The sequence below is a fragment of the Lolium rigidum genome, unplaced genomic scaffold (assembly GCF_022539505.1).
Source record: "Lolium rigidum isolate FL_2022 unplaced genomic scaffold, APGP_CSIRO_Lrig_0.1 contig_33095_1, whole genome shotgun sequence".
Lineage (NCBI taxonomy): Eukaryota > Viridiplantae > Streptophyta > Magnoliopsida > Poales > Poaceae > Lolium > Lolium rigidum.
In genome coordinates this window covers 30,927-94,138 of record NW_025900221.1, presented here as the reverse complement: position 1 = coordinate 94,138, position 63,212 = coordinate 30,927, and the positions used below count along the sequence as shown (strand labels likewise).

At 45.8% G+C, this 63,212-nt stretch overlaps 1 protein-coding gene and 1 long non-coding RNA gene across 2 annotated transcripts; both read right to left on the bottom strand.

Annotated features, from left to right (window-relative positions):
• Positions 1 to 24,926: 24,926 nt before the first annotated feature.
• Positions 24,927 to 26,763, bottom strand: LOC124681058 (pectinesterase-like). Its single transcript, XM_047216027.1, has 2 exons — positions 25,689 to 26,763; positions 24,927 to 25,600 (listed from the first exon to the last, which is right to left on the bottom strand). The coding sequence occupies exons 1-2, from the start codon at positions 26,761 to 26,763 to the stop codon at positions 24,927 to 24,929; spliced, it is 1,749 nt and encodes a 582-aa protein (XP_047071983.1).
• Positions 26,764 to 27,288: 525 nt separating this feature from the next.
• LOC124681059 lies at positions 27,289 to 28,491 on the bottom strand. Its single transcript, XR_006995688.1, has 3 exons — positions 28,431 to 28,491; positions 28,036 to 28,208; positions 27,289 to 27,499 (listed from the first exon to the last, which is right to left on the bottom strand). It is a non-coding gene; the product is annotated as an uncharacterized LOC124681059 (long non-coding RNA).
• Positions 28,492 to 63,212: the final 34,721 nt, after the last annotated feature.

The window sequence follows — 63,212 nt, the reverse complement described above, 5'->3', positions numbered from 1 at the left end:
TTTGCAAGAACAAAGGTTTCATCCAATCACAAAATTTATTATAGTGTTCTTCCTCCTTTGATTTTAGTTTCTTAACAGGAAAAGGCATTTGCTTTTGAACCCAAGGTTCTCTTTCATTACCATGTTTCTTAGCAATGAAATCTTCTTTAGTATACTTTTTATTTTTAGCATGCTTTTCGAGTTCATCTTCAACCTCTTCTTTATCGAAACATCATTCGTATCATCATCTTTATCATGTTCATTACCACTTTCGGTTTCAGCATCAGAAATAGAAATACTATTAGGATCATTAACAGGTTCGGAAGATTCTACAACAGTTTTATGTTTCTTCTTCTTTTTCTTAGAAGGAGTACTAGTTTCTTTAGTTCGTTGAGAATCTTGTTCAACTCTTTTGGGATGCCCCTCAGGATATAGAGGGTCCTGAGTAGAAACACCGCCTCTAGTTGTTACTTCATAAGCATGTTTTTCTTTAGAAGTATTTTTTAGCAAGTCATTTTGCACTTTAGTGAGTTGATCAATTTGAGTTTGAACCATATGAAAATGTTTAACAAGCATCTTAACATCATTGGAGGTTCTCTCCACAATATCATGCAATTTACTAATATCTTGAGAATTTTCCATCAAATGATTCTCTACTCTCATATTAAAGTTATCTTGCTTAACAACATAATTATCAAATTCATCTAAACATTGATCAGGAGGTTTTGAGTAAGGAATGTCTTCTTTATCAAAGCGTTGAAGAGAATATACCTCAATTGTGGATGAAGGGGGAGTTATCTTACATAAATCTTCTATGGGAGGTAAATTCTTCACATCTTCAGATTTAATACCTTTCTCTTTAAGAGATTTCTTGGCTTCCCTCATATCTTCATCATTTAATTCAATCATACCCCTTTTTTCAATATTGGTGTTGAGGTTGGTTCAGGTGTAGTCCAATCATCATGATTTTGGCTTATTCCTGCCATTAATTCTTCAGCTTCGTCCGGAGTTCTTTTCCTGAAAACACAACCAGCACAACTATCCAGGTATGCCCTAGACTCAATGGTTAGTCCACTATAAAATATATCAAGTAAGTCATGCTTTTCCAAATCATGTCCAGGCCGAGCTCTAAGAAGAGAGCAAAACCTTGCCCAAGCTTCGGGCAATTTCTCTCCATCTTCCTGGTCAAAACTATAAATTTTTCTGCAAAGCAATATGTTGAGCACTAGCAGGAAAATATTTTTGAAAGAAAACATCAAGCAAACCATTTGGACTATCAATAGAATCAGGAGGCAAACTATTATACCAAGTTTTAGCATCATCCTTTAATGAGAAAGGAAAAAATTTAGCAACAAAATAAGTACGCTTCTTGGTATCATCAGAAAACAAGCTACTCAAAGTAGAAAGCTCAATCATGTGCTCTACAGCACTTTCTTTTTCAGTACCACAAAAAGGTGTTTTCTCAACAATAGATATATGAGATAAATCAAGAGAAAAATCATAATCCTTATCCTTAATGTTTATAGGAGATGTGGCAAATTTAGGATCAGGAGACAGTTTATATCTAACAGGACATTGTGCAAGAAGCTTTTTAATGTTACTTGCACCAATAGTAGCATTACATTTATCAATAAAACATCATCAAGTTCCACATAATCTTCATCAAGATCATCACTAGAGTGTTCAACAGACTCAGGTGAATTAACGAGGTGTAACGATATTTTCATTAGGAATTTCGAGTACTTTCAATTTGTCTAGACCTAGCAATTGTAGCATCTAGAAAAGAACCTAATGAACCATTATCATCAAGAACAATAGAAGCATCATCAAGATTATAAGAGGAATTTTCGGATTCGAGAGAAGTACCGCAGCATGTGAAGCTTGTGGTGGTGAAACAAGTTGACTTATCACAGATGGTGAATCAAGAGCAGCAGAGGTACTCAGAGTTGTACCTTTTCTTGTAGTGGATGGTAATATGGCGACTTTAGCATCGCGAGGTTTACCCATGATGGAGGATTTGCAGCGAACAATACCAATTCGGGTGAACTTGCAAATAAAGCTATGCTCCCCGGCAACGGCGCTAGAAAATAGTCTTGATGACCCACAAGTGTAGGGGATCGCAACAGTCTTCGAGGGAAGTAAAACCCAATTTATTGATTCGACACAAGGGGAGCCAAAGAATATTTGTAAGCCTTAACAGCGGAGTTGTCAATTCAGCTACACCTGGAAACAGACTTGCTCGCAAGAGTTTATCGGTAGCAACAGTTTTATAGCGATAGCAGTAGTGAAATATAAGTAGCGAGTGTAATAAAGACAGCGAGTAGTGATTATAGTAAACATCATGATTAAAATACGTAGGCATAGGGATGGATGAACGGGCGCTGCATGGATAAGATAACTCATGTAATAATCAAGACTAGGCATTTGCAGATAATAATAAAATAGTATCCAAGTACTAAATAACCATAGGCATGTGTTCCGTATATAGTCGTACGTGCTCGCAATGAGAAACTTGCACAACATCTTTTGTCCTACCAGCCGGTGGCAGCCGGGCCTCTAGGGAAACTACTGGTAATTAAGGTACTCCTTTTAATAGAGTACCGGAGCAAAGCATTAACACTCCGTGAACACATGTGATCCTCATATCACAGCCTTCCCCTCCGGTTGTCCCAATTTCTGTCACTTTGGGGCCTCGGGTTCCGGACAGCAATATGTGTATACAACTTGCAGGTAAGATCATAAAACAATGAATATCATCGTGAATCAATAGCATGTTCAGATCTGAAATCATGGCACTCGGGCCCTAGTGACAAGCATTAAGCATAACAAGTTGCAACAATATCATAAAAGTACCAACAACGGATACTAGGCACCATGCCCTAACAATCTTATGGCTATTACATGAACAATCTCATCCAATCCCTACCATCCCCTTCAGCCTACAGCGGGGATTTACTCACACATGGATGGGGGAAGCAAGGATGGTTGATGGAGAGGCATCGGTGGCGATGATGGCGATGATCTCCTCCAATTCCTCGTCCCGGCAGGGTGCCAGAACGGAGTTTCTGGTCCCGAAACAGAGCTTTCGATGGCGGCGGAGTTCTGGATGTCTTCTGGCAAATTCGTCGAACCCCCGTGCATTTTTAGGTCAAGGGCTTTAAGTAGTCCAGAGGGGAGCATCGGGGGCTGGCCGAGGCGGCGTCACCATATGGCGGCGCGGCCCAGGGGCCCACCGCGCCGCCATGTGGTGTGCGCACCTCGTGGCCCCCCTCCGTCTTGTCTTCTGGCTCCGTAAGTCTTCGGTGAAAATAAGCCCATTGCAATTATTTCCGAGGATTTTCCTGAAAGTTGATTTTCTGCACAAAAATAAGACACCAGGGCAATTCTGCTGAAAACAACGTTAGTCTGTGTAAGTTGTATCCAAAATACACAAATTAGAGGCAAAACAATAGCAAAAGTGTTCGGGAAAGTGGATACGTTTTGGACGTATCACAAATCAATTCAGTGATGATGCAAATGATGCACAATCAACCCTAATTAGGTTTTATTAAAAAAGGGATGTTACAGATCTATCCCCCTTAAAAGAATCTCGTCCCAAGATTCTATGGTAGGAATAGAGTAATTAACAAGAACTACACCGGTCTTAAACGATCTTGTCGATACCACAACAATCTTCCTTCTTGAAGAGGTTGATCCACGACATCATGAAGAAGTTGATCCACAACACCATGAATGGAGTTGATCCACCATACCACGAATGAAGCGCTTCATTTTCTTCCTTTGAGGTTATTGCTCAACTGCACCTAAAGGAAAGAGGGAATGACACTGTACGGTGGATCTTTATAATATTGAGCATCTCATGGTAAACTCATGGAAGGAGTGTTGAAAAACAACTCTTGAGTTAACAAGCATGAAACATATCAAGGTAAAGGAGGAGACGAAAGAAGTTTCAAATTTTGGTAGACAATTGATCCACGCTTGAACAGAATATGAAGGGCAAGGTAGCAAGGAGTTAAACTGCCTTTGATAATATGATGAGGCACTCTTAGAGAGGGTGAATCGTAGAAGCACGAATCATTATAAAATGAGAGAAACTTTAGATTTTGAAATCATAGTTACTATTTTGGTATGGGTACATGAAACGATTGTTGTCTACTCAAAAGGCTGGGACCCTATATGCTTGACAAATTCACACAACATGTGAATTTAAGATATCTTCAAGTAAAATCCAAAGGAAGGGTAAAAGCATTGTCGAAGGACGTAGTAGGATCACCGGGGAGTGAAATTTCTCCTGACGGAGTTGTTATCACCGAAGAAATGGTTTCGAGGGACTGATCGAGAGACATTTAGCAACTCTGCTTCTAATGTTCTCATTGATGTTGTAGACACCAATAGAAGGCTTTTGAATAGCCTTCAATAGATCATCAAGTGAAGGTCAAGACTTCAGGATTAAAAAGACAACATAAGGGCAACTCCTAGAATAAGTCGCATAAGATCCTTATAGAGAGTGCTTATTCTTGTTGTTTCAAGTGATTATGACATTAGACCTTTCGACTAATTGTGCTAGCCACAACATCAATCTTGCCGGATTTACAAAGAGACCTGCATAAAAAATCCTTGAGAAACACTAACCATCATTGCCGCTTGAGATTCAACTTAGGTTATGTGTAAAGATATTTCAGACTCAGAATGTACGAATAGAAAATTTGCAATAGTTACCACCAAGGTAAAGTTGCTAGATTCTCAAGATGTAGACTATAATGTCAAGCTTCCAAAAGATCGAGTTGGATTGCATAATACATATGGCTGCGACCGTCAAATACAATTGCGTGCACATGAACTTGCAATGTAACACAATTGAGTCCTGATGGGGACATCAAAGAAGACATTGAAGTTCTTAAACTTCTTCTCTTTCTCAAACAAACCAGACAGTGGCTTAGTCTGCATATATGAACTTTTCAAGAAAATAGAGGTAACAACCTTCCATCTCAAGAATATTCCGCACATGCAGACCGACTTGCGATGAATCCCGAGGAAAGAAGAGGGAATTCTACTCATATCCACGGTGACATCTTTCAGCAAATGCACGTGAACCAGAGAAGGTTACGTACAACATCCAGAACACATACTTCATGATAACACAAAGATGGTTCTTAAAATTTCCAACACTAGTGCCAATTGTTCAATATGAACTTCTTTAGACATGGAGAGAATAATAATGTCATCGATGGGCTCAACAACAAACTTATCAAGATAATCCAATAAGAGATTCACATGTTGCACGAACGAGGCAAAAGTATTGGTCAGACCAAAGAACATGAAGATATACTCAGACGAACACCATGAGTATAATTAAACATCATCACGATAGTCCTTGGAACTAAGTTTGATTTGACGATAGCCCAAACTCAAATCAAATATGGGGAATATAGCATATCCATAAAGGAGATACTTCCTGACTTCAACAGAAACAAAAGTAGACATCCCTTTAAGAAGGATCAAGTCGGATAGAGCTCTTGCCTTTCAACTCTCCAAGTTGTTGTTTAAGCTCAACCAACTAGTCCAGGATATCCAATATGGTTTCTTCGAGAAGGAGCGATTCAGAGGACCAACTTACTCACGAACTTGACAACACGGTCATGTGGAAACATGGCGATACTTCTAGAAAGACATCCAGAATATCACATACTACCGATATATCATCAAGTTCGGGAGCGGAATTTGCTTTACAAGGAAAACGATGTGGTCTTGGGAGCTTCGGCACGAACCTAACTCTATGACCAAAGAAGGTGCACATGAACAACGAACTTGGGAGCACAGTCAAACTTTGCTTAGTGATTGGTTAACAATCATGCTAAGAATGACACAAACGTCCTTGGAATTCAAAGCAATGAGAATTGCTAAGAATCTTGAAGGGCCACAATAATACATGCACCCCAACATTCCCATGAACGGACAACTCGAGAGGAAGGGTGAGTAAAGATATGCAAGAGCATCACTTCATCCATAAGGCCATGAGACTTAGCACGACCTATAGATATAAAAGAGTGTGATACTCTAAGGTAGAACGAACGGAAGGTGCATAAACCTTTTAATCTCGGATTACAACACTTTGACCAAGTCCTAGAAATGGAAGAGGTGCTGGAGTTTGTTTCTCCTGACATCTCGAAGTGAAATGTCTTGAAAGACCACAAGGGTAACATGTACTGGAAGATTCCAATGCACAATTACAACTTGGCTGCTAACTAGCAGACAAAGGTCGGAAAGCAACTAAGAGGAGGAACACAATCATAATTAGACATCCTGAGATGTAGATGTACAAGATAGCACTCTTGTGAACACATGCTGAAAAGGGTGTGGTGGCAGAGTCACATACATATATGTGAGACTCACAAAGAGAAATCTTGTCGTGATCCATTCGATTATATGTAAGAACCACTGCCATAGCTAATGGTAGGAGAGATCTTTTGTTGCCGCAATTCAATCACGACTACAACCAAAGACTTGAGGGCTAGGTGGATTTGAAGTTAACCATCCTGATGTATGGTTTGACCATGGACAACAGGGGTCAACGAAATGGATCTTAGGTTAAAGGCCAGCATCATCAGGGACCTTCAGTTCAAGTTCAAGGGTTAAAACATGGAGAAAGGAGTAATTACTATCTGAGTGACACATAGGACATTGCAAGGTAGTAATCACGGTGTAACTTTCAAGAAGCCATACCTAGCTTCAGGAGTACCCAAGCAAATCAAATGGAGACATCCGAGGTGAAAGGAGACCTCGAAGCCTAGAACAGAATTAATGTGGAACCCACAAAGTACAGAGATCATGATGGAAGGGAATATCTCGATTGAAACACAACAAAGAGAGAACAAAGAACACACGAATAAAATTATGATGGAAAGATAACTCTCTCCTGAAGCAAGAGAAAGAAAGAAAACTCGAAACACACGCACACAGATTCTCTAGAGTCGTGCAAACTTAACACTAGGTCAACTGGCTAAGAAACGACCTGCCCTTGAGGCACCTAAGTTTTGAAAGACCAGAAGAGATATTAAAACCTTTTCAAATCAACACAAGGTAAGGTGACTCTGAATTAGAGCGATACCAGATAAGGAGTAAAAAGAATCCTAATCATATTTTCACAAATACTTTTAACTTTCAAATATTTTTTCACAAACACTAGACCCAACATCGACCAATGGAAAGGGTTTCTTACAGGCAGTCCTGCTCTGATACGAAAACCTGTGGGGTCCCCCGGAGGTTTGGGCTAGACAAACCCAGATCACCATCTGGCATAATCCTAACCTAGATCTTCAGAGCCTACAGGGTGAGAATCGGTAACACAGGAGTGACTCTACGACTCAAAGAGTAAAACAAGCTCATAACAGAGCAAGGAACCAACATATTACAAGCTGATGTCACTGACCTGACATTTCATTAATCAATGGAAGCAAGTTATGCTATTCTAAATAGCAAGATAGCAAAAGGCCTAAGAGTCTAGGAGCATAACGGCGACGTCCCATCCCATAGATTCCAGGCTGCCACCTGGAAATCCCAAGCTACTCATCGATGCCGACCTAGAAAACGCCATTTGTCGGAGCAACTTGGTTTGAAACAAAGCATGCAAAGCTGAGTATAGGGACTCAGCAAGACTTAGTACAACCTGTTAGCGAAGCTAGTATGCGAGGCTTTATGAAGAGCTTATTTTGTGGAAAGCCAGTTTTCCTTTGTTAAACAAGAGGGAGCAGAAGCTCGACTATTTGGATCATTTTAAAAAGGGATAAGAGAGCGATATTTCTAGCTCTACTGATCATCATATTGAATCCACCGAATCTTCACCATTAGCTGAACCTATCAACTAGGATCACCCCCTCGATACCCTGAGAAGGGATCCTTATCACACATTTGTCAAGTTTTACGATTAGGTTCATGTTGTCTATGATCACAGAATCCATCACAAAGTCGTCTGTAACCGTGGACACGGCTTTTCGAAAATATTTACCCTGCAGGGGTGTACAACTTTACCCACATGCGCCGACTGACTCTTAGCGCCGTACGTTACACACTTCCTTGGTGTGTCGGCAGAGGGTGATCAACCAAAACCTTTCCCTTGCTTCGCCTATTCCATGAGTCAATCTAACTCGCTAACTCTGTCATCGTAGGTAGTCATTCTCCAAGGCGGTCCCGGTCATTATGCGCGGGGGATCCAGTTCAATGCCTCCAGCATTCTTCACCCTAGCCACGCCCTGTATGATGCACCTTTGAAAACCTTTTCCACGCCTTCTCCATGCAGGATGCCAAATGGAACTCGCAATCAAATTGACTCACGGGTAAGCTAGGCAAGTTCGGGCCAAGGGTTTGCCATGGGCCCTGTGTGGTTGTACGCTCAGTCAGGTCCTAGTATCGGCAAGAATGAGTCAAATCACCACATCCACATGTGGCGGCCCATCCAAGCCTTTAAGCATGTTTAATTATCATCACTGATCTTACCACGTCATCCTGCCATACTAGGTTCAATCGCAGCTCTGATTCATCAACCGGATGGATCAGAATTCTTCAACTAAGCATGGCTAAGCATATTCGATACAACGGCTCTAGCGATGCACATGAGATCAAACCTAGTCTTGCTGGGAGCAGTGGATCAGAGTATTTTAGGCTACAAGGATGGTAAATGCAACACATAGGATAACTATACCTGCCGATAAAACATATTGGAATCGTATGCAATATGTAGGAACCAGAAGTAAAAGCATTTCGAAACCATATATGAACCATGTTAGGGTTTGCCTTTGTCCCTGTCAAACCAATGTGGATCTTCGATGATCCCATGCTTGACTTGTTCGTCGATGGACAATTATTGAGTTGCAGCGTTGTTGATCTTCATCGTCTCGGCACTTGCTCTATCGAACGCAAAGAAGCAAACACCAGAAAGGTAGGACAACAATGAACACATGGCATCGATGCAATGCACATACGAGGATGATGACATGACATGTTAAAGGTATTGAAGTTGACCCTAAGACTTCATCAATTTAACTAAGGTTCGACGAAATTAGGGTTAGCAGTTCGGGAGCCTCATAGGGATTGATTAAGTTCTTCTAAAACAACTATTTTTCAAAGTTGTTTATCGATGCATGATTGTGTAACCAAAATGTAGATCTCATTTTTCTGAAAATTTTGATATATTATACATATTTTTCTAATGTAAAAAGAATTTATGAATTTTACAAGTTTTATTCATTTTAACTCATTTCGAAAATTCCTAGAAATTAATAAAATTCTAACAGACATGGACCCACATGTCATAGTTTTAATCATCTCATAAATATTTTTGAAATTAATAAAAATCTGACAAACGGGCCCACATGTCAATGTATTTATAAATTTACATAAAATAGTAAATAAAAAGAGAAATAAAAAGAAAAGGCAGGCGGGACCCACCGGAGTCCACCATCGTGGTCAACCACCGATGTACTGCCGCCGGTGACCACATTGTGGCGGCGGTACGGCACGCATGCGTGCTCGAGGAGGGGCGCGTTGGACGCACTAGTCCGAGGCGAGCAAAACGGTGGTGGCGGCATTAGTTAGGGGTGGCCGGAACGATGTCGGCGGCGAGCTGCTGTGGCGGCGGGCGGAGGCGCACGGCAAGGTGGCGAACTAGAGGGAGAGGGAGGGGACGGAGGGCACCGACAAGTTCAGAAGCTCACCATGGAGCTTAAGAGATCATCGGCGAGGTCAGAGGAGCTCTGGAACGACGACGTCGACGTGATTGCCGGCAGCCGGACTTAGGGCGGTCGAGCTCGATTCGGCCTATCCCGGCTTGCGCGCATTGAGGGGGAGAAAGAGGACGACACGGAGGAGCTGCAGGGACCTTAGTGGAGCTCGCGGGTGGCCGTAGCGGCGGGGGTGAGCGGCTACTGCCGAGGTAGGGTTAGGGTTTCGTGCGGGGATTGCAAGCGAGGGTGAGGGAGAAGAAGAACTGGGCAGCCTAGGGTTCCCAGTGCGGCGCAGAGGGGGATTTGTAGGCACCGGCGAACGGCGGAGCTAATCTTGGCGCGGGGCAGCAGCGATGGCATCGGCGGTGACACGCAGCTGCCTGCGTGCTTGAGGAAGAAGACGGTGAAGGGGTAAGCAGGCTTGGGCCGCTGCTGGGCTTCGTCTCGGCTGCTGGTTGGGCTATGCAGAGAGAAGGGAAGAGAGAGAGAGAGAGAGAGGCTGGGCTGGCAGCCCAAACCAGAGAAGAGGGTTTCTCCTCTCCTTTTCTATATCTATTTTTCAAATAAAATCTTTTCTTTGAAGATTCAAACTTTTCTGACATTTTTAAAACACATGTGGAGTTCTTAACATATTGCAGAAGTCCCACAAAACCTTAGTTTGGATTTTTGAAACCTTTGAGAGCAATTGAAAAGAGAGAGATTTAGACAAACCTTAGGGTTTTCAAATCAATTCATTGATTTCTTAGGAAAATTATGATGCAAATGATGCACAGTCAACCCTAATTAGGTTTTATTAAAACATGGATGTTACACATTAGCACGAAAAGATTGTTTCATTTGTAAACTTTAAAGAAAATAATACCATAAAAGTATATCACATATAATGATGTATACATGCTTATATTTTTGAGCAAAATAACTAAACATTTACTATTTAAGGCTATTTATAATTTTGGACAGGATCAGCAAAGCAGAGAGCTTTCTTAGTGGCATGTGTCAAAAAGGGAAAAAAACGTAAAAGTAAAATTATGATTATTCATCCTTTATCAGTTTCGTCTCATTTCCTTATTGGGTAGTAATTTATTTATTTTACACACTAAGTTTCATTTAATAAAAGACCACAAATTGTTTTCATTTACTAAAAGATAAAAAATTATTTATTTTACACACTATGTTTCATAGGGAATCGCAAGGTCAAGAAAAAGAGAATGCAAGTGTCCATGGCTCTAAGAATTCTTGGGCATTGAATGCTATAAAAGGAAATATTTTTCAATCTCCAGGGACTCAGATATATGGCTCATATAGTGGAATGTTCTATGCTAGTCGTTCTATCCTGAGAGACCATTCGCTGAAGGGACTCTATACAGACTTTTTGTATACGTAATATATTTCTTATGTTCTTTCATAAAGAAGAAAAAATGGGCAGTTTAATTCCAAGGATGAGTGGGCGATTTATTGTCCTACATGCTAAAAGCAACTCCAAGGAGGTATGCTGGCACAGTTGAATTCAATTATACAAGTAGCAATATCTATTTCAAAAGCTTTCACAAGAAATTTGTATGTTTGGAGAAAATGAAGGAGCCTTAGCTTAGGATGGATGCATTGTTGTCGTGATATTGAAATACGTCGTGTGAAATTCGTTGACATGACATCAGTTTATCTTTTTAATAGCTACCCAATTACATGCATTAATTATCTTGAAGATGAGCATTCTATTATTTTAAAACTTACAATAGCTAATAAGGAACATTTCTTGCTTCAGTTTGATTCTTTGCAACACTTGAAGGGAATCTTTACTATTAAAGCAGAAACCGCCGTGATAGTATGTCAGGTGGTGGTGCCACTCCATACGAATGGTGTTGCTGAAACAATTCAGAAATCCCCGTGAAAAAGTGTATATGAAAATATATCAGAACAACCTCTAACTAATTGTCAAAACAAAGTGGTAAAATCATATCCGTCCCAAATAAACTGTAAAAAATTCAGTCCAAACTTCGGTGTTGTTGTGCTGCTTCACTCGTAACTATCCAACAACTCATGTCATGCAAAAGTTGGAGCAGATGTATGTTGGGGGTTGATGGTGCTGGTGGAAAAAGTGTATACAAACAAGTTACATAGATGAATGGAGAGAGGGAAAGAGAGATAAAATGGATAGTGTTGTCATATGTGGCAAAGAAAAGGAGCATTTAACTAGTACCTATTTAAAGTTTGAGAATAGGTCAAGAGTGTTGCGTCTGATGACTCTAGTTATTAGTTTTACCTGATAGAACTTGTAATGGGCCCAGCTATTGTGATGGAAACTTCGGACGAAACCAACTACTAGATAGTTCGGTTAACCTTTCACCTCTATATGAACGATTTACACGTGAGTATCGCTTCAAGCCTCCACCGGAGATTACCCTAGATTCGGCCCATCGGATAATGGATAACACGAGATTAACTGGATAATTGTCTGCCCCATACCCAAACTTAAATGGATAATTATTTTTAACTAGTAGCGTGGCACGTGCAACGCACGTATTAGTAATGCACATATTTTTTGTTTGTTTTAGACTTTTTAAAAATTACTCGTCCAGTGTCAACCTTTGCTAGGCAAATAATCATGTATTTGGAAAATTAAATCTGGAAGGCGCGGTTGTAAAAGTGACTTCCCAAATTATATTGTAGACCTTGTTGAAAACATTATTCCCTTGTCTGTAACTTTCAAGTATAAATAATAATAGTTGATGTATTTGTAAGTTTAGTTCTGAAGTTCCAAAAAAACAGTATTGCAGAGGTTTGCTGAATAATATATGTAATTCTCGAATACTTAATATAATACTTCATCAGCCCAATCGATTGATACAAATGAACCGGCTGCTGCTAAAAAAAGTACAGATTTAGCGTTGCAAGAGGAGCTTGCCCCGCTCGATGTGGCCATACGTTCCATGTTGAAAATATGAAATTTCTAATCAAGTAATGTTACGTTATATCTGCTTGAAAAGGTGCTTAGTGCAAGCATATATGTACTACACTGCCTAAAGATATTCACTTCAATTATTGAATTCATTTTAAACAAGACCATGAATGAGAAATTGTACTACAACTATGAATTGATTGGTGCCACCAAACTTATACATGAGAACCAAGGTGGTGAGAATCCAACACTGGAAATATATCGAAGGTGCCAACACGGTTTCATTCAACCTTAATACATGTCCGATTAAATACTCAAAGCCACCTAAAAATATTTGTCTTTTCTGCTCCTCTCATGATTAATAGTAAGTCTAAGCTTAGAAAAGAAATGATCAAAGTGGATTACCAGAAAGAATAGAGGGGAGATCATCATGCTGTGCGGCATGCTGAACTCCACCATTTCTCATCACTATCTTAGTTTCAGTAGGTTGAGTTACTCAGCACCACCCGGGACAGAGGAAGCTCTGTCCAAGAAAGAAATTTTGTGAGGTTAAATAACCACAAATATTGTTTGCACAAGCATAACGAAATAAGTGGTGAACTAACAATAAAGTAAAAAATGGTATAGTGTTTATGCAATAAGCGGGCCAAATCCCAAATTTTCATTAGGGTTGTGGCAGATTCCGATTACAAACGAAAATACGGAAATACAATATGCATATACTGATTTGCCACCTAATAGATGTTATAGCAGCTCCACTGTACATATATGATATTCCTAATGCTGACTCCCTGAAATAAAAACTGAAAGAAAGATGCCTTTCAGAAATATCAATAAAAGGAGAAGATGTTATCTCAGGGACATACCAGAACCTCTGAAAGATAAATATATGCAGCAAGTGTGTATGAATAATGAGTAACCAAATAATCTACCAGAGCTATCTTTCTCGAGCTCGATGTTGGAGAAGATGAAAACCTACAAAGCAGATTGCAATTGGGATGAGATAACCTGTACATTGTTAGAATAAACTTATTACGAACAAGCTTAATCAACTGTAATATACTCCCTCCGGTCTCTTTTAATTGACTCGGATTTAGTATAACTTTATACTAAATTTGAGTCAATTAAAAAGGAACGAAGGGAGTATGAGATTACTGTCTATCGAATAACCAAATGAAATTGGATTCATCACTTATTCGGAGGGGTATGCCACACACGCCCCAAATCAAACGTACGACTGCCCCACGTAACTCCAACGCAGCTTAAATCATAATATAAAGTACCTTTTACAGCTAAGGTCACTGCTGCTACATTAGCCTTGACGTGGGTCAGTTGAAAAAGGTCCTTGGGAAATAATCTACGAAGTACGAACAGATACTTAGCAGACTCAGTTTGACTGCTATACACCAACCACCGTTAGGGTTACCGAAAGTACTCCGTATTATATTTGAGGTAATCGATTCCAATCTGTAAATTAATAATGAAATCACTTCCAACTAAGAGAAAAAAAAAAGCGTTGGGCGTACCAGCATGCCGAAGGACAGTGTGTAAATGTCTCATGGCAGATGAACCTTGATTCGATTGGGTTGCCTGGGGTGATTCGCGTCATGTACCTGCAATCCCTGGGTGTGCACGTACATAATATGCAGTCAGTACTCAACAGCCGCGAGGAGTGGGGGTGTGGCGGCCATGGCGACCGCAACCATGCCCCGGACGTCCCGTCTACGACTTCCTGGTCAACGCATCCACGCGGTGAAAGTAGTTAGCGTTAGGGTGAGGGATTGATTACCTCATACTACACATCCAGGTTGCGGTGGAGAGGAGTGATCCATCCGAGCGAAGGGGAGTCGAAGTTCGTGAAGGTAAATCCAGCGGCAACAACGGGCTTGAGGGGAGGGTTTGGTGAGAGAGGCGAGACAGATCCATTACTTTGTGAGTCAGATTTCTCCGGCGGAGGACGTTTGGTTTGGAGCCGTGAGATGTGAGAGCGGAGATTCAGGAGCTGCCCAGCGAGACGGAGGAAGGAGAAGAGCAGTTAGCGGGGGAAGTTTAATTAGGCTTCTGTGGTCGTGGGCGAGAGACGGAGGGAGAACGGGCGAACCTGGATCGTGCGATTGACTTGTATGAACGGCTAAGATCTAATTTTCCTGCCAACTTCGCCCGTTCATAAGTAGTGGAGATGCATACCTTACCGAAACGATCGTGGATACTTATTTGGGTAGGGATTGTGGTTATCCAACGGCAGGTGACTTTGGACTAGGAACTACTAAGGTAAACATCTCCAACAGTTCGATGCAAGACAGGCGTGAAAAGCATCCGTCTGCCTTCGTTTGCGTAGGGCCACGGAGATCAAATTGGTTGCCCGACCACCAATGTTCGTTTATTACTCCTGATGCATTTTAAAATTTGAAAACATTTTTTTCATTGAGATAGATTGAAACAATTACATACATAGATTTTTTTTCATATGTTTTCACACATACATAAATTTGAAATAGTGCAAAATGAGGAAACATAACTAGTGGGTTGTGTTGGCCTCGGGTTCTTCGCTGTGAAGAAAGAACACCCAATCACCCAAAATAGAGTTATGGGCGTCCGCGCCTTCGTCGCTGCGATGGAAGAACATTCAGAAACCTATACTATTGATTTCAGCTGACACTTGCCATCTTCACAGCAAAGAAGAACACCCAGAAACCTACAACTAGTCGTTGATGTCTTCGCCGGAATCGTCGCTATGGTAGTGCGTGCGGCGAGGATGATGCGCATGTCACAATCGCCTTCCTATCGAAAGTCTGACCTCTAGGATGTGGGAGCAGGCAAATTTCTCGAAGCCAGCATTGAGGTACATCTTGCCTTGCCCGTCGAACAGGACCTCGACGGGCCACCGACAAAAGCCGCAGCTGGCTTCCTTCAAATTCACGGTGGCTGGCTTCTGGCCGTCGAGAAACTCTACGAACTTGCCTTGTAGTCTCTTTCTGCCGAAAGGGTCCTCGGTGATGTGGACGACGAACTCGAAGTACATGTCATGGAGCCACTCCGAGTCCGTAGGGGAGGGCGAGCGCGCAGTCAATAGAGAGTGTGCAGTCACAATAGATGTAGCACGACCGCCTCTACCCCTGCCCCGGCCATGGCGGCCGCATCCACGGGCTCGGCCCCTAGGACCCGCCATGGAGAGCGTGGAGGTGGATGACGGTGCTAGGGTTGGGGATTGGGGAGGTAGCTAGGGTTGTGTGAGGGAATGATGCGCCACCGCCCCATTTTATACACCAGAGGCAGCCGAGGGAGAGGCTTTGCGCATTAAGGCAGGCACCCATTGCTAGGCCTCGGGACCTGCATCGCTGCGTGGCTATTAATTCACTTGGTAGGATGCAGAAGCGGAGCGACGCCACCCCGCTAGTACTGTCGCGCCGTGCAGAAGACGAAGCAGACATGACATGTTCGCTGCCAGGCGGGCCCGAGGCAGAGAGGAGTGGTCACACACGGCATCCACACAACCGCATGCCTGGCGCAAATTTAGGTCGCATTTGCGTCTCGATGTTATTGGCCGCGTTCACTTTATATCTTTTTACGTTGGGCCGCTAGGATGCCCCAAATACAAGACATTTCGTCCCAAACCTACCTTGCTCCGCTTGTTAAAAGTTAGCCTCTCTTTAATATGAATTTAAATCACAACATAACACTAGATGTCCTAGGTTCCGCCCTCACTTGCAACATGATGGTTCCTGACAGCCACTCCCCAGGATGCATGGTTCTAAAACCCGTGTTATAAGCAGCAACGCAGTTTAGCTGCAGGACACCCTCTACGGTCCACCGGTAGACTCCATTTCCCGCTACCTAGTCCTTTGTGCTTGTTGCCTTATTTTTTCGAGTACGCGCAGGAGATCTGCGTGTTTTGTATCAAGCTCGAAGGGGAAAAAGAACAACGTCCAGTACAGAGAAAGAACTCGCACCAGGCGTCCACAGACGGAGCTGGCCACACCACCCACCCAAAATGAGGCTACTCCCCCTGGTGTCTACCTAAACCACGACTAGAGAGCCACAGATGCCACTCCTCTCTAATCCGGCGACCAAGCTCCTCAGGGCTGGTTTCGATGTTGTCGAAGACGCGAGCGTTGGGCTCTAGCCATAGGCTCCGGATAACGAGGGAGATGAGGGAGTTCGCCATCTTACGCTGGCCTACGGGCCGCTGCTCGGACTGCCTCCGGCCACCGGTCGGAGAGTGGGGCAGCCGGGGAGGGGAGCGGGGTGCGCAGTTCGGAGTTGGTAGTTGCCCGGACCACCTTGTTGCCTTTTTTTCGGGGTGCTTGTTGCCCTTCTTGAAGAGCTCTAGATACTCATCAGCTTAACCGACAGACGAGAGAACAATTTAAGCAGCACTGACCATTAATTCTCCCTCTCTAAATTTGTTTCTATTATATTATGGAACGAAACAATCCATCCAGGAATTAATTGCTGGCTGATAATTTACTGCATATTTTTGTTCTTCTTTTAAAAACAAATATTTGTGGCTTTTTAGAATAAAAGGATGTGTGCATCGTATGATGCAGCAGAGGCCGGGTATCCCCCATTTGGGGGAAAAAAAGCTGAGCTAGAGTAATTTACAAAAATATAAGACTTCATTTTATGAACGGGCAGATGGTACTCATTGCTTTTTAATGTCTCCTGGATATAGCACGGGGATGGCGCAGGCTGGTCATGCATGAGAAGAACAGCACCCCGAGGCCAACGTCCCTAGCCCACTCCAGCCACCAGTGCACGCAGCGCTTAGGTACGACTTTGTGGCCACCACCCTCGAGAACGCCTTTCGTGGCCGGCGGCGATATGTCGGGTACTTGGACTCCACGACACAATTGTGAATGGAGAAGCCCGTGTTCTAGTTCCAGTCCTTCCAGCCCTGCGCCATATGAAGCTGCATGTCTGCCCTGATGCTAGCGGCAGCGCGTACTGTGGTAGGGTTGGTAGTGTGTTTCATGGTTGATAGCGTGGCTAGCGCTGCTAGGGTTGGAATAGGAGAGAAGAAATTAGAATTGTCGTGGACTGTACGTGATCTAGACATGACAGCAGATTTACAACTCGTCAAGATCATAGGGGCACAAAAAGGTGATAAATTAAATTAGGGAGAGATTGTTGAAATTAATCGAAGCATGTTATTACTTTAAGGAGTACAACCCGTGCGTCAGGCTAGGCTCCTAGCTGAGTTTTTAGTTTTTGGTAAGTGTTTGGTCCAAGTCGGTAGTGTAATCGGAAATAGACGTTTGAGTACTAGTTGTAGTTGGTCTGTCCGTGTAGTACTTGGTTTGTGTCTGACTCAGTTTGGGTAAATCCCTTGGCGTACGTGTATATAAACAGAAGGGTGGTCAGCAGATTTGTAGTCGTGAGTTTTTTTTTTTCCAACCGGGCTAGCCCCTTTTGTAGTCGTAAATTGTACCGACTAAAACGGAAAAATAAAGAGGAAAAGTTTAGGGTGCCACACGCATTTCTGGCAAAAGCTTTTTTGCATTTGTATGCTCGGTCTAGTTTAATGCGATTGATCCGCTGACGAATACCAACATCTGAGGCACGAAGAAAGAAGGGCGGCTGTGTAGAAATCGAAGATGAAGATGAAGATGAAGATGATGGCCCCAGTCGAGTTATTGGATGAGTTGGTTGTGGAGGTCCTTATTCGTCTGCCTGTCAAATCCCTTTTGCGGTTCAAGTCAGTCAGCAAGGCTTGGCGCGCAATCATCTCGGACCCCTCTTTCATCCGCGAGCACCTGGAGTACTCCGCCTCGAAACGGAAGCGGAATCCATCGGTGCTCATCGCCCCCCACGTCCTCGACAGCATCATCGAAGGGGAGGATTGGCCTACGACGTTCTCAACCCAAATCTGCTTCTACCAATGGCTGCCAGGCTCAGCCCCAGCCGAGGCAAGGCTGATGCACAACCAAGACTTTCCCGGCGAGTTCAGGTCGGTGTGCCACATCGCCCACTGCGACGGCCTGGTGCTTCTCCCCACCAACACCAACGTCTACCTTTTCAATCCGGCCACGAGAGACACGCTGAGATTGCCAGCAGAAACTAACCCGAACAAAATACCAGTGCCACCTGACATTTGTCTCCCAGCAGGGCTCGGCCTGGATCCTCGCACCGGCAGGTACAAGGTAGTTCGCGCGTTCTACCGCTCCATAGATCCTGTCACGGACGTTTTCCACATGGGTATGCAAGTGTACACCGTCGGTGAGGCAGATGCTTCATGGAGAGATACAGCTGCTGATCCACCGTACACCGTCGTGGAATGGATCACCGCCAAATCAGTTGAGGGGCGCATGTTTTGGGTTATTGACACGAACTATAAGCCGCGTCCTCCCCGTTGCCTTCTCCGCTTTAACCTGGAAGACGAGACATTCGGCCTCACCGGTTTGCCTGCTTCCTTGGACGATTCCTTATCGTTGGACGTGATGCATGAGAAGCTATGCCTGATCGCTTCTAGCAGAAGTAGTACGCCTGGCGGCACGCAGCCTGCAGCTTTGTCTATCTGGATATTGGTACAAGATGATGCTCGTATGAACTCGCGATGGGAACAGCGCTACTCAATACAGACGACACAGGTTGGCCGTCTAATGGTAATGGGTCATCTTTCCGATGATGTGGTAATGCTATATGCACGCCGCCGTCTCTGTCGCCACCGGCTACACACGACTGAACTGACGGAAATGTGTAACATGGATGGGATGAAATACCACCGTCATAGAGCAGGCGCCGTCGGTCCTGCTGGGCGTAATATATTCTTCTTCAATGTAACACCTTACATGGAAAGTCTGGTTCGAGTTACTGCCTAGCAGAGCCTCTCTTAGGCCGTTCCAGCTCGCGAGAAGCTTGATGTGCTTTTTAAAAAAAAAAACAAAGTACAATCATAGATGCTCACATATATGTACATATACTTATCTCTACGAACATATACATGCACACCCTATTTCTATGAGCACCTCCAAGAACCGGAGTTTTAAGAAACTGATTCGACGGGTCTTAGATTGATAAAGTCACCATAGACGTTTCGCTATCGATGAGAACGTCATCTCCTACTGAAAGAATATTTTGCCTTTATAAGATACCAAAATTTCAAATCTGAAATTTAAATTCTAATAGACTGGAGATGATACTGCCCTCCTAACCATCCAAGCACCGATTGATTCTCAAGATTGTTGCGCTTCTCTGTGCGTATTTGTTACAATAAGTAGTGTACTCCCTCCTGCTCATAAGGATCATTTCATATAAATATTGAGACCGGGAGCTCTACTACTCCCTCCTTTCGCTCTTATAACTTTACTATTATAAGATATTTAGTGTAGACTAGATCAAAATAAGCGAATCTATCCACTGAAACACCACGTCTTGATACACATACTTTTTTAGAAGAATGTTGGATGAAGTGGAACGGTATTGTAGGCTTAGTGTGGCATATATAAAAAAACAGGATTGATTATCAAACCGGTCAAGCTGGCGGTTCAATTGGTTCACCAGTTCAATAGTTGGACTGTTAATTGAAAATTAAGTCATGCGACATGAAAAGTTTTGATTCCAAATGGTATCAACTCATCGAACAATTTATTAGAGGAGGAAGTGTAGGGATCAAGGTCAATGATGATATTGGTCACTATTTTCAAACCAGGAAGTGTCTTCGACAGGGTGACCCACTGTCACCTATGTTGTTCAACATTGTTGCAGATATGATGGTCATCCTAATAGCATGAGCGAAAGAGGATGGACGGATAGGAAGTCTTATCCCTCATCTAGTTGAGGGAGGAATTTCTATACTGCAATATACCGATGATACGATACTTTTTATGGAACACGACTTTGAAAAGGCTGTAAATATGAAACTTATATTGTGTTTCTTTGAAGAATTATCAGGACTAAAAATCAATTTTCACAAAAGCGAGATTTTCTATTTTGGTAAGGCTAAAGAGGAAGAGGAGCAGTATACACAACTATTTGGTTGTGAATCTAGTTCTTTACCCTTCAGGTATTTGGGTATTCCAAACTATTATAGAAAGTTAAAAAAACTTCGAATGGAATCCAGTTGAAAGTCGTTTTGAGAGAAAACTTGGGTGTTGGGCTGGAAAGATGTTATCATATGAGGATCACCTTGTATTGATTAACTCTGTTTTTACTAGTTTACCAATGTTTATGTTATCCTTTTTTGATATACCTAGAGGGGTAAGGAAGAGATTTGATTTTTTCCGATCACGTTTCTTTTGGCAATGGGAGGAAAATAAAAAGAAATATCGGTTAACTAAGTGGAACTTGATTTACAGACCTAAGGACCAAGGTGGTCTTAGAATTGAAGTATTGGAGATTGAAAATTCTTGTCTGATTAGTAAATGTCTATATAAGCTCCTTTTTGAAGAAGGGTTATGGCAACAACTCTTAAAAAACAAGTACCTATCATAGAAAACTTTGGCTGAAGTTGAAAGTAAGCCTACTGATTCACCTTTCTGGAAATGACTAATGAAAGTTAAAGGATAATTTTTTAGCAGACAAAAATTTGAAGTAGGTTCTGGAGAAGGAGTTCGATTTTGGGAAGATAGATGGTTAGGTGAGCAGACCCTTGCATCTCAGTATCCCCAGCTATACAACATAGTCCATCGTAAGCATGATACTGTGGCAAATGTCATGAGTTCAACTCCATCAAATATTGGTTTTCGGAGAAAGCTGATCGGTGATAAATGGGATCAATGGGTACACTTATGCCAAAGGTTAATGGAGATAACTCTAAATAATGATCAAGACAAGTTCGTTTGGGGCCTAACGTCTTCGGGAAATTCACCATCAAATCTATGTATGGTGACATGTTAAATGGGCATACAAGATACCTTCGTAAATATCTTTGGAAACTAAAAATCTCACTTAAAATGAAAATCTTTATGTGGTTCCTTAGTAAAAAAAAAGTCATTTTGACTCGTGATAATCTAGCAAAGAGGAATTGGAATGAAAATATGAAATGTTGTTTCTGTGACGCTGAGGAATCAGTTGAACATTTTTTTATTTCATGTCCTTTTGCTAGACTTATTTTACGGGTGGTTTTTGCTGCATATAATATTCCACCTCCATCCAATGTCACAAATATGTTTGGGAATTGGCTTAATGGAACTGACAAAACTGATAAAGCTAGGATTCGCATCGGTGTTTCGGCTTTATGTTAGTCAATATGGAATTACAGAAACGATATTGTTTTTTAACAAAAAGGACTCTACTAATTTCTTGCGGTTATTCACACTATGGTCCACTGGATCCAGCTTTGGTGCTTCTTGCTCCCGGAGGACTAGCGGGTGTGCATGATTTCTGGATGCAACTGCCTTCGAATGGTTGTCCAGGATATTTCCTACCAGGCTACTTGGCGGTCTATTAAGAGATTAGAAGGTGCTTAGATTGCAGACTTCCTATTTTTGGGTGGTTGATATTTGTATCGATCCTCGTTGATCCATGAATTGTAAACTTTGAATATTCAGGTTTTTAATAAAAGGTTGTGTGCATCAACCGATGCAGAGGTCGGGGTGTACCCCATTTCAAAAAAAATGAAAATTAAGATTATTTTTATTAGTAATATAGAAATATAAAGCTTAAGTATCTTACGCACCTCTAACAAACTAGCCAAATACCCGTGTTGATACGGTGAAGAAGAAAAATCAGGATGTGACACCGCACGCGACAACTGCACCTACCTCAAGGCAGGAGGGGAGAAGTTTGTCCTAAGCTCCGACATCGAGATTGGAATGGATGTGCTTTTTCCTCAAATGGGGGAATTATCACCCCAGCCTCTACATCCAAGAGATGCACACAATTTAGTTATTACATTATTCACAACACCTTACAAGAGGAATTACAAAGATCGAACTAAAGCCACCAAACTAGCGGCAACTCGCTAGTCCTACAACACCGATGAAGAGGGAGTCCATGAAGAGAGCCAACACCCTGACATCACACCAACGCGCATCATCTATAAACCGAAGGCCTCAACAAGTCTCCCAACAGCGAGCAAGTGGCACAACCGGCCCGGCAGACCCTCAGCGTGTACCATCATACACGCTCCAGAAGTCCTCGCCAACACCATCTTCCGCATACCCATCTTCATGAGAGATCAATGCAATGACCTTGCGAGACCTGCAAACAACGCTGCCATGACGCCAGATAGCTCCACCACCATGTGCATGTCGAACATGACGTATCCGATGTTGAGACCCCATTGCACCACGCCACCGAGACTCGTCATCTTCAACACTAAAGAAAAATGCCGCTCCACCTCATGACCCCTCCAGCTTGCATATGCTCCATAGATGATGCCCCCAGGAGGGAGAATGACGCGTAGGGTTGCCCTCGGAGTAGTCCGGTCTAGCAGACAATATGCATTAGTAGTGACAAGATCTCCAAGATGATGCCTCCATGGGGGTATGACATGATGTGCCACCATCAACTGGTCAGGAGGATCTAGGGTTCCCTCATAGACTCTTGGCCATATATGGATGACAACCGTACCACAAGCTTGACACCGACAATGGCAACCGCCACCACATAGCGAGGACGTTGTTGATGAGGCTGAGGAAGACGACCCGCCATCACAAGGGCCTCTGTTGCCAAACTAGGGCCGCCTCCCTGGGATCCGACCTCCCTCAACAAATGTCGGAGTTGCCACCGCCGCGTGGCTTCTACACCCACGCACCTCCCCGCACTGGTGAACCTCCCCATCGAGGTGTCCGGGCGAAAGAGAGATCCTCGCCGCCGCTAGCGTTGGCTAGGCTTTGCCTAGCGGCGGCTAGGGAGGATGGGGGAAGGGAGGTGGGGACTTGGTGGTGGTGGCTAGGGTTTATCTCCCTGGTTGAGTTGAATTGGTCGGTTCGGTGAATGTGTGTGGGTGTGTTTCATCTTGGTCGGTTGCAATCCAATGCTCATGCACAAAGTTCAAGGTATGTGAAAGTTCTCATGCAAAAATCTGGGATCAAACAAAAATTATTTTTCCTTTGTCATGAACACATAAATGCTACAACAATGTAATTTTTTTATTACAATATAATTTCCATTTTTGGTTTTAATGTCCCAGAAAATACCAAAGGAAGTTTTTCGGGCCTCGGTATTCCGACAAATGGGTAACTGTGCTTATTATGGGTGGAAGAGATCAAACCAAATTAGGCCGTGACAGCACTCATGATCCATGCATCTACCTCAAGGCAGGAGGGAAGAAGTTTGTTCTAAGCACCGACATTGAGATTGGAATGGACATGCTTATCGCACTTCACTATAACAACTATTAGCCGCATATCATCACACCGCACATGGGTTGTATGCTTCTATGTAGAATCCATTGATCATCTCACCAGAAGATGATCCCCGAGTCTAAAGCAATGGAAACTTTGGATCAAGTTCGTCGGTTTAGTGAATGGTGTGTGGGTGTGTTCCTTCTTGGTCGGTTACAATCCGACGCTCATACACAAAGTTCATGGTATGTGAATATTTTTCTCATGCAAAAATCTAGGATAAAAAGATCCTTTGTCATAAACACATAAATGCTACAACAATGTAATTTGTTATTACAATACAACTTCCACGTTTTGTTTTTATGTTCCAGAAAATACAGAAGGAATTTTTGGGGCCTCGATATTCCAACAAATAGGTAATTGCACTGATTATGGGTGGAAGATATCAAACCAAATCAGGCAGTGACATTGCACCTGATCCATGCATCTACCTCAAGGTAGGAGGTAAGAAGTTTGTTCAAAGCACCAACATCGAGATTAGTATGGATGTGCTTTTCACCGCTTAACTTGCTTTAGTACTTGTTCCATATTCAGATTTGCTACATATGATTAGTAGTATCCGTGATATTACTTTGGGTAACTAAACTCACTAGAAAATATACCTAATGATACAACTAGATATACGTTTTCTGTTTGAAAACCTAAAACATCATATAATAGCGAACGGAGGAGGTAGTATTTGAAAGTCGTTCGCTCTTCGTGATTCATGCCCCCACGTTAATAGTGAAACCATAATGAAATCTCGGCATTTCAGAAAAAAAAATACATAGACTTCACACATATTTGAATTAGTTAGACATTTTCAATTAAATTATGGTTAGCCGGTTCGCAAAAAAATATACAAAGTTCTATTAAAATTATTTTTTATTTTAAATATATGTCATATATCAATATGAAACATGACAAATACAACTAGGGAACCATATCAATGATGCAAAACTTGACTGAGAACGAAGTTAATTCTCAGCTAGTCGAGAACTAACAAATCCCTTAATGTAAATTAGTAACATTCACATTGATGCCAGCCATTCATATGCTCGTGTGTCATTTCTTGATTAGGTCGGCGGTGAAGGTGACGCCGGTGGACGGAAGCCAAGCGAGGCCGTCGATGAAGCGCCTCACGGTGAAGCGGCTGGCCCATTTCGGGTCCATGATGACGTGGTACCCCGGCCACCTCACCCGGCCGGCGACCCCGGCACCGGGCCCGAAGTTCCTGTACTCCCCGTAGAACAGCGTGCCGAGGCCGACGTCCCCTGCCCACTCCAGCCACCCGCGCGAGCGCACGCCGGCGCCGAGGTAGGACTCCATGACCACCACCCGCGAGAAGGGCTTCCACGGCCGGCCGAGGTAGGTCGGGTGCTTGGCCTCCACGACGCAGTTGTGGATGGAGAAGCCCGTGTTCTGGTTCGGGTCCTTCCGGCCCTGCGCCGTGACGCTCCCCGTCTGCCCCGGCGCCAGCGGCAGCGTGGCGAGGGTGGTGCGCTGGATCACGGCGATGCCGTTGCCGAAGACGAAGTCGACGGTGCCGGAGACGCGGCAGTCGCGGTAGAACTGGCGCAGCGAGTGCGCGTACAACGTGTCCTGGTGCCCCTCCACGGCGACGCGGAAGAAGGCGGAGCGGTCCGCGTCCACGCGCAGCGCCACCGCCTGGTGCGCCGCCGGCCCCGCCGTGTTGCGGATCGTCAGGTCCCGCGCGATGAACCCCGCGCCGGATACGGCTGCGTAGTGCGTATACGCAAAGTGACGGCATCTTTAGCTTTTGCGCATGACGTAACGTGGCAACGAGCCAGAATATATTGGGCTTACCGAAGGTGGCGCTCCGGAACGTGGTCCAGCCGCTGGAGAAGCTCCGGCTGCCGGTGATGACGGTCTCGCCCATGCCCTCGCCGACGATCACAATGTTGGTCTTCTTCTTCTTCACGTCCACGTTCTCGTAGTACACCCCTCGCTTCACGTAGATGACGTACCTCCTCCTGCCGTGGTTCGGGGCGCGCGCCACCGCCTCGCCGACGGACCGGTACCTCCCGCTCCCGTCCTGCGCCACCACCACGTCCACCCGCATCGCCTTCTTCCCGCCGGACCGGCCCCGGGCGCGCGCTTTCTCCGAGATCTCCTCGTTGATGCCGCCGGCGATGTCCGCCACCCACGGAGGCAGCTCCGAGTCGGCGCCGGACGCCGCCGTGTCGTTCTTGACGCGCTGGCGCAGCGGCATGATGCTGCGCAGCCGCTTGTGCATGGCGAGGAGGTTGCTCACTAGCTGCGTCAGCTGCGTCACGGACGCCTCGACGCGGTGCAGCAGGCGGCCGTCGGTGCCGCGGAAGCCCTCCGTGCAGGTGTCCTGGTTGCCCAGCGCGGCGCTAAGCCAGGCGTGCATGTCGTCCTCGGCGCGCGCGCCGCTGCGGACGCCACCGGACGCCGTGCCGTGCTGCGTCTCCGCCTCCGACTCCGCGCCATCAATGGGCTCGGCCATGGCGTCGAGCGACCAGCCGAGCTCGTCGACGGAGTACCCCAGCAGCTCGATGCAGTCGCGCACGGCCATCTCCTCGCGCTCGTGGTTGGAAAGCGACGCCAGGCGTGCGACGGATCCTACGGCGCCCACGGCCTCGCTGAGCGTGTCGCGGAGCGCGGCGCGGAGAACGGGCACCGGGCCGCTGCCGGCCCCGCCGCGCGCCGTGTCGAGGCGCGAGACGCAATGGCCGCGCCCGGCGCCGGAGGATGAGACGTTGAAGCACGCCTGGCGCAGCAGCGCGTCCTCGAAGGCCTCGGCCTCCCCCTGCCCCTTGAACGTGTACCCGGAGAACACCGCTGCGCCGTCGCCGCCGCGGGCAACAAGCAGGAGCACCAAAAGCAGCGGCAGCAGCTTCGTCGTCCATGGCGCCATTGTCGCAGTAAGCGGTCGCGAGGAGTGTATCGCCATTGCCACGGGACGTGCGTCCGCGCGTGCGTATATATTGTAGAGGCGCCACGAACGCAAGTAATCTGTCTTGGCGCGAACGGAGAGGCAAGGTATAGTTTGTCGTGGAAGAAAGGCGAGCAGAACTAATATAGGCATAGCATGCAGGTCTTTATCAACTCCTCCTTTCCACTGTGAGAAAAAAGATAGTTTTCAGGCGAATGGTTGGCTCCATTACACCAAGTTAATCACCTTAGAATTCTTTTTTTTTCTCTCTTCTATGATAGGATCATCGGATCACGTCGATGCAGCATGAGTGCAGTGGAAGTTGTGAGTGATCACAAATTCACAACGATTTTGGTTAGGCTCCACCGGCGTGGCCACTGTCGAGTGTCGGTCGATACTTGGAGCAAGCAACGCTAGAACATGTCTCAATCGGGATGATTCGGCCATGCGGCATGCAGATTGTGCCATGCTTCTCGTGGAATTCACATAGCGAATTAGGCAGTTGGATCATGAGGCCACGGGCACCTGACGCACGGACACTCAAGGTGGCGGATTCCTCTGTGTTTGCTTGCTGATCCAGGCTTCCAGATTCGCTTCTTTCTTTGTGCCGATTCTGAATCTTGACCGAGGGTATTTGCTTAACACAACTTCTTCCTGGCAAGCAAATGGCAAATGGGGTTGTCACGCCCTGTTACCGTGTGCCATTTGCGCAAGCACACTGCAAAATTTGAAACTTGATCAGTTCCATTGCGAGTTTCGTTTCTTTTGTCAAAACACGCGACATCTACTAAAATTGCATTGCCTGAAGATGGCGGAGACTTTTGTCTGAAAATTGGCAAAAGTGCCCCAAACTTTGCACTTGTAGCAAATGGTGAGAAAGATGGCTTGAAAGAAGCCTAAAATGTAGTGCACAGGGCAAAACCGTTTTAAATGGTGCAGTTACACAATGTAAGAATCAACCAAAAATGCGAAGATGATGTTCTGTTCTATTCTAACATGAAATAGTTCTACGTATTTTAACAAAGGAATCAGAGTTCGTAGTGGTACGGGGCAAATTCCTTATTTTATATATTGTTTCCGAGCAAATAGCACAACAACAATTGTGTCACACGCCCAATTCCGCCCAATCATATAGGCCCTTTCAGCTCAAAAGTTACTTCTCTCTATCTTCTCCTTACACCGCTTAAAAAAACTGCTTACGAAAAAGCAGGGGCAAATGAAAAGAAAGGGAGGAAAGGGTCAGAACAGCCATACCTTTAAAGTCGCAAATGCGTGACTGTTGGAGTTGGACTATGCTCTCCTGCAACAAATTTCGCATACAAATTGTTCAATGGATGCTGTAATCACAGCGAGCCAATTCCATGGTCGCCACCAGAACAACGTACGAGGTCTTACATGCTAATGCTCATTACTGAATCATCCAAGTCCTTCCTGAAAAAGAAATATTTCATGTCAATGGCCATCAGCACTTCACTCCTCAAATTTTGATTATAAGAAACACAACACTTTCAATGTTTCCTAGTACCAGGATGCGTCACAACATTTGCATCTTTTCCAATTGGATAAACTTTCCGTTCACCATAGTTTTTTTATTGCTTAAGTTATTAGGCAAAGCATAGCTAATAACTATCGAAAAAACGGATGTGTACCTTGTGAATACCAACTGACAGCCCAACTGGATCATTGACTGCCCAAAGTGGTGAGAGAAGGAAACCCAAGCAACAACAATAATAATTAATAAAGCTCAAATTTAACATCATAAACTTGAAAATTCAGCATTACTGCTAGAACAATGCACATTTTAAGAGTGCAAAAAAATATTCACATGCTCCAGGTCCTGAAGGAGAAATTACTTCAGCATTTCCCTCAAGGTCTCAATTACAGAAAGCTCAATTCCAACTGACGCATAAAGCCACCAGGTTCTTGAGAATCCAAGTGATGATAGTCTGCATCTGAGAGATGAAACTTATTTATATCTTTTATGCGTTGGAATATCATGGAAAATATGGGATAAGAACACTTAAACTTCTGTAGCACTTACAAAAAGCTTTTTTTTTTATTAAACCACAAAAACAGAATAGTTAAGTGTACAGTCTATGGAAGCACAACAGCAAATGTTAAAACATAAATCTATTATCATTTTCAACCCAAAGATAAAAGCTTTTCAAACTAGATGAATTCCCAGCGCATTGTGGTGGGATTCCATGCAAAAGCTTGTACTTACAGTGAAAAAAAGGCAGTTTGGCTGCAATGTTGGAAACATGCAGTGCTCCTTCTTTCCCCAGACATGAAAAATATGAAAGTACATGTACATTAAGAAAATTTGAAGCTTATAAGCCAAATAATTGGGAAAATCTTGGTGGCGTTTGTTTCAGCGTTCAGTCTTCCAAGATGTGCACTAATCAATACTCCCTCCATCCCAAAATATAAGGCGTCTAAGGATTAGTTAAAAGTCAATGTTTTTAAAGTTTGACCAAGTTTATACACAAAAATATAAATATTTATAATACTAAATCATTATCAATAGATTCACCCTAAAGTATATTTTCTTAATATGTCAATTTGATATTGTAGATGTAAATATTTTTTTCTAAATATTTGGTCAAAGTTTGTAAGGTTTGACTTTTGACCAATCCTTAGACGCCTTATATTTTGGGACGGAGGGAGTAATTGTTAGCTCATCGTATGTGACAACATCAAGTACTCTGAACTCGTATGAAGAAATACTGGCCATTCTACTGAAGTAGTGTGCTATATGTCAAAAAAGCAATGGCAATTAACCACATCTGAGAAAGAACCTGTCCATGATAGACACTGCTGGCCAAAATGAAAGTTCCCAAACTGAATTGTTGCCAACTGATAAAAGCAATATTTCCGCACAACATGTGTCCCCACATTGAAATCTACACTTCGCTTATGATGATGGATTTTTTATGGAAATATTGGCATGATTAATATACCATACTAAATGCGTATCTCACAAACATTTAATTAGTAGAGGGGGGTCGGTCACAAAACATTGCCTCTATACTTACCTTCTCATGACCAGTCAAGAAGAATCTCTCTTTTAATTTTCTAACATAACCTGAAGAGATATGAACTGAATAATACTTTGCCAATTGCTTTACGCCTTTGCTTGCTTGTGTTGAGTTTTTCTGTTTCCCTTGCCTCTTCCAGAACGATATTTTTTTCATGGTACTTGCAAGTTAATGAGTTTGTAATACTGTTTAGAGAACTTATCTTTATGAAAAGAGGAACAATCCACTTACCAAATTTGTTTCCTTCATCTTCTTACTGCCTAGCCTGTATGTAACCAATGAACAAAACTCAGGTATCTTGGCATGATCAATTCTTAGATTATCATGCTAAAGAGATGCATAGGGAATAATGCATCAAGGATAAAACAGTTACTTTGAAATAGAGTCCATGTCTGACCACGAATGGCACATGACCCATCAGAATCAACAAATTAGATAACTTAGTTCATGCAGCCAAGATTAGCCTATATGCACTAAGGTATACTACTATACTGAGACTATTCACCACTAAGAGCGTGAAGCAGATAGCTTCGGCTGAAAATTTATCACTGACTTTCATTACTTGGTTTGGAAAGGATTCCACAGCGTAGCTGCAAAAGTCACGAACTGAGCAGGTAAATGGAGGTGCAGAATACGCATAACAGGAGTGTTGTAAAGATCTGAAATCAGATTTGTAGATAGAAGCCGATGCTGCTACATCGTCAAGTGGCATAGAAGAATCAGAACGGGATGCTGCTGTCCGCGCCATCGTCCCAAGGGGAGGCCTCGTCTTGGTGGGATCACGGCTAGCGATAGTTTATGCAGTCGTCCGCTCGTATTATACTCAATGAAATGATGAAATGTTTACAGAGATATAACTTTTAACTGCTAATACTTAGTTGGAATTATTACATCCTTGCTAATTAACTATAGCACCATTCAGTTCACAAGCTTTAAGACATCTTAGAGTTACAAAATTCATGAGGCAATGACATCCTTCAGTCAGTTTTATCTGTCGAGAGATAAAACAATCGTATCCAGTTATTCAAAACTAAGAATGTATACAGTAAAAACAATTCGAGGAGAATGTGGATATATGTCTGTTGATATAATATCTTATAATATATTGTATACTACTGACGGATAATTATAACTGATTACAGTTACAACCTATCAGAATACTGCCTGCTAAGTACTATATCACCAACAGACATAATATTTGACAGAAATAGGACATACAGCAACTTGAGCAAACCATATTACTAGAGGTGGTGGTGGACTGGTGGTATTGTAGGTATATCAACAGAGTAAGAGATATATTTTCTAGTCAACAAACATTTAAACTGAATAAAGTCATGGCATTAAATTCATTTTCTGCAAATTTGTGTATCTGTTCAAGTGTATGCATCTCGTTCACAGCAATATAGAAGAACTAGGCGAGACGGCATTTGCTTACCAGACAATAACAAAGGAATACAACTCGCACATAAAGTGTGGGAGCAAGAAAAGGGGTAAATATGCTCTATATACTAAAGTTGGCACAGTTACAGAACATTTTTTCATGCTGAAACTTTAGGGCCTACAACTGTTATAATATGGCAGTGTTTATGTGCAAAAACATAAAAACATACAAAAGTGTGATGCTGACAAGATGGAGCATGAACGGTGGCAGGTCAATGAGTTATAATCCACAACAAAAAAAACTATCCTACCCATTCTAGTATGCATGTGCAACAAAAATATTATGACAAAGGGGACAAGCTATAAATTTCATTGTCGAAACCTAGTGTTCTGACATTACAATGAGTAAAATGCGTAAATAGTACCAACTACACCTTCCTGAAACCACAGAAACACCAGTACATACATAAATACTAAGCTAATTACAAACCAAAGAGGCAAAATCAACATATGAAACTACTACCAGCTATCCCTACTATCTGAAAGGACAAAACCACCATTGATTCTTTCTTTAGGAAGCGCGGATTGTCACCATCGGAACAACTCCAGTGTATTTTCTGGTCATTCTCCAGCCTGGACGACATAATTTTCAGTAAGGGTTAGAGCTATTACCAAGCGTCGCAATGTACTCATGGATACGCTTTTGTTTCTCCTCCAATTCAGCAATCATCTTATCAGCAGCCTCGTTGATCGTTCTTGGGAGGTATATTTCCATCCGGTCGAACCACTCCCCCAGTGTCATGGTCTCAAGGCTGCTTCTGCCAGCACGTTTTACCTTCATCCCATCCCCTAGCTCTCCCCCACTTCCAACCAACCCCCCAATGTCATCATCTTCCTCTGCTCCACCACCCATTTCTTCATCACCCACATTGTCAGAAGCACCACATTGAGCACTGCCCCTTCCCTTGAGGACTTCCTCCTCCAATGTCTTTGCAGCCGCCTCAATTTTTACATCCCCAGCTGCCGCCTTATCCCCCTTCTCCTCCTCACCATCTTTTACTGTCGTCAAAGTTGACAGATTCCCCGGCAGCTCTCTTTGTGCAGCCACCTCGTTTTCCTCCTCTTCCTCCACTTCCTCGTCATCAAGAACGGTGCTCCTTGTACTAGTGGTCCTTGTAACCCTTCCCTGGCCATCATCTTCCTCCACTCCACTACCCTTTTCTTCATCACCCACATTGCCAGAAACAGCACATTGAGCACTGCCCCTCCCATTGGGGACTTCCTCCTCCAATGTCTTTGCAGCCACCTCAATTTCAACATCCCCAGCTGCCACCTTATCCCTGTTCTTCTCCTCACTATCCTTTACTGCCGTCGAAGTCGCCAGATTCCCCGGCAGCTCTCTTTGTGCAGCCACCTCATTTTCCTCCTTTTCCTCCACTTCCTCGTCCTCAAGAACGGTGCTCCTTGTACCAGTGGTCCTTGCAACCCTTCCCTGGCCCCTTCTGGACCTCGTCTTCGGAGGCTGTGGCGGAGGGGCAACCGGCACTGCATTCTTCTTCCTCCTGCCACGCGTAACAACCGGGGCCTCCGCCTCTTCTTCCTTCTCAGGTTCAGGGGGCTCCGTGGTCTTGTTCCGCCCACCACAGCGGGTCACCACCACTGCTTCCTCCTTCTCCTCTTCCTTCTCCAATTCAGCGGGTTCCGCGGCCTTTTTCCGTCCACCACGGCGCGTTGCTACGGGGGCCTCCTTCTCCCCCTTTTCCTTCTCTTTTTCAGGGGGCTGCTCCGCCTTCTTCCGTCCACCACGGCGCGTCGCTACGGGGGGCTCCTTCTCCCCCTCTTCCTTCTCTAGTTCAGGGGGCTGCTCCCCCTTCTTCCGGCCCCCATGGGGTCTCAACTCTACAACCTCCTCTGTCTCTTCCGCGGGCACCGCTGCAGCTGCCTTGCCACGTCCGCCCCGGCGCGTAGCCGGGCGGGCTTTTTCCTCCTCCAACACCACTACCGCCGCGTCCGGCACTTCATTCTCCACTTCGGGGATCTCGGTCACCGCGGCCTTCTTCCGCGCGCCCCGGCGAGTCGCCGCAGGGGGCTTCTCCTCCTCCGCCGCCGCCGTGTAGCGCGAGGAGCGCCTAGGTTCGGGGCCGGCAGCAGTGGCGGCGTCCAGATTCAAATCGGAGGAGATGGACACGGCGAGCACGGTGGACTCGCCGATCTTGATGGAGTCCCCATCGGAGAGCGGGGCGGGGACGTTGGGCGCGAGGGGCGCGCCGTTGAGAAATGAGCCGTTGGAGGAGCCGAGGTCGGAGACGGCCCATCGGGCGGCGGGCGGCGGGAGGAACTCGATGGCGAGGTGCTGCTGGGAGGCGCCCACGTCGCGCACGGCGAGGTGGTTGCCCTTGACGACGCGCCCGACGCGGAGCGCGGATCCGGCGGCACACTGCCGGGTCTCTCCCTTGCGTGGACCTTTCTCCACCACCAGGGTGAGCGCCGGCGGCGGAGCGGCCATTGGGGAGTGGGGAATCGTATTGTCAGAGAGGGGGCGGGGTGATTTCGAATTTTGTGGGGGGAAAGAGAGCGTTTGGGCTTTTGGAGCTTTCGCCACGACGGAGAAAAATTGGAAACTGCTGGGCGTCCCCCGGGGATCTGATTCCCCAGCACCCGGGTCCCCAACCGTCGGATCAACCATTTTGACTGTAGGATTTGCATGTAGCAAAAAAACATCTCCGGCAGCAAAAAATGACCCCCGGCAGCAAATGACTGAAGCAAAAAACGTTTCGTTCAGAAAAGAAAATAAAAAGGCTGGGCTCGCCGGAGACCTCGCCGGAGACCACGTAGCAAACATATTACGCAAATGTAGCAAAATCGCAAATAAATTGTAGCAAATTTTTTCATTCATATGCTGCAAATCCTCTAAGACATCAAAGGAGACATCAAAAATGCGTAACGTCGGTAGCAAATTAGTAGCTTCAGCCTGCAGAGACAATGAAGGAGACCTCGCCTGCAGCAGCGTCGCCAAAAAGGTTGCAGCAACTCCGTGTACCTAAGGTAGCAACACCCAGAACCGCCGGTAGCAACGTCGAACATCTAAGATAGCAAACCACGCGCACCGCAGGCAGCACCTCCGCCATCGACGCACAAAAACGGCGCTCAATGGTGGTAGCAACACCGGAGGCCGTAGGTAGCAAACGCTGCCTTTGCCGGTAGCAACAATGGAGGCCCAAGACAGCAAACTCATGCAGCCATGGCGGGCGCTTGTCGCTGGCATTAAGAGGGAGTCGGGCTGGCTGGAGCTGCGCCATGACGAGACGAACGGACTCGCGGCGTGCGGCGCCATGGCCGCACCACGCGGCAGCGTGCAGTAGCGCCTGGCTGGGGCACGACATCGAGCTCGCGCGGGAGGCTCCCTGGCCGGCCTCCTCCGCTCGGGCTGCGCGGCTGCCGCCTAGAGCGTGGCTGGAGCAAGGCGGCTCGGGCACGACGGCTTGAGTTCCACCATGGCCGCACCTCGCGGCGGCGGGCGTGGCTGTGGCGCGGCGGCGGGTGGTGGTGGAAGCCGGCGGAGGCCCCCCGGGAAAACAAGGCGGCGCTGTGGTGGTTGACCGGCGGCCGGCGAAGTGGAGCTAGGACGCGGCTCCCGAAGAGGTGGAATCGGAGGTCGCCGGCGGCGCCATGGCTACACCTCGCGGCGGCGCGCGGAGTCCGGGACGGAGAGCGAGCGAGGGACGAGCTCAGGAGCCTCGTCTCCATCTCCATCTTCGGCCGACGGAGCACCAGCGGCAGCAAAGCTCTCCTCTCCCTGGCGTCGGCAGCCAAGCCTGCGTTCTGCGTGAATCTCCTGAAGCCCGCGTCCAGCTGGCCTCCTCCGGCGGTCTCCTCAGCCTCGGCCGCTCCATGGCTTGCAAAAAAAGTGAGAGAGGATGGGGACTTTTTTACAACGAGAAAGAGAGGATGAGGATAGGAACGCGTGGCCAGGAAAGGTAGGGAATCCCTGCGGTGTGGTGGGTCCGGCAGACACGCGTCACGCGCGGAAGGAGGAGGTTGCGGGACGGTCCATCCCCCGGGGGAACACAATCATTTTCCAGAAAAATTACGAGAACGCCACTACTACGGCGCGTTTGGTGCCTCCATTTTTCTTCCTCCAAACTCGGGGTGTGTTTGGATTTGAGAGAATTCACACTTTCCTCCGTCCCCTCTCTCCGCTCGCTACAGTAGCCAAAGGCTCATCCACGAGATCTGGCCTGATCCCGAGCCCCTCCGGTGATGATGTCGGCAGGAGGTGGTGGAGGTGAGGCACCAGAGTTAGTTTCCTAGGTTAGGAGTAGATTCCCGGTGGTTTGCCGGTTAGATTTGGAGTAGGAGCTCTGGTTCACGGCCAGATCCAGAGCGGGCCGAGTTTTGGCGGTGTCCCTCTCTGCTCCGGCGGCTGGAGTCCAGGGAGCCCCTCCTCGACCGATCTCAGCAATAAGGCCAGCGTCATATTCTTCGAGCTCCTCTTGGCGCCTCTTCTTCCGCTCCTGGCCGGCTGACGAGGCGATTCCTCGGCAATGCCCACCATGAGGGGTTTGGGTTTTAGAGAAAGGTGACGATGGAAGTTCCGGGAGTGAGGGAAGACACGACGTACCCAGGTTCACGTCCCCGCGGTGGAGGATCGCTACGTCCTGCTAGCAATCCACTATATGAATATATGTACAGGGGGCCGCCATAGGCGGAGTTGTTGGATCTAGTCTAGTTCTAATCTGCGGGTTGCGATATCTAGGCGTGTCACATCTATGATTTATGTTTCTGAATATACCTGTCTAAGGGGTGCCCTGCCTGGTTTTATATATCGGCCAAGCTAGGGTTTAAGAGTCCTAGTAGGATTCGTATTGGAGTCTTCTTTCTTGTAATCCAAGTTGATATTATTTGTGGGTCCAGCTTGTCGAGTCCTTGTGCTGGTCCATCTTCATAATCTGTATCGGGTATGGCAATATCGGGTACCCGAAGGGTTATGCCCACATCAGTAGCCCCCGAGTGTCTGGCCAAAGTGAAGCTTCGGGCAGGGACTAAAGTTGTCATCGTCTGAATATCTTGATCATCTGTTGAGTCTTGAATCTTGTGCTTGATGCAGAGTCGAAGTTTCTTTTTGTCGGGTGCGCGAAGCGCTCCCGATGGGAGTAGCCCCCGAGTCTATGGGCGGGTGCTTGCAGCCACGCATAGACTCAAGTTGTACTACTCGAAGATCTTGATGTTGATGTCTTCGGGTTTATTCTTCATTGTCGACGAGGCTTCCATTTTTTTATCGGGTGCGCGACTAGCGCTCCCGATGGGAGTAGCCCCCGAGCTTGTAGATGAATATGAAATAGTTATGTATAGGGTGTAAAAAATACTAAGTCGAATAACGTAGATGTGTCGGAGGAGTCGATGATTTAGATGATGTCCGGGAGGAGTGATACGTCTCCAACGTATCTATAATTTCTTATGTTCCATGCTAGTTTTATGACAATACCTACATGTTTTGCTCATACTTTATATCATTTTGATGCATTTTCCGGTACTAACCTATTAACAAGATGCCGAAGCGTCAGTTCCTGTTTTCTGCTATTTTTGGTTTCAGAAATCCTACACAGGAAATATTCTTGGAATTGGATGAAACAAAAGCCCACGGCCCTATTTTCCATGGAGGGTTCCAGAACATCGAAGGAGAGTCGGATGCGGCCAGCAGGGGATCCACACCATAGGGGGCGCGGGCCCACCCCTGGCCGCGCCGCCATGTGGTGTGGGCACCCCCTGGCTCCTCCGAGGCCGCCCTTCAGCCTATATATTCTCCCCGTCGCGAAAACCCTAAAGCATCAAGTCATATTCCACGAAGAGTTCCGTAGCCGCCGCCATCGCGAAGACAAGTTTCGGGGGACAGAAGTCTCTGTTCCGGAACGCCGCCGGGACGGGGAATTGCCCCCGGAGTCATCTCCATCGACACCACCGACATCTTCATCGCCGTTGCTGTCTCCCATGATGAGGAGGAAGTAGTTCTCCCCCGAGGCTGAGGGCTCTACCGGTATCTATGTGGTTCATCTCTCTCTCCCATGGTGTGATCTTTATGTGATCATGAGCTTTGTATCATTATTAATCTATGTGCTACTCTAGTGATGTTATTAAAGTAGTCTATTCCTCCTCCATGATGTAAAGTTGACAGTGTGTGCATCATGTAGTACTTGGCGTAGGTTATGATTGTAATCTCTTGTAGATTATGAAGTTAACTATTACTATGATAGTATTGATGTGATCTATTCCCCCTTTCATAGCTATTGTTGACAGTGTGTATGCTATGTTAGTACTCGGTCTAAATTGCAACGATCTATTATGCACTCTAGAGGTTACTTTAATATGAACTCCGGATTCACTCTCCACAGTGTGGCGGTGACAGTGTGCGCATCGTGTGTGATTCCTTTATGACGTTGTGGAGCTTGTTTACTCCGGCTTGAGGGTGCTCTTGTAGCCCTACACAATGAATGGTGTTTGTTATCCAACAAGAGAGTGTTTGAGAGTAGCACAAGTGAGGAGAAATTATTTATTTATTATGTGATCATTGTTGAGAGTGTCCACTAGTGAAAGTATGATCCCTAGGCCTTGTTTCTAAGCATTGAAACACCGTTTCCATCAAGTTCTGCTACATGTTCGCTTGCTTCCATTTTTATTTCAGATTGCAATTACTACTTATAATCATCCATATTACTTGTATTTCACTATCTCTTCGCCGAACTAGTGCACATATACATCTGACAAGTGTATTAGGTGTGTTGGGGACACAAGAGACTTCTTGTATCTTAATTGCAGGGTTGCTTGAGAGGGATATCCTTGACCTCTACCTCCCTGAGTTCGATAAACCTTGGGTGATTCACTTAAGGGAAACTTGTTGATGTTCTACAAACCTCTGCTCTTGGAGGCCCAACACTGTCTACAAGAATAGAAGCGTGCGTAGACATCAAGCTATTTTCTGGCGCCGTTGCCGGGGAGGTAAGGTAAAAGGTATTCACATCCTCCGACTACTAAGCTATTTCCTAGCACTGTTGCCGGTGTGTGAGTGCTCGAAGATATTTCCTTTAGATCCTGCAATTATATCTTTTTGTTTCTTGTTTTTATTTTCACTAGTTAGGCTTAATGGAAAACAACAAAAAAATTAGAGATCTTTATGAACTTTATATTTAATTAGGACATGATGTGTTTGAAGAGAGAATTAAAAAAGCCATGGAACTTTGTTTGCAAAATAGTTGTAGCAATGTTATTAGCATGAACTCTTTGAATACTATTATTACTAATGCTATGGAAGAATTTAAGCTTGGGGAAGCTGGTTGTGATATTTTTAGTCCCCCAAGTTTTGAGGAGAAAATTTTCTTTGATGATACTTTACCTCCCATTTATGATGATTATAATGATAGTGGTATTTTGGTGCCACCTACTATGGAGGATAAAGTTTATTATGATTATACTCTGCCTGCAATTTATGATAATTACATAGCACGCAGATAGTTGGTGGTAAGAGGAAGGACAAGCACGCAGCTCAAGAGGATGATGAAATTGTGCCAACCTTCAATATAGCAGACGCACATCGTGGTGATTGGCAGGATTTGAGGACGGTGAATCCGTATCGCTATGAGCAACGGACTTACACTGGTGGGGACAAGCTCTTCTGGACCAAGACTCAAGCAGCCATATGGGAAGGTTTCTATGACACTCGAGAGTGTATGAAGAATGGTGCTGTTGTGATGCCCAAGGCCATCAACCCTGACGAGCTTGCCTTGCATGAAGCCACAAAGTACCGCTTTGTGGTTGAAACCTTGAAGGGTTTGGGACTATATGATCTTGTGTGCCTAAAGCCCGATGATGAACAAGCGGAAAGCATCTATTGTCCCCTTCTTGTCCGTCAATTCCATTGCACCGTATTCTTCCATGATGATGAGGATCGCACTATCACTTGGATGACTGGCAAGGAGAAGTACTCATGCACCTACACTCAGTTCTGTGCAGCCATGGGTTGTGGTGGTGACAGTGCTCCAGGGTACAAGATTCATTCTCGGTCTAAGATTGCTAAGGGTGACATCTCCTTTTGCTATCCTCCGAACCCTACACCTGGGCCTCCCACTATCTCTGGGATGTACTACTCATATCTTGTCTTGGCCAAGATGTTCCGTGAGAGTCTCATCAGCAAGTCTGGCGACACCAGTGAAGTCAGGAACTATCACCTGAATTTGATGTACTATTGCCATCCTGACAGGGTGAGGAAGATTGATGGTTGTGATCTCATTCACTGTGAACTGAAGCGGTCTATTATGGGTCGCATGACTCCCAACTATGCTCAGTATGTTAAGCGGCTCATCAACTACATTGTACCTGCTCCTCTCAACACACTAGATCAAAGGGTCATCATGGAACCATTCAAGTTCCCCACTCAGGAGGCCACTCGTCCGGACGTCCCCTCCATGATGCCCTCCTCTGAGCACTGTTCCAAGGAACGCCATGATCATGATGCTAGCTCCAGCTACTCTCGGCGCCCCAAGCACGGTGTCGCTCGCTTCTTCTCCAGCATGTGGCAAATGTGCAAGAACACCAATGATGTTGCACATCAGAGTCTTGCTTTGAACCAGGAGACAAGGAGGCGACAGAATGAGTTCATGGCTTCACGGAATGCCCCTGTTCCTCCTTCCGGACCTGAGATGGAGCCTGTGGTCGCACCTCAGTGGGAGATGCCTCACCTTACCGATGAGATGATCCAGAACTTCGACTTCTCCATGTATGCTCATGGTGGTCTTCCTCCTAGGACTGCTCGTGCCCCTGTTGATGTTGATGCTGCTGAAGATGAAGAGGAAGAGGATGAAGGTGTTGAGGATGATGTTGGCCAGCACGATGGCGAGAGCTCATATTCCACTGGGCATGAGTTCTACTGATGGGTGCACTAGCATCTCTCCTCTTTTCTTCGCCTTTTTGGTGTTCCGATGCCAAAGGGGGAGAAGAGAGTAGAGTCTAGGACCACAGGGTTCTTTGGTTGTCACAAGCCATGGGTGTTGCTTTATTTGATTCTTATATGGCTTGTGCTTATTTGCTTTGATTTCTCAAGAACCATTTGCTACTTCGAATAATTCGTGTATGGACGACTATTATGTGTGCTATGCTTATATATCTTGATATGCACATCTCCATACCATGCTTGTTTCCTAAAGATATTGGGGGAGCTTCTCATGATCCACTAGTGTTGCACTTTGCATTCAAACGCAAATTCTCCAAGTGCACACTTTATGGGGGAGCCGTCTCAATATCTTATATGGAATCAAGGTTTAAAGCTTATCATAATATTTATATATGACTCTAGCTTGGTTTGTCATCGTATACCAAAAAGGGGGAGATTGTAAGGGTATTTTACCCTTATCCATTATTTTGGTAACAATGACACCGTGCTAGAGTATTTGGCCTAATACATGTTTATAAGGATAATCTCAGGTATTAGGCAAAGAGGCATAAATGGTGTATCAAAGGAACAAGAAGGCTAAAGGAGACCCCTCATTTCAACAACAATCAAAAAGGGGTCTACAGCAGGAATCCGGCCTGCCGCCCGGTCAGCCGGCCTCCCAACCGGCGGGCCCGGCGTGCCGCCAACCAGGCGCCAACCGGATGACCTCCTGGACGACGCAAAGTGACCTCGGTCGGGGTCCGGCCTGCCGACCGGTTTGGACCGGCTGGTCCGGTCCCTGATCCGGTCGGACCGGCCTCTGGACCGGACACTCCGGTCTGTGGTCCGGTTGACCGGGACTGTCGGGAGAAAAGCTGATGTGGCAAGTGACCAACGGTCATATTTCGAAGAACACTATAAATAGCCCTTCTCCTACCTCTGAACGGTTAGGCACTACACTACAAGCTGTTCTCGAGCTCTCTCTCTCATACTCCATTGCTAGAAACACCAAAAGCCTCAGATCTCCCTCCTCCTCCACTCAAACTCAAATCCCTCCGGGGAAACGATAGAGGAGGACCCGATCTACTGTTCTACCAAGCCAAATCTCATTCCCCCTTGTATTCATCAAGAAGCTTGCTCTCTAGGGTTCCTTGGAAACCCTAGGTGGGCAAGAGTGGTCCGGAAGCATCCGGGCTGTGGATTTGCTCCGGGCAAGATTGTGAAGATTTGGAGGCTACCTCAAAGTCTACCACAAGTGAGTGAGATATTCCTTCGTGGGATAGGCTCCGGAGAATAGGGTGAGCCTTCGTGGCGTGGGGAATCCTCCGTGGGACCTCCACCCCTCCAAACGTGATGTACCTTCTTGCAAAGGAAGGGAACACGGGAATACATCCTCGTCTCTGCGTGCTATCGGTTATCTCTAACCGAACTCCTTACTTGTGATTTAATCGCTCGTGAGAGCCTTCGTGCTCGAGTTAGTTGTATCCTCATATAGGTTGTTTCACCTAGTTTGCATTAGGCTCACCTTTATATTCCGCAAAGCCTAATATTGCAAAGAAAGAATTAAAATCTGTAGAAACCTATTCACCCCCTCTAGGTTTACCATCTCTATACTTTCAATTGGTATCGAGCCTCGGACTCTTATTAAGGGCTTCACCGCCTTAAGAGTGAGATGGAAAAACTATTCGAGGGTCTAGATGAAGACTCTAACCTTTCGGTTAGAGAAATGAAATCTAGATTCTTGGCATATGATGCCGAGAAGAAGAAAAATGAGGATGACCTACAAAGCCAAATGGCACAGATGACTGCCATGCTTAAGAGCTTGACTAATGGGAATCCTAGTGGGGCTTCGGCCTCTCAAGAGAGTTTCCATCAAGTCAACCATGACTATCCCAAAAACACTTCACCCATGCCTCATATAAACCATAGTGGGACCGTTCCCCATTTTGATGGAACTCACTTTCCTTTTTGGAAATCTGCTATGGAATCTCATATTCGCAGTCGTAGCATGTGGAGCTATGGGAGATCATTGTTCATGGATACCGGGAGCCACAAGATCCCATTCGGTTGACCTCCACCGAGTTCTACAACCGTCAACTCAATGCATCCGCACGTGACAAGATTAGAAGTGGCATCAACCGCAAGCTCCTTGATCAAGTCAATGACATTGGCTCCGCTAAAGAGTTGTGGGATCGAATCGTAGTACTCCAAGAGGGAACCGATTTGATCAAATCAGCTCTTTATGAGACCGCAAAGCAAGAGGCCCACCAGTTCATGATTCGAGAAGGAGAATCCATGGCCGATGCCTATGCAAGGCTTGGTGCTCTTAGAGTAAGGGTCAAGGGACTTGGAGTTGAGAAGTACAATGACGGTTTCGAGATGAATGAAGCATTCATAAAGTCCAAGGTCATTGCTATGATTGCTGTCAAGCAAGAAGACACCAACCTTGCACTCAACTTGCAAATCATGACCAAGAGTGCGGATCTCAACTCCGATGATCTAGTCTCCTATGTGGCCGCCAATGAAAACATTGCCAAGGCGGGAAAAAGGCTCATGGCCATGAACCGTGTTGATGAAGCCTCACACAACCATGAAGCGTCACACAACCTTGCTCTCAAAGATAGAGCTGATCATGGAAGAGAAGAATACTATGAAATTGAAGAAGATGAAGAGATGACCTCAACTAGTGACATTGTTACCGACTTTGCCTTCTTTGCCAAGAAGTACAAGGGAAAGCTTCCAATGCTCTTCAATGAAAAGAAGAAGAAGAGAACTTGCTACAACTGTGATGAAGATAGCCACTTTGCAAATGAGTGCCCTTATGAGAAAAGGGTAGACAAGCCAAAGTTCATCAAAGGGGTCAAGCCAAGGTTGAAGCCAAACCCAATCAATGATCGATACAAGAAGAACAAGGGAAGAGCTTTTGTTGGAGCCGAGTACTTGTCCGATGAAGAAGAGGAAGATGAGGAGAAGGAGGCCGGAGTGGCCGGTTTGGCTTTCTCTAAGCCCGGGTCACTCTTCACATATGACTACTCCAAGGATTACTCCACGGAGAATGATGTTGGTTCTTCCTTCATGGCAAGAACAACTCAAGATGATGACTCCGATGACTCTCTCCCCTCTACAATCGTTGGCTCTTGTCTAATGGCAAGAGAAACCAAGGTAATGGAACCTCCACCTTCTCTATCTAGTGTCCTTGATGTTGAGAATGAAAATCAAGAAGAATTAATTGTGCTTAAGGAACTTTACAATGTTAGATGCACCCTTAGTGGTGAAGCTCTTGTCAAGTTTGATTTCTTGATGGACTCTCTCAAAGAAAAGGATGAGTCCATTGAGGAATTAGAATATCAATTGGATGAAAAGGAACGGAGATTCAATCTCCTAAGACAAGAGCTAAAAACCGAAAGGTGCATATCTCAAGGTCTTAAGCAACAAATTGAAACTTATGAACTTGATAAAGTTAAGGACCTAGAAACTATTGATAGGGCTCAATCTTTGACTCAAGTGCTCCATGCCTCAAAGGAGGAACTTGAAGTTGCTCATGCTTCTCTCACTAGGGATCTTGACCACCTTGAAAGAGCTAACAAGCTTGTTAAGGATGAGCTCAAGAAACTTGGAGAGAACCATGACCTACTCCAAGAAACCTACACAAAGGCTCTTGAATCAATGAAGGATCCCATTGTTGTTGAAAAGCTTGCTAGTTCCCCTACTTCTTTTACTAGTGAGCATGCTAAGCTTGTTGAGGAACATGTCCGTTTACAAGAGGAACTCTCTTTGCATGTTGAGACCAATGCATATCTTGAATCCTTGGTGACTAAATATGGTCTCGACTATCATCCTAATGAATCTTCTTGTGAGCAAGCATCTATTCTTGAGGAAAATGTTAGGTTAACAAAGGAACTTGCAAAGTTCACCACCGCCAAGAACAAGATGGGATTGGATGACCTCTTGAGTAAGTAAAGGTCAAACAATCAAAAGTTTGGACTTGGATATGTTCCCAAGTCTCACAAGAAGAAGAACTACAACAAGGAGAAACCCGCTCAAGATAAGAACAAGAAGGTCACTAATGATGGCAAAGCCTCAAAGGGCAAAGCCACTAGTGGTGACCGCACGGGGCCAAACAATCACTATGCTTTATTTGTTGATTATTATGGTGATGTTTATGCTAACTATGTTGGCCCTCGTAATGGCTATGCTTATAGAGAGTACTCAATTTGGGTACCAAAAGATATTGTTGCCATTTCAAAGGAACCCATTAATCGATGGGTTCCTAAATCCTCTACTTGATTTTGTAGGGGTATTCCTCCGGTGGTCCAAAATGGGTGTTTTATAGTGGATGCACCAATCATATGACCGGAGGAAGAGGTGTGCTTGATCAATTCATTGAAGACATCAACAAGAAGTCAAGCATCACCTTTGGTGACAACTCAAAGGGAAAGGTACTTGGGTACGGCAAGGTGGCAATCTCTAAGGACTTGTGCCTTGAGACGGTCATGCTTGTTGAATCCCTTGGTTATAACTTGCTTTCTATATATCATCTTGCCAATGCCGGTTACAATTCATATTTTACTAATTATTGTGTGAAAGTCTTTAGGAGTGACAATCTCAAATTGGTCCTCGTTGGATATGTGGAGAACAACCTTTACGTGGTTGACCTCTCGAAAGAGAGCTCCTCTCCCTCCACATGTTTAATGGCGGCCAAGCATTGTCGCCGTGGTGAACAGACAGATGCCATAGGATGGCTTAAGTTGGGGCCGAGTTGGACGCTAGAGGATTCGAGGGAGGGTTTTTGGATTAGATTGGATGAACTTTCGGGTGCTTTCCTCAAGAACTTGGCCTAAGCTAGAGGAAGAAGAAGAGAGACACAAGGAAGAACTCTGCTCTAGATCTTTCTCTTCATTGATTTCAACAGGATACAGGTTTGTGCTTACAAGATAGCTACTGGATTCTACGTACCCGCGATGGGGGTGTGCCCCCTCTCCTTATATAGGGGAGAGGGTGGCTTACAGGGGAAGAAACCCTAATGGCATCTTTGAACAGACAAACTACTTTACAAAGCTACTTTAATCATAGGCGACGCCGGTATCTTCTTTAATCGGGGAGGCTGGCGTCCTTCGGTTGCTTTTGGCGTCACCTTCCTCTTTTGGCGTCAGGGCTTCGTTTAAAGTCATTTTGCTTAGGTCATCCTTGTCCTCTAGCTCTTGAGAGAATCTTTGACCAGTCCTGCCGACGTGCTACAGTGCACTTCTTACCGGCGGCCCGGTGTCTTCTTAGCCCATACCGGTATGCCTCTCTTTGGGGATACCGGTATAGACTTACTTAGCCGCACGCTTAACTTTGTTCTCCGGAGTGAATATCAAGCCGGTACGTTGATGGCTCAAACCATCCGGTTTGGCATGCCTTTCGCATACCGGGGGTCATCCCCCCAACATTAGTCCCCGAAGCTGGTACAGTCCGGTGGATTTTATCCGACGGGCTATGCCAGGTTCTTATCTCACAAGGTACCGGTTTGATCTTTCCGGCGCCCTGTTCGAAGTTGCCGGCTTCTTTGCCTTAGCTTGTTTCTGTTACCTTCCGGAGTTTTCCGGTATCTTATGTCATATTCGCATCTTCCTTTCTTTATAAAGTGTCTCCGGTGTCTTTTCTCCGGTATCACTGACATTAAATCCCTCCTCGGCGAACTCGAGAATTTCTCGGGTACAGTGCCTGTCAGGGACATGCGCACTGTGCCTGACGCGCCAGTGTCAGGGGTCACTTCCCTTCGGCTTCTGCGCCAGCATTTATGATGCCGCACCGGATCCTAGCTGCCGTTCCGGATCCGTGTGGCCCTTTTGTGGCATGTTATTTTCCGCGCGTGTATCATCGCGCCACGTGGCGGCCCACGGAGCGAACCGCCGCGGCCCGGTGGTTTTCGGCCCACTTCCTCTTCTTCTATATAAGGGCGGAGCGGTTCTACTTCATCTTCTTCTTCGCACTTGCCCCCATTTCCAGAGCACTTCGAGCCCTTTGCCCTCTGCTTCCTCGCCGCCACCGGTCACCGCCAGAGCGCTGCTCCCGACGAGCTTGCGACGTTGTTCCCGCTGCAGCGAAGCTTTTCACCACGCGGAGTTCCTGCTGCGTTCCTTCTTCGCTGCTGCTTTGAGCTTCCTCCGGCGGAGTTCGCCCTTCTCCGCCGCCGGCCTTCGTCGACGGCCACGGGCTCGCCATTTCTCCGGTGAACCTCTTCCTCGCGTCTCCCGCAGCCTCAGGTGAGACCAAAAACGCATTTACCCCTCTTTTCTTTGCTTTCCAGATCTTGGGCCGGTAGGGTATTTAGTTCCCCTTTTCTTTTTCTTTGTTCTCTTACTCGTAGATCTTCGCGCAAGGGTAGATCTTGGGAAACTTGTTTTTCGGTAGAACCCGGCATCTTTCAAACTCTTATGTCTAGCGAAGATATTCTTTCCGAATCTTCCTCCAACAATCACCAGAGTGAGTCCTCCGACGAGCTCTCAGCCGAGATTGCCCGGATGGAAGCCGAATCCGGTATGGATCAAGAGGCCGGCAGCTCTGGCCAAGCCTCCGGTGTAGATTTATCCGGCGTCACCCGCGGGGCCTGAAAAGGCTCCGATGTGAATCAACACGAGATAGACTGGTTATACCGGTCTAGAAGGATACCGGAAGGTGTATCCTGCCGGCTTCCAGGCAACGAGATTGTCACACCCCAACTTTCGCAATCCTGTTTAGTTGTCCTTAGTGCAAAAATCAGAGGGAACAATTTTTTTTAAAAGACATATACATTGCCTTGATCTCTTTGTTTAGATGACCTGCCTTGATCTGTCTATTAGAGTGAATTGCCTTGATCTTTTGGTAGATGAATTGTCTTGATCTGCTTGTTGAGTTTTGTCTTGAGCTACCTCAAAGAACAACACTTCTAGTGATAAACCAATCTAGCAACTCACTAAATAAAACACATTTGTGGCCCTGAAATTTTTTTTTCTTTCTCCATGCCACTACGTATACATAAAACCATATGCCTCTTTTCTTGGTATCTTCCCTCTGAAACTACATGACCATAGTTCTACCAAGACTTTGTGCTTAAATCTCAATCAGACCCTGAAGTTCCTTCCTGGCCAACACCTATATTCTTAGCATAATGGCACTAACCTTACCACCATGACCGTTGTGCATACCAATGTTCCCACTACTACTCTATTTTAAAATCCTCCCCATTTTACAAACAAAACCATGTGTCTTTGACTTATAATTTTTTTTCTCTTTTGTTTAGTTTTCATTTAAAACGAGGTTTGAAGATTATATTTCTTCACTTATTCTCTCGTCTTTTTTCCTATCCAAATTTTCTTTCCTCCCGCACTTAGCCACTTAAAAACTATATCTCTCCGTGGTTATCAACAAAATCATTTACAAATTGATTTTTGGTTTATGATATCAAGAAAGGAGTGCGAGGAATACTAACTCATTAGTTTTTCCAAAAATGATATTTACAAAAGTATACTCTTTTTCAAATTCTCTTTTCGCTTAATGCATTGAAATGATGGTTCTATCATGCATGCATCAAACCTTGTATTTTAAAATTTGGTACACTTATGCAAAACCCATATTTGGGCAAAGGGCATAACCACCGGTGGAAAAAGGGCCTTTGGTCGCGGTTCACAACTGCCATTAGTCACGGTTGCGCAACCGCGACCAAAGTAGCGCGACTAAAGGCCCCCCCCCCTTTATTCGCGGTTGCTTACGAACCGCGACTAAAGGCCCGTCCACGTGGGCGCCAGGCGACCGTCGGGGCGGAGGCCCTTTAGTCGCGGTTCTTCTGGCCGACCGCGACTAAAGGCCGCCGCAGGTTTAGGGTTTTAGGCCCCCCCCTAAACCTGCCCCCCTAAACCCGTTTCTGTTTAATTTGTATTGTTTTATTTCTTTTGTGCTTTATTGTAATTTTGAAGGAGTTTCACATATTCTACGATACTACATACATGCATGCATATGAATGTACAATTTCAAACAAATTTGAAATTAGAACCAAAAAGAATTCAAGAGGAATATACAATATATATTCAATATCATCGGATGACCATATACAAGTTTGAACAAGTTTCCATACATAATTTAATGCATGTATAGTTCTACGTCCTCTACGTAGTGTTGTCCTGTAGGATCGATGACTTCCCTCGCGAACCATCCAGCTAGTTCCTCCCGAAGTGGTCGGAAGCGAGCTTCGGACTAAGCGTCTTCCGGAGGTTATTCCTCGTTGATGTTGATCTCATCCGACTGGTCCCGCTCATTGGTGTATCTCCGGATCCTCTCACAAACATAGTATCCACATAGATTGGTCCCCGGTGGCTGAATATCCCCAGTCGTGCGCACTGCCCTTTTAAAATGTAGCTCTTTTTTGAATTCACCGACCTTTTCATCTACGAACCGTCTCCAAACCCTACGAGGCAAAGAAAATTAAATGAACAAGAGAGTTATTAATTAGTTACTTGATATTAGGAAATGATGAACGAAATAGGCCGATCGATATAGAGCGCAAATGAATGAAAACAATTACTTTTGCATCATTTTTCTCATGTCGGCCCAAAGCGCCGCATCCATATTCAGAGAGTCGTGGACGAGAACTGTGGAGGTGTGAATTTGAATTACCATCAGAATCCAGTGGAACCTGCGGACACGATACATGCACAGCCATGCATATATAACTCATCGATTAGCCACATACCATGCATGGAGTAAACAAAAGAGAATGTGCTCAAGACAGAAACACTCACCCAAAATGGTAAGGAAATAGAATATCACTTTTGAGTTCCTGTTTTCTAAGAAACCGCCACAGGTCTTCCTCCACGTCGGCGGGGTGGTGTTCTAACACATATGAATTAACGATGTGTGGGTCAATGAACCCAACATCATTGATGTTCCTTATTTGCATTTCCCGCTTCTTCATTCTGCATAATAGCGTACACAACAAGATAGTTAGGACAATATATAGTGCAGGCAATGAACGAGATGGGGTAGAAATTAATAAATCACTTACGTAACGTAGCAACTGATGATAGATTTGTCGAGGTCGCTCAGATTGAACAGCTGGAACAATTCACTCCGATGAATTGTTATATGGTAATGTTTGAAGTGATGCTCATATCTAACTTCCGCATAAATATAGTCTTTGGCGTTTTTAAGTTTTATGTAACCCTTGTACCAATTTAGCAGACCTTTCATTTGTCGAGGTAGATCCTCTTCCTCGCGCAGGCTCGACGAGAGGGCCATTCTTCACATATGTAAATACTACGTCCTTCATTGGCGCCTCATCAAGGCCTAACGAGTGCATGAAGAGTGATACCTAAGTCGGCCGCTTGTTCTCTCGGCACTCGTTACGCGTCAATCCATGTGCTGCCGCAGCTGCTATGATATCGGGGGCATCCGGACCGGCGGCTTGCACTATGAGCGGGGCGATCGATTGTTTACTTTGTTCCCCGAGCTGGGCAACTTCTTTCCCCCTTTCTAATTTTTTCTCGGCCTCCTCCAAGGCTTTCTTCTCTGCTTCTCCGCCAAATCTTGGTTCCTCTTGAACGCGAGTGCTTGCCTACGAAGTTCACGTGCATAGTCGTCGAGAAGATTCTTTGCGGCTTGGGACGGTGTGTTCAAAAATGACTTAGCCCACTTCTTTTGCTCATCGTAAAATACCGGCTTGGGCTCGCCCTCTATTTTCTTCTTGCAGCTCGCCTTCCATTTCTCTAAATCAGCAGCCGCGCCCGCCTCGACTTCCTCGGCACTATGTTCCCAAGGCCTCGTGGGGAGAGGCTTCGATGATGGCTCCGGTACCTTTGTTTTCTTAGGTACGTAAGGGTCCGGGTTAATAATCCAGGACTGCTGCTTCGCTTCTTCGCCGGAGGTGGATTGGGGGGCGGCGTCCGCTTACCCGCCCGGGGCGGACTAGGGGGCGGCGGCTGCTTACCCGCCGGAGGTGAATTGGGGGGCGGCGTCGGCCCTCGTGAAGGAGGTGTAGGTGAAGCACCACCACCACCACCGCCACCACCGCCACCACCACCACCGTAGGGGGGTGGACTTGTTGGCGCCTCGCCTGGAAACTTGATAAACTTCTTCTGCCATAGAATGAACTGGCGCTTGACATCTCCAAGTCTTGTCGCCCCTTCAGGTGTAGCAATGTCAATGTCCAGGTCCTCAAACCCTTGGACTATGTCCTCCACCGTGACACGAGCATAGCCATCTTGAATGGGGTTGTTGTGGTTGAGTGCTCCAGGTGGTAAAGCACTGACGATGGCTACCTTCATGGACATGTTCCCGATAGGATAATACAGATGACATGCTTTCATCTCCTTTATATCGTCCACGGGGTAGCTAGGAGGCTCCGGTGCAGTAATTTCGACCACCGCAGGCTCCGGTGCAGTAATTTCGATCGTCGGTGCACCAGCCGATGGGGCCTCCGTGGAAGCCACGCAGCTTCTCCGCGGCTGGCTTCCGAGATCCAATGGATGATCTTCATGCTGCGCCCGAGCTGCATCTCTTTCGGCTACTAGTACACTCACGGTTTTCTTCATGACATCCATTTCCGATACCAACCGCGCCACAACATCTGCTTCCCGATCCATCTTTCTCTTACGGCTTCTGTAACCGTACGGGTCATCGTTCGGGGAACCCTATTTTCCACGGAATGGGCCCCATGCCTCGTACACGTCCTCCGTGTTCAGGATTCCCGAGGGCTTTTGTCGTGGCGTCGTTCTCTCCGTTGAACTTTATCCTCCCCTCTTGAGCATCCCTCATTGCCTCAATAAGCTTTTGGGTGGGTGTAATTATTTTGCCCCGGTAAACACACTCCCCCGTCTTCGGGTTCAGCCGATCCCCCATGCCCGTACTCACCAGCTTTTGGCCCTTGGGTCCCATCCCTCCGTACTCGGACGGATTCCTCGCGTCCTCGCCTCGTTCTCCATCTTCTCCCACCTAGGCTGCCAAAAGCGATACCCTCCTGGCCCCATTTTATGATTGTACTCCTTCTTGGCCGCATTATCCTTATTTTTTTCGATATTTCAAGGAACTCGCTCCGATTTCTTTTGCTTCACAAAATCTGGCCAATCATGTTGCAGTTTCTCATATTGTCCTTTGAAATCCGGAGTCTTGCCCGGCTTGACAAAGTCATGGGCTAGATTTTGCTTGTATTTCCGAATGCGTTGGCCATCCTAGAAAGAGCGAACTCGTTTGACTAGCTTGCACCTCTCCTTGTTTTCCGCAATCTTGTTACCCTCCTCATCGTATTTGCGGTATTCCGGAGGTAGAACGAAATGTTCCATAAGCTTTTTGAAGTAATCTTTTTTTGTTCTCTTATCGACAAAAGTGAAACCAACACGTGCCTTCTTTGGCTCATTCCACTCCTGGACGGTGATCGAGACGTTGTCTCTAACAACGGCTCCGCATTGGCTGATAAACTTGGTGGCGTTCTTGCTGGGCTCCAGCCGCCTGCCGGTTGCTTCCTCGACAACATCGATGGTGCATGTTTCTCCTGATTTCATCGTCTTGGTTGCGCCACGCTTTGACGACGACGTACTCGATTGTTTCGACGATCCGGCCGAGGGCTAAAATAAGAAAGAGAGTCGCGCGCGTTAGTACACACATATTTATTCAAATCAGTTAGTTTGTATCACCAAAGGCTCAATGTATATATATATACCTTGGCGCCGGAGGTGGTTCTACTTCCAATTGAAGATCGTCGTTTATCGACGTTTCTTTGGCACCATCTTGCTGACCATGCCCTTCATCTTCACCGTCAAGGTTCAGATAAGAATCGATATCATCTTCTTCTTGTCCGGTCGGCACATATAGAACATCGCCTTTTATGATGCCGAAGATTTGTTCTTCAGCGTCCGGATCATAGTTGTCCATAATCGGGTCAGCTCTATCGTCCGCCATATGTCAGTCCTGAAAACATGTAGTCAAAACAAATTAATTAAGTGAAGAAGGGGGGCGGTGGCGGTGGCGAAAGGGGGCGGTGGAGAAAGGGTGGCGGTGGCGAAAGGGGGGCTGTGGCGGTGACCGCGTGACCGAGAGGGTGACGAGGGAGGCGAGAGGGGGGACGCGTATTAGATGTGTATGCGGACGATTTAATTTCACAAAAGAGGTGGTGTGCAAGTGTTGCATTATGTGCTCTCTGATATGTGTCATGTCACTAAAATATTCTGGACTTTTAATTTGATTTAGAAAAACCATTATTCGAGTATCTACTTAACATATACAATCTTAATAATTAGCTACTGCAAGCATTATGTGTTATAAAAATATGAGTTTGACCTCCCTGGATAGGTTACAGTAATACAAAAGTAGTGCAATTGAAATTATTCGAAAACGATTTATAGAATTTGAATTATCTTCGAATTACTGATTCGGATAGATTTTACTAAAGCAAGTTTGTGCACGTATCAAGGTTGTACAAATCCTATACCAAGTTGAAGTACATGTTCTGAGGATTCCAGAAAGTACAAAATCATCAAATTTGGACCGGTAGATTATTTTATACAAATTTTATAGTGTAATCTGGTCTATTTCTCTATTTGAATTTTGACGCGAAATCTAACACAGTACATATGCTATATTATGGCATAATGGTGTTCTACAGATTGTAAGCTTTCCGAAACTATAAAATTTACAAAATTTGGCCCTACGGTTGATTTTATACGAATTTTACAAGTTTGGACAACAAATCTGGAATTTAAACAATGTTTAACTGCTTTTGACTGGGGGCCGACCAGTGCAGGCGACGTGGCGCAACGCGATTGTCTGCGAGGGGGATCACGCGGATCGCCCCTAGAAGGGCTGTGGCCGTCAGATCGTGGGCGATCTGGACGGTCCAGATGGACGGCGTCCTGGGGACTAAACGGGCGGCGCCCGGCCGGAATTTCGCCGGCGGCGCGGAGCTCGCCAATGGCGATGATCGGCATGGGGCGTTCCCGGCGACATGCAGAGGGGGAGAGGGGCACGGCGCGTGAGGGGGCGGCGGCGCAGCGGCGGCGGTCTGGGGACGTAGAGGCGAGGAGTTCTGCGGGGAAACGGCGTAGAGGCGGCGGCACGGCGAGCGACGTTCTCGGCGAGGCGGCACGGTGAGGCGAGAGCGACGTACGGCGAGGCGGCGGCGCGGCGAGCGACGTTCGGCGAGGCGGCACGGTGAGAGACGGCGAGGTGGTGGCGTCGTTGGCGGCGTCGAAGTGCAGGCCGGCGGGCGTCGAGAGCGAGGAAGACGAAGAACTGAACCGCTCAGGCGCCGCGTGCAAATATATAGGTAGCAGCCTTTAGTCGCGGTTGGGGTCACCAACCGCGACTAAAGGGTACCCTTTAGTCGCGGTTGGTGACCCCAACCGTGACTAAAGTGTTTTTTCGCCGGTTTTTCGGTTTCTCGCGGGAAGGACCATTAGTCGCGGTTGTCCAGGCCAACCGCGACTAAAGGTCTTTTTTCAAAATACTTTTTAATTTCAGAATTTTAAAATACAAATAATATCTCAAAAAATTCAGAAAAATAAAACTAATTCAATTCAAAAATTTAAAAATACAAATAATATATCAAAAAATTCAGAAAAATAAAACTAATTCAATTCAAAATGTTGAAAATACAAATAATACATCAATAAATTCAGAAAAATAAAACTAATTCAATTCAAAATGTTGAAAACACAAATAATACATCAATAAATTCAGAAAAATAAAACTAATTCAATTCAAATTCTTAAAAATACAAATAATATATCCAAAAAATCAGAAAAATAAAACTAATTCAATTCAAATTCTTAAAAATACAAATAATATATCAAATAAATTAGAAAAATAAAACTAATTCAATTCAAATTCTTAAAAATACAAATAATATATCAAAAAATCAAAAAAATACTTCCCGCCACTTTCTTCCCGCCTCTTTCTTCCCGCCACTTTCTTTCCGCCACTTTCTTCCCGCCTCTTTCTTCCCGCCACTTTCTTCCCGCCTCTTTCTTCCCGCCTCCTGTCTTCCCGCTCCCATTTTTCCCGCCATTTGTCACTACATATAGGTAGCCCGGCTTGGCCAGCATTATCACATCTCTACAATCTCTCATCACTCTCTCATGGCTTCCACCGCACCCACTCTAACCTACCAGCGAGGTGGAGGAGCTTTGCGCCTCGAACTACCCTTGCCCACCGGGCTACCGCGTCCCTCGCCGGCCGGAGCCTAAGCGCCGGCGGCGTGCCGGTCCCTCCCGACCCTCGTGGTACCGCGCGCCGGGCGGCCATCACGAACCACTACTACCTCGACCTCACGCCGGAGCAGCGGATGAATCCCCGCCGGCATCCCGATAACCAGCATACTTGGGACGCCTTCTTCATCAATCGGCGTGAGAGGGCGCTCGCCGTGTATGAGGAGGACGGTCCGCCTCTCGGAAACTTCCACGAGGCCGGCCGTCGGCTATGGTGGTACGGCCGGACTCCGCAGAGCGTCATGGACTACATCACGGCCGGCGATATCCCCCACCCGCGCTACCCTCGGCTCGAGCCACGAGCACCGCCCGACGACAGCGACGACAGCAGCGACGACGACGCCGGCAACTTAGAAGGCGACGACTACCAGTACAACGGCGGCGGCTATGAAGACTACGAGTATGCATATTATACGCCTAGGCAGGAGTATGACTAAATCACTCCAAAATTAATGTATGCAGGAGTATGACTTAGTCACTCCAAATTTCACGTATGCAGGAGTATGACTTAGTCACTCCAAATTTCCGTATGCGGGAGTATGACTCGAATCACTCCAAATTTCATGTATCATCAGTGCTATCTCGAGTCAATTGAATCATTCGAAAATGGACACCAAACACATCACGGGTAATATAATTCACATGATCCATTCAACAAAGTTTGGTACAATAAATTATTACACATCATTTCTTTCCATGTGTCCCTGCTTGCTTACGATTGTGCCGTATCCATGGAGCATCCTCATCATTTAACTTAATGCTTGGGTCGGTGTTCACTTTGAAGGGCGGAATTTCAGCAAACATATTATAATCTTCTCGACATGTCCGTCTTGTCCTCCACTCCCACGATGTTTCTTTTCCCTGAAAGAACAATGTGGCGCTTTGGATCATCGCATGATGTACTCGATCGTTTTCTTATCTTTCCGTTTCCTCGGTTTGCTACTCATGTCCTTCACATAGAAAACCCGAGCGACATCTTTCGCTAGGACGAATGGTTCGTCAAGGTAACCAAGATTGTTGAAATCCACCATTGTCATTCCGTATTGCTGGTCCACCTTTACCCCACCTCCTGTTAGCTTGAACCATTTGCACCGGAACAAAGGGACCCTAAAGGAGGGTCCATAGTCAAGTTCCCATATCTCCTCTATGTAACCATAATATGTGACCTTTTGCCCATTCTCGGTTGCTCGCATCAAAGCGGACACCACTCGTTTTGGTTGGTGCTCTTTTTATCTTGGGCGATCGTGTAAAATGTATTCCCATTTATCTCGTACCCTTGGAAAGTCGTTATAGTCGAAGATGGTTTCTTGGCCAACATGTACAGCTGATCTACAACATCTTCGTCACTCATTAAATGTTTTCTCAACCAACTGCCGAAAGTCTCCATGTGGGCCTTCCTAATCCAGGATTCGAGCTTCCTGTGGTTGTCCGAGCGTAAAATATTCTTGTGTTTCTCAAAGTACGGAGCCACCAAGCTGGAATTGGTCAGAACCGTGTGGTGTGCTTCAGTCAGAGAATGGCCGTCCATACATATCGTTGATTTCCTTCCGATCGTGCCTTTTCCACTTAGTCTCCCCTCGTGCCGCGATCGAGGAAGACCAATCGGCTTAAGGTCAGGAACAAAGTCAACACAAAACTCAATTACCTCCTCATTTCCATAGCCCTTGGCGATGCTTCCTTCTGGACTAGCACGGTTACGAACATATTTCTTTAATATTCCCATGAACCTCTCGAAGGGGAACATATTGTGTAGAAATACAGGACCGAGAATGGAAATCTCATCGACTAGGTGAACCAGGAGGTGCGTCATAATATTGAAGAAGGATGGCGGGAACACCAACTCGAAACCGACAAGACATTGGATCACATCGTTCGTAACCGTGGTAGAACTTCTGGATTGATTACCTTCCGAGAGATTGCATTGAGGAATGCACATAGCTTCACAATGGCTACTCGAACATTTTCCGGCAGGAGCCCCTCAAAGCAATCGGAAGCAATTGCGTCATAATCACGTGGCGGTCGTGAGACTTCAGGTTTTGGAACTTTTTCTCCGCCATGTTTATTATTCCCTTTATATTGGACGAGAATCCGGACGGGACCTTCATACTCGCTCAGGCATTCAAAAAAGATGACCTTCTCTTCTTTGGTCGAGCGTAGGCCGGCACGACCTTGAAACCGTTCCGGATGCAGGTCATCAGGGTCTTTCAAACTTTGCTGGTCCTGCCGTGCTTCCTTTGTATCATTTGACTTCCCATACACGCCCAAGAAGCTTTGGAGGTTCACGCAAATATTCTTCGTAACGTGCATCACGTCGATTGCGGAGCGGACTTCTAGGACTTTCCAATATTCTAGCTCCCGAATATAGATTTCTTCTTCCACATGGCTGCGTGCTCGTCAGCTCCCTTCGGAACCGATTGTCCGCCGGACCCTTTCCAAAGATGACTTTCAAATCCTTGACCATATCAAATACCTCAAGCACCGAGCAGTGTTCCGCGAGCTTCGGCCGGTGATCTGCCTTGCCGTTGTAATGCTTGCCTTTCTTTCTTATCGGATGACCTTTCGGAAGAAATCGACGATGCCCAAGGTACACGTTCTTCTTACAATTTGGCAAATGTACACTTTCGGCCTCATGTAAGCAGTGCGTGCATGCATTGTATCCCTTATTTGACGAGTCCCGAAAGGTTACTAAGAGCAGGCCAATCGTTGATGGTTACGAAAAGCAACGCTCGTAGGTCAAATTCCTCTTCTTTGTGCTCATCCCACACACGGACACCAGGTCTGCCCCACAGCTGTAAAAGTTCATCAACTAATGGCCTTAGGTACACATCGATGTCGTTGCCGGGTTGCTTCGGACCTTGGATGAGCACCGGCATCATAATGAACTTCCGCTTCATGCACAACCAAGGAGGAAGGTTGTAGATGCATAGAGTCACGGGCCAGGTGCTATGGCTGGAGCTCGCTCGCCAAAAGGATTCATGCCATCCGTACTTAGACCAAATCTTATGTTCCTTGCGTCAGCTGCAAAATCTTTGAACTCTCTCGTCGATCTTTCTCCATTGCGTTCCATCTCGCGGGGTGTCTCAACTCCCCGTCCGACTTACGGTCCTCTTTGTGCCATCGCAACAACTTGGCATGCTCTTTGTTCCTGAACGGACGTTTCAACCGTGGTATTATAGGAGCATACCACATCACCTTGGCGGGAACCCTCTTCCTGGGTTTCGGCCCTCAACATCGTCACCAGGGTCATCGCCTCGATCTTATAACGCAATGCAGTGCATACCGGGCATTCATTCAAATTCTCGTATTCACCGCGGTAGAGGATGCAGTCGTTGATGCATGCATGTATCTTCAGAACCTCTAAACCTAGAGGGCAGACAACCTTCTTTGCTTCGTACGTACTGGCGGGAAACTCGTTATTCTTTGGAAACATATTCTTCAACATTTTCAGCAAGTTTTCAAATGCCGAGTCAGCTACACCTGCTCGTGCCTTCCATTTCAGCAAATCCAGTGTGCAGCCCAGCTTTTTCAGACCATCATCGCATCCGGGGTACATCGCCTTCCTGTGATCCTCTAACATGCGATCCAAATTCTCCCTCTCCTTTTCAGTTTCGCAGCGTCTCCGTGCATCAGCAATGGTCCGACCAAGATCATCAACGGGATCATCACGTGCCTCTTCTTCACCTTCCCCTTCACCTTCAGCATCCTCCATGAAAGTATCACCGAAATGAGCAAGATAGCTTTCATCGATGAAATCATCCCCTTCTTCATCTTCTTCCATTATAACCCCTCTTTCTCCATGCTTGGTCCAACAATTATAGCTTGGCATGAAACCGTGCCGAAGCAGGTGCATGTGAACATCTCTTGAGGAAAAGTAACCCTTCTGATTCTTACAGTTAACACATGGACAGATAACAAACCCCCCTGCTTGTTCGCATTAGCCACTACGAGGAAATCTTTCAAACCCGTACTGAATTCGCCGGAGAGTCGGTTACCGTACATCCATTGCCGATTCATCTGCATTATTATAATATAAAATATATAATTAACCATCATGCATTTGTTAAACTAATTAACTAGCTACAAACAATATAAATTAAACAATGAACTACACACACATGCATATTTTATCAATGACACATCAAAGGTTCAAGTTGCTAACCGCGATCGAGGAGGAAAAAATAAATGAGAAAGCTCAAGTGTGGCTCCAACACTTCATATCATGTTTGTTTCATGCTCTTGGGGTATTTCATCAAACACCTTATGTGCATAAGAGGAACCAAAAGCAAACCTAACACTCACTTGTGAAGTTTGTGAAGAGAATGGCTCCAAATGGCTAAGTGTTGGCTGCTGGATGGGTATATATAGGGGAGGGGCTTTAGTCCCGGTTGGCCTGGCCAACCGCGACTAAAGGCCTTCGGGCACTTTAGTCGCGGTTGGCCTGGCCAACCGCGACTAAAGCCCCCACGTGCACCAGCTGGCCACCGTGCGCCTCGGGCCCAGGCCTTTGGTCGCGGTTCGCCACACGAACCGCGACTAAAGACCCCATTAGTCGCGGTTCCTTTACCTTCGCGACTTATGGGGCTTCCCGGAAGCCTGTTTTTCTACCAGTGAACGTGTTCAAAGACCATCTTGGTTATTTTTAATCTCCAACATATCTTTTTTTTGGCTATATTTGAAAATTCTAAAAGAGAAGAGAGAACCAAACCTTTTCATAGAACTTCCAAAGCTTATGAAGTAGTGCGCCACATATTTTCTTCTTTTTTTTTACACTAAGAAAAATACACCTCCTATGTACGTGCTAGAATCTTTTTCACACCAAATTTTGTACAATTGTAACCAAAGCGTGTTTCTTTGTTTTCCAAAGCAACTCACCTTGCCAACCTCTCTCTTCGCACCAGGTATATATCTACCCCCTGTGTATCTACTCTGATCATCCATGCATCCTTGGGCCACGTTATTTTTGGCAAGAAAAGAAAGAGAGAAGGGAGACATGACCGGTGCCAAGTTTTGATCAAAACTCTTGCTCGTCCCATGCCACCCCAACTGATCGTCCAGAGCCCACCGCCCGCACGACTCAGACACACGCCCACGACAACGCAGACGCACCCTAACACGACCTGAACATGCTCGACACAACTCAGATGCCGACGGCCATGTCGCACAGACACAAGCACACATGCCGCGCGCCCGAACCAGAACCCACACCCATCCTAGACGTGCTCGACCTTGCGAGCGTGAGCAACACCACCCCCCCCCCCATGCTGACGCCAGCACTCCAACGTCAGCTCGCGCAACGCCAGTGACCTCAGCCGTGATGATGCCTTCCATCAAACACCCTCTGGGCAGCGGCCCCGCACTCTCTCCCGCACCCTTTCCCGCCCGATGTTTCACCTCCGAACCGTAGCGCGCGCGGACACGCTCCTCCGCCGCCCATGCTGCCCAATGGCGAGCGCCTGGACCCGTGCACCGTGGCGCTGCTCCCTGTCCACCATACGCCCGCCCCGGCCTATATAAACCGACCCCGCCTCCTCACTCGACCACTCCTCGCCACAACTCGCCACTCCCCTCTCCCAGCTCGTAGTAGCGTAGCGCTGCGGCACAGTCTCGGCCGCTCCCCCGCTCCCCCGCTGAGGAGAGTGAGCCTCGCTCTTGGTCACCGCGGGGTGACGCGCAAGTCTGCGCACGGCACCGACGCTCTCTGCCTCTCATTCTTCTTTCCGACGTATTCCCCTACCTCTTCTCGTTCTAACACGCACATCATTGTTGTCCAGGTCTGCCCGTATCCCGCGCCATTGCCGTAGGCCGTACGGACCGGAGAAGAAGGTTTCGCCGGTATCGTCTCCGTCGAGGTTGCTGCTGCTCTCCGCCCCGCCTCTATGTCTGTCTCGCATATGCCCTCTCTCTCAGGTCTCCCTGATCTTGTTCTTTTTCTCGGCCAGGACCAACGCCCGGCGGCCACCTTCGAACACCGCAGCAGAGCGCACCGCCCCGTCCTTGACGCTACAACACACGCACGTCCGCGCCATCGACGACCAGGAGAAGTCAACGCGTCCAAGACACTGAGTCGAACCGCCCAGACCATCTCCTTCATCTCCAAATCGTCCCTTCGTCGCCTCCGTCGAGCACCGGCCGTCCCAGGTGAGCATCCGAAGCCACCATCGTTTTTTTTAGATAAAAGCCACCATCGTTTTGAGCTAGCTAAACACGACGTACGGACCAAACTAGATTCTTGCACGATTATTGAAGCGCTCATGTTTGCCTTTAATCAAGTTGTCTAACTAGAACCATTAGATCTTGATCCAACGGCTGCTTACCCATTCAGTTTTAAGTGAGAGCATGCTAGGTGGGGCCTGTAGTCAGATTTTTAATATTTTTGTTTGCCACTAAGTTTCAGATCCAATTTGGGCCGGCCTGCTCTGTCCGATTGGCCCGTTTCAAATTCGTCCACGCCAATTCGTTTTCCTATTTCTGAAATTAAATCACTGCCAGATACATGTTAGCTTTTAATTCGCAAAATATTCGTGGATGAATCAATTTGAATGAATCAAATTTTATGATGTTCCTAAATAAAATTCTAACCACCTCAGAGAAGTTTTATACCAAGATATTGTATATGTTTTTCTCAGCTTTTAAAATGGTGAAAACATGCAGAAACTTTGTTAATTCAATTCTGAGAGTTTCAAAAACATTTTAAACCCAAATCCATTTTTTTTTGTAAAATAGATGCAGATGCCCATCTTTTGGCACTGGTTTGAGTATTTTAGGACAAAATATGAGCTTGTTATGTATAGTACAAGTTTATTCATAATCAATGTTTGAGAATTTATTTCAGGAGCATAGAATTTTAGTTTTGAGTGAAACCACTTTTTATGTACTCCTATTACTTTTGTTAACAACATATCCAGAGTTCAGATTTAATTGAGCATCTGAGATTTTGTAAGGATTTAAAAACTGAAAAGGACCCTTTGTACAACATTTTATTTATTAAAAATCTTTTATAATTTCAAATTTGGTGAATCTAATTTTGCATGGATCTTTGTTTGAATAGCTATCCAGAGGTATAATATTTGCTTGCTCTAGTTGTGTAATGTTCTGTGAGCAAAATAAAGTAGGAAAATGATTTCTCCTTTTCCAAAAATGTTTAAAAATAAAATATAAAAGTTTTTGGTATCTTTGTGGGGTTATCTACCAGGGAATATTTGGTTTATACCATGATGATAACCGAGAGAAGCATTTTCTAAGTTGTGAAGCTCTCATACCTTTATTAGGTAAATAAAATGGGTTTTCTTTTAGTTGCTTTGTAGTAACTATAAGTTCTTTGTATGTTAGCTCTTAGTTGAATGGTTAAATTATGATGGTTGCATGTTTGTTATGATTGGTGCAATGTGTTGATTGTGTTCCTTTTTATATTTTCCGGCGATAGATGCGGACAATTTCGGAGAAGTAGAAGAAGTGGATCGGACAAGGATTTTATTATATTGTTGGAATTCTTATTTGATGGAGTTGAAGAAGTCCAGGGACAAATAAGCCAACCAAGGCAAGCCATCTTTTGATCTCTTGCTATCTATCCTCTTTGTTGTGTTCATTGCTCCTTTTTTTTGTGCTTTGCCTTTTGTATCTCGTGTTAGATTTTGAACCTCTTTCTTTGCATGCTTACCCCCAAGTATGTGAACCCATGTTGATGGTGTGCATGCTTCCTTTTGCATGTATGCCCCTTGACCCTATCCATATTGTCATATTCTTAGTAGGATGATTAGTAACCTCATGAACTTGGTGTATTTCCCATACTCATGTTGCTCTTAAGCATGCTTACCCTAAGTGTGCATGATCACCTTGACACCCTTTTTCCCTCACTAGTGGTGAGATGGCTAGCATCATACCCCCTTGATAATCAAGTACACTCCAATAAAACTCTTAGGTTGGGAACCCACTAAGGTTTATGTTTTTTTTAAAACGGTTTTGAAAGCCTTGGGAAGATGAAGTCTTGCCCATGTGTAACTTTTAAATGAAAGGTTTAAAAGGGAAGTAACATTTGAATATGATGGAGAGGCTATAATGGTAACTTGGTTTTTGGAAAAACAACACATGGTTCTATGTATTCGCCCGGAACAACCAACCCGCGCAACCACAACTACTCCAACGTGGGCACGGAGCTTAGCTTGACGTTTGTTCTTCTTAGCATGAGGCACCGCACAACTATACAAGGGTACGGTTACCCCCGAGTCCGGGTTGTCATGGTTGGGACAATAGTATAACGGGAGGCCTTCGGGGCTGACCCGTCCGGAAGACACTATGGGTCTCCCGGCTTGGCGGTGGAGCCACGCTCAAAGGGAGGTGAGCTGCCACGGTGCCGGGGAGGTACATACTCCATAGGGTAGGACCTCTTGCTAAGTCGAATGGGCGAAAGGTTATGTTCGGGTATCCGTCGTGGCATATGTTGTTATGCTGGGATGATGCCCACACGATAGGTATCCGGATAGAGGTGGGGAAAGTGTGCAAACTCTGCAGAGTAAAATCTATTCGAATAGCCGCGTCCGCGGTCATGGACAGTTGGGATGGCCGTTGCTTAGCTGTGTTGAGTTTTGCTTTAGAAAGGCTTTACAAAGAAAATAAAGTGTTTTTGGAGTACCGGGATGGTACTGGAAAGTGGTGGTGACCATGTGAAGATGGTCGGAAAGGAAACAAAAATGGGTTTACCCTTCCTAGTGTTTTATGTTGTAGTACCTCTTTGGAGGAATCTTCTCCAATAAAGATATATGGATGTCTTAGATAAATTCTTGAAGTGTCCCCTTCGATCGAGAAGCTGGGATGCTATCTCCACCAAAAACATCTCTTCTCTTTCACATGCTATATCCACAAGAGAAACTACTTCTCTTCTTC

Coding starts and splice junctions, on each gene's coding strand:
- LOC124681058 (XM_047216027.1), bottom strand. CDS start 26,763: ATGGCGCCATGGACGACGAAGCTGCTGCCGCTGCTTTTGGTGCTCCTG. Junction 25,601..25,688: donor GTTCCGGAGCGCCACCTTCG/GTAAGCCCAATA, acceptor CGCACTACGCAG/CCGTATCCGGCGCGGGGTTC.